This window comes from Heterodontus francisci, chromosome 12 (assembly GCF_036365525.1).
Source record: "Heterodontus francisci isolate sHetFra1 chromosome 12, sHetFra1.hap1, whole genome shotgun sequence".
Lineage (NCBI taxonomy): Eukaryota > Metazoa > Chordata > Chondrichthyes > Heterodontiformes > Heterodontidae > Heterodontus > Heterodontus francisci.
Window position 1 is genome coordinate 78,344,647 of NC_090382.1, and position 72,089 is coordinate 78,416,735.

At 42.1% G+C, this 72,089-nt stretch overlaps 1 protein-coding gene across 3 annotated transcripts; it reads right to left on the reverse strand.

Annotated features, from left to right (window-relative positions):
- Nucleotides 1-2,584: 2,584 nt before the first annotated feature.
- Nucleotides 2,585-54,157, reverse strand: LOC137375940 (pterin-4-alpha-carbinolamine dehydratase 2-like). Of its 3 annotated transcripts, none has more exons than XM_068043694.1 (5): nt 54,123-54,157; nt 53,746-53,941; nt 40,361-40,492; nt 7,329-7,409; nt 2,585-2,727 (listed from the first exon to the last, which is right to left on the reverse strand). In XM_068043694.1, exons 2-5 carry the CDS (start codon nt 53,845-53,847, stop codon nt 2,629-2,631), a joined length of 414 nt encoding a protein of 137 aa, XP_067899795.1. In that variant the 5' UTR covers nt 53,848-53,941; nt 54,123-54,157; the 3' UTR covers nt 2,585-2,628. The 3 variants fall into 3 exon arrangements, with proteins under 3 accessions (XP_067899795.1, XP_067899794.1, XP_067899796.1); XM_068043693.1 differs by having other exon boundaries at nt 54,047-54,133; XM_068043695.1 differs by lacking the exons at nt 53,746-53,941; nt 54,123-54,157 and adding an exon at nt 53,505-53,589.
- Nucleotides 54,158-72,089: the final 17,932 nt, after the last annotated feature.

The following is a 72,089-nucleotide window of genomic DNA, read 5'->3' on the forward strand; positions in this document are numbered from 1 at the left end:
CACAGAAACAGGCCCTTCGGCCCACCGTGTCCACGCCGGCCATCAAGCCAATTTATTCTAATCCCATTTTCCAGTATTTGGCCCATAGCCTTGTATGCTACGGCGTTTCAAGTTCTCATCTAAATACTTGTTAAATGTTGTGAGGGTTCTTGCCTCTACCACTCTTCAGGCAGTGTGCTCCAGATTCCAACCACCCTCTGGGTGAAAAAAGTTTTCCTCAAATTCCCTCTAAACCTCCTGCCCCTTACCTTAACTCTGTGCCCCCTGGTTTTTGACACTTCCGCTAAGGGAAAAAAAGTTTCTTATCTACCCTATCTATGCCCCTCATAATTTTGTATACTTCAATCAGGTCCCCCCTCAGCCTTCTCTGCTGTAAGGAAAACAACCCTAGCCTATCCAATACATGCTGGAGAACCACCTAATAGAACCCAGTCAAAGCAGCTGGAGTTCACCCGTAGTATTAGTGCCTAAACCTGACGGTTCAAGCAGACTCTGTATAGACCACAGAAAAGTTAATGCAGTAACAAAGGCAGACTCCTACCCAATTCCTCGCTTATAAGAATGTATTGACAGAGTGGGCAGTGCCATGTTTCTTACAAAAATAGATTTGTTAAAGAGATACTGGCAAGTTCCTTTAACGCCCCGAGCTAAAGAATTATCAGCCTTTGTCACACCCAGACAGTCTTTTCGAGTGCCGAGTGATACCATTCAGACTAGGGGATGCCCCGGCCACTTTTTGGAGATAGCGAACCAAGTGATAGCCAGTGCTCTTAACTGTGTGGTTTACCTTGATGATGTGCTGGTCTATAGTAACACGTGAAAGGAACACTTGGAACAACTGGGGGGCTTGGTTTGGAAGGTTGCTGATTTGCAGATAAACTCGGTGGGAAAATTTAAAAACCAGATGCCGGACTATTCCAATGGAGTCTACTATTACAACCTTATCACTTAAAGATCCACATTGCAGGCAAACATAATGTCATTACAAATGCTTTATCAAGAATCTAACTTTGTTTTGAGTTATCTGAATGAAAAGAGGGTACAGAGCAGAATTGTATCAACTACCAAAAAAGAGTGAATGAGTATGAGTGTGAAAATGTGTTTTAACATTTTTCATCTTCTATTTTTCCCACACGTTGTAATGAAACACATCTAAAAATGGCATTTCACTCCTCCAAGGGTGAAGGTGTTATGAAAGTGCATCTGTTTTGTTAACAATATTGTCTGAGGAATTCATAGTCAAAGTGAAGAAATGTTGGACCAGTTTTTTTTTTTTCAAGTGGGTCATCAAGACGACCCTGAAAGAACTAGCTTGGCAACAACGTTGGTTGTCGCATGACTCAAGTTAAAAATAGAACAGAAACCCTGGTAACAGGGGTAGATGTGTACAGAGAAGTGTCAGTTACCCACCCCTTGACAGGACAGAACCCCAGCTCAGCTTAGCCTGTTCCATCTTTTTAAAAAGCCTGCAGGAGGAGAGAATTCCCATGGAAGGAAAGAAGACCACAACCCAGTCAGTTTTCTAGTACTTCTCTAAAAGACCCTGAGAAGTCCACAATGGCAACTCATCTTGTCTTTGAAGAAAAGCCTGCTAAATTAATTCTCAACGCCACCTGAAAAGAACAGTTCTAAAAGATCCCAGTGACCCGTCTACGTGTACTCGGAGGCTAGACTGTATGCCAGTTTTGGAACACAACATATCTCATCTGCTGTTTTCTTCAAAAATGAGCAAGTATTCAGCCCAAGTGTATTTTGTAACAGAGCTCTGAACAAAAATCCCTTTCATTTTTCTGGTTAACCGGTGTATGTGTGTGAGTGGCTAAGATAAAAAGGCTACTTTAAAAATTTCAATCTGTGTGTTTATGCTTTAATTCATTACTGGTTAAGACTTGTTTTATAATAAACTGATAATTCTGTTGTTCATTAAAGAAACCTGGTTAGCGTGTTTTATTCTGGGAAAAATAGAGTATATGATTGACCCTATTGAGAAGTGGGAACATTTAAATATATGTCGTGACCTATGAAGAAGTGGAACTAGAATAAACAGTGCACTCCTCCCGCCTCGGTCATAACAGGTCTTACACCCAGGAAGCGTCTGTAAACACAAGGGGACTCTGTACAACTGGCTATATTTTGAGGTGAGTTCAATTCTTGCCCAGGATGTTTAATATATATTATATTCATTCAGGGCAGTGCACCCTATATTAGTGTATAGTTCATTTGTCTTTATTATTCCTAGCATTGTACAGACAAAACCAACCAGATGCAACACAAATTTTCACGAATACTGCCCAGCAACATCCCAGATACAAGGACAAGTCTGATGCCCCTGCACTCCTATATTCAAATTGCTTATTTCTGCACTGTATCGACAGATTTGTTACAAATGATGTTGCAATGCTCTGAGAACTGGTGAGAACCAAGCTCAAAAATAACTTTCTAATCACTGCAGTTCCAGTTTTAGCATCCATGATCTAATCTTTGAAGGAATATTTCTTTAAATTCAGGATTATATATTCCATTATTGCTTCTAATCTGAATGTTTCTCAATTGTTCAAAGTGCTCAGCATGGCCTTAGAATGCATCACATTTCATAGTGAACCTTTATTTTTTAAAGCATAACAATAATTAATGAACTGAAGCAGCTGCCTGTTCGATGAACTTTGCCAGTTTGACGTCGTTTTTGGACAGACCACCACAGTCATGTGTCAAAAGAGTTATCTGAACCTGGAGAGGAATGGAAATATTAAATGTTAATATATAGGGCAGAGTCACCATTCTACCTTAATCCTACAGTGGACAGAATGAATTTCAGAATCGCCTTTCTGTTCCAGCCTCGCTTGTCTACTGTTTTCATTGGAGCAATTGCTTTTTACAGTCTTGGGTGCGGCATGTGCAGTTCTTGAAAGATGGGAAAATATAACAAAAGAGTGATGAAAGGTTGCTGACAGTTGTTGTTACTACAAGCAGAGGCAAGAAGGCTCCCATGCAAAGATAAAGAAAAGGCCAGAGAAATTTCTAGAATAAAAAGAGGTCAGTATAAAAAGGTCTAATTTTCGCTTCAGTGACTCTTCCAATGTAAAGGGAAATTAAACCAATACCTCATTTAATGTGGGTCTGACAGCCACCCCTACACTTCATTATTTACCAATGGACAACTTAACTGATATGGGGTGGGGCTGTGAAAGAGAGAATATGACTGTTATTTGCAAAAGTGTGAGGAGCCCTGCACAAGCATGTGAAAGTTATTTTTTAAAGGAATATTTTGTTTTCCTGTCAATTTTGATGTATGCATAAGCAGCTAATTTCAGCCAAAAGTACTGCAAAGGTAGGATGCATCTATTTTTTTCCACAACTAAAGGTTCAAGAGTGCATTTCTATCAGCATTTATAGTAAAAAGGGAATTTAATTTATTCCAAATGCTCAAATTTGTGATTACAATCCAGTGCTTTTACTCCAATTTACATCTATAAATAACTGGCCTCCAAATCAAAAGGTTGTGGGTTGAAGCTCCACTCCAAAACTTGAATGAATAATTTAGGCTGACATTTCAGTGCAATACTAATAAAGTCCCAAATTGTCACATTGTCGGAGGCACCATCTTTTGACGGACATGTTTAACTAAGATCCTGGCTGTTTATTCAGGTGGCTATAAAAGATCCCATGGCAATATTAAGAGCAAGAAGTTCTTAGTGCCCTGGCCAACATTTATATTTCAATCAACAGACAAAAAAAAAAAATCAGCTGCCACTGCTGCTTCTTCTCCTTCCCCAGGCCAAGCTCTCCCTGCAGCTCCCCACTGTCCAGCTCCGACCCAGCGTCTTTCATCCGTTTCTCCCATCTCCCTATATACCCTCATTTGTGCATGAGACGCCCAACTCCTGCTTCATTGGCCTTATTCCTACCAAGCTGCTGATTACTCAACACCCCTTTTTTTATTCGTTCAGGGGGATGTGGGCATCGCTGGCTAGGCCAGCCTTTATGGCCCATCCCCAATTGCCCTTGAGAAGGTGGTGGTGAGCTGCCTTCTTGAACTGCTGCAGTCCATGTGGGGTAGGTACTCCCACAATGCTGTTAGGAAGGGAGTTCCAGGATTTTGACCCTTGGAGGGGAACTTGCAGGTGGTGGTGTTCCTATGCAACTGCTGCCTTTGTCCTTCTAGGTGGTAGAGGTCGCGGGTTTGGAAGGTGCTGTCTAAGGAGCCACGGTGTGTTGCTGCAGTGCATCTTGTAGCTGGTACACACTGCTGCCACTGTGGTGGAGGGAGTGAATGTTTGTGGATGGGGTGCCAATCAAGCAGGCTGCTTTGTCCTGGATGGTGTCGAGCTTCTTGAGTGTCGTTGGAGCTGCACCCATCCAGGCAAGTGGAGAGTATTCCATCACACTCCTGACTTGTGCCTTGTAGATGGTGGACAGGCTTTGGGGAGCCAGGAGGTGAGTTACTCACCACAAGATTCCTAGCCTCTGACCTGCTCTTGTAGCCACGGTGTTTATATGGCTACTCCAGTTCAGCTTCTGGTCAATGGTAACCCCCAGGATGTTGATAGTGGGGGATTCAGCAATCGTAATGCCATTGAATGTCAAGGGGCGATGGTTAGATTCTCACTTGTTGGAGATGGGCATTGCCTGGCATGAATGTTACTTGCCATTTCTCAGCCCAAGCCTTGATATTGCCCAGGTCTTGCTGCATTTCTACACAGGCTGCTTCAGTATCTGAGGAGTCACGAATGGTACTGATCACTGTGCAATCATCATCGAACATCCCCACTTCTTACCTTCTGATTGAAGGAAAGTCATTGATGAAGCAGCTAAAGATGGTTGGGCAAAGGACATTAACCTGAGGAACTTGTGCAGTGATGGCCTGGAGCTGAGGTGATTGACCTCCAACAATCACAATCATCTTCCTTTGTGCAAGGTATGACTGCAACCAGTGGAGTGTTTTCTCCCTGATTCCCATTGACTCCAGTTTTTCTAGGGCTCCTTGGTGCCATACTCAGTCAAATGCTGTCTTGATGCCAAGGGCAGTCATTCTCACCTCAGCTCCGGAGTTCAGCTCTTTAGTCCATGTTTGAACCAAGGCTGTAATGAGGTCAGGAGCTGAGGGGCCCTGGCAGAACCCAAACTGAGCGTCACTGAACAGGTAATTGCTAAGCAAGTGCCAATTGATAGCACTGTCGACGATATCTTCCATCACTTTACTGATGATTGAGAGTAGACTGATGGGGCGGTAATTGGCCAGGTTGGACTTGTCCTGCTTTTTGTGTACAGGACATACCTGGGCAATTTTCTACACAGCCAGGTAGATGCCAGTGTTATAGGTACACCAACAGTGCTGTTAGGAAGGGAGTTTCTGACTCACATGCAAGCTAGCACAGTACATGATTCAGAAAGATGCCTCCTAAAAGTAATATTTATGAGCAGACACAATAAATAAATTGTTATAGCTATTATATTACTTGCCCATTGAACAGCCAGCAAGAATATTGCTTTAAAGTCATTACTGTCAGTCTTGAGCTGCAGACATACAAGCATCACGTCTTCCTCTCTCCATGACAAAGTTTTCTCACTACCTGGTCCCCCAAAAGCTTGGTTAAGATCTGGAGCAGGTCATGTGTGAACAAAATAACTGATGCAAACTCACATCCTACCACAGCATATATGGCTAAAAGCACAGTAACAAATCAAAATGATCTTCACTTTCACTGCTCGTTAAATGGGATGTATTTGCTTTTGACTTATCTTGTAATTCCAAATGTCAGGAAGGGATATTCACACTACTACTAATGATTCCAGTTTTATACTTTACATTGCTTGCTAGAGGCCTAGAAGTATACATACATCTCTCCTCTCATGAGATATAATATTCCACTCCCGTGACCTGAAAACAGCATCACTTTCAATTTACAAGCAAAATGTCATAATATCACCACAGGACCAGTTCTACACAAATGTTTGCCCCAAAATGCAAAAAAGGACAAAATCCAGGCTGACATTTCAGTGCAGTACCAAAGGAGCACTGCACTGTTGGAGGTGCTGTATTTTGGATGCGTTGTTAAACTAAAGCCTCTTTTGCCCCTTCAGGTAGGCAACAAAGATCCCATGGCATTATTTTGTAGTGCAGGGGAGTTCTCCCCATTCTCCTGGTCAATATTTATCCCTCAACCAAGCATACTAACAAATTAAATTTTCGATTGGAATGTGGGTAAATTAGCTGCCGTGTTTTCTTACAAAAGAACAGACTACACTCCAAACGCACTTCATTGACTGTAAAGTGCTTTAGGACATCCTGAGGCCATGAAAGGAGCTACATATTTTTTATTTCCTTCAGGTTTTTAACTTCTCAATTTGTCTCTTCGTTTGTCTTATGTCATTATCACTCCTGTCATTTCTACACCTAATCATTTTACAGCTTATTCATACATGTGTTTCCCACCCTTCCTCGCTATGTTCCTTCTTACAAGCTGCTCATCTATAATATCTTCCAGCTATGATGAAGGGCCTATGCTTTCCAGCAATGCCTGAAAAGGAAAAATGTTAATCTTTATAGATGAGTTTGAGTTTTTCAAGGATTTTATATATTTCAGATTTCCAGTAACTGCAGTGATATATTTTTTGTTTTAGCATATAATTTCATTATAAATGAAGCTGTCCTTTACAAAATGCATCTAGCACTTCTCCTAATGATTCATATAAATTAGATCTACTCTGTAGGTTAATATGACGGATATCAAAATAAAATATAGGAAACAATAGTTAGAAGGCAATCTGTACAAGCTAGAAAGGGACTCCCCAGAAGTACAAAGGCACAACATACTGAGTTTGCTTGCTGAGGACAGTGATGGGGGTGGGTGGGTAGTACAGTGTAACACGTTCCAACTATAGCACTTACTCTGATCTCAGTTTAAATTGGCAATGGTCTGGATGGACTAAAAGCAGCACTAAACTCAAACATAATGCTTAGCTACAGAGCTACTAATGGTTAAGCCCCTTTGATCCTCCTGTGCAGATCTCTATAACAAACATCAAAGGAAAGCTTCATGGCCAACCAGCAGTAGCATATTAACCAAGATAGCAAAATGTCTGACAGCACACCAGTAAGGGCTTGTAATATCTTACAAGTTTTACACCCAGCTATGTGCCCTTTTGCAAAAAAACACATTGTCACACTGCTTTGGAGCATAGAAGACGTACGGTGTGCCTGTACATGCATTGCCAGTGATGTAAAACTGGGTTTGAAAGTAATGGGTTACTTGTTGCTGCAGACTGAATGATTTATACGCATAGAATGTGCTGCATTTTGCTGTCAAACGCACCAGCGTTCACATTACCTTGTGGTACACATTGAACCATTCAGGGTGATGATTCAGTTTCTCTGCTTGTAGTGCCACACGTGTCATAAAGCCAAAGGCCTGGAATGAGATTTTATTTAAACAAAACGTTAACAACTTCAAATAAAACCATCATTGAGAAAACTTGCAACAAAGGTCTGGTTGAATAAATAACTCAAGTTTTGATAAAGTTCTAGTGAGTAGCAGTAGATAATACTGGGCATTTTTTTAAACCCTCCAAAATAAAGTGCCCAGTTTTGATTTAATTATTTAAGAATAATATTGAGTCATGAACAGAGAGAACTGCATTAAGTATTTTTGCATCAAATCCCACATTAAAAACAATTCCTAGGCCTTGTTTATTCCTAGTATAGAAGGATTCAATGATTTTTGAGAGTTTCTCAAATGAATAGTTTGTAGAGTTGCTGAAATCAATTTTGGTGAACATGTACAATGTGTTTTTTGAGTAATTAAGAACATAAGAACTAGGAGCAGGAGTAGGCAATTCAGCCCCTCGAGCCTGCTCCGCCATTCAATACGATCATGGCTGATCTCATCTCAGCCTCAACTCCACTTTCCTGCCTGTTCTCCATAATCCTTCAACCCATTACTAATTAAAAATCTGTCTATCTCCTCCTTAAATTTACTCAATATCCCGGCATCCACCGCACTCTGGGGTAGTGAATTCCACAGACCCACGACCCTTTGAGAGAAGTAATTTCTCCTCATCTCTGTTTTAAATCTGCTACCTAAAACCATGACCTCTTGTTCTTGATTACCCCACCAGAGGAAATATCCTCTCTACGTCTACTTTGTCAATCCCCTTAATCATCTTATATACCTCAATTAGATCTCCTCTCATTCTTCTAAACTCTAGAGAGTAAAGGCCTAAACTGCTCAATCTGTCTTCATATGACAAACCCCTCATCTCTGGAATCAATCTAGTAAACCTCCTCTGAACTGCCTCCAATTCAACTACATCCCTCCTCAAGTAAGGGGACCAAAACTGTACGCAATACTCCAGGTGGGATCTCACTAATGCCTTGTACAGTTGCAGCAACACTTCCCTACTTTTATACTCTTATTCCTTCAGCAATAAATGCCAAAATTCCAATTGCCTTCCTTATTACCTGCTGCACTTGCATACTAGTTTTCTGAGATTCATACACGAGGACACCCAGATCCCTCTGCACCGAAGCACTCTGAAGTTTCTCTCCATTTAGATAATAATTTGCCTTTCTATTCTTCTGACCAAAATGGATAACCTCACACTTATCCACGTTAAACTCCATCTGCCAAATTTTGGCCCATTCACCGAACCTATCCATATCCATTTGTAAATTTCTTATTTCTTTATTGCAACTTACTATCCCACCTATTTTAGTGTCATCTGCAAATTTGACTATAGTACCTTCTATCCCTGCATCCAAGACATTAATATAGATTGTAAATAGTTGGGACCCGAGGACCGAACCCAGTGGCACCCCACTAGTTACATCTTGCCAACCAGAAAAGGACTTATTTATCCTGACTCTCTGTTTTCTGTTGGTTAGCCAACCCTCTATACAAGCTAATAAATTGCCCCTAACCCCATGTGGTCTTACCTTGCGTATTAACCTTTTGTGCGGCACCTTATCAAATGCCTTCTGGAAGTCCAGATATACTACATCTACAAGATCCCTATTATCCACTTTACTTGTTACATCTTCGAAGAACTCCAGCAAATTAGTCAAACACGATTTACCCTTCATAAAAGCATGCTGACGCTGATGGATTGCGTTTTGACTTTCTAAATGTACTGTTATTACTTCCTTAATAATGGATTCTAACAATTTCCCAATGACAGATGTTAAACTGGTCTGTAGTTTCCTACTTTCTGCCTCCCTCCCTTTTTGAATAAGGACGTTATATTAGCATTTTTCCAATCCACTGGAACCTTTCCCGCATCCAGGGAATTTTGGAATATCATAACCAATGGATCCACTATCTCCACTGCCAATTCCTTTAAGACCCTAGAATGTGGGTCATCAGGCCCTGGGGATTTGTCTGCCTTCAATCTCAATAGTTTGTTCAGTACTTTTTCCCTAGTGATGATGATTGTTCTAAGTCCGTCCCTTTCTATAACCTCTGCATTACCTGTCACTACTGGGATAGTATTCGTGTCCTCCACCATGAAAACTGAAGCAAAATACTGATTTAGTGTATCCGCCATTTCTGTGTTCCGCACTATTAACTCCCCAGTCACATCCTCCAAGGGACCAACATTCACTTTAGCTATTCTCTTCCCTTTTATATACGTATAGAAGCTTTTGCTATCCGTTTTTATATTTTGCGCTAGTTTTCTTTCATAATTTACCTTTGCTCTTTTTATTACTTTTTTAGTAACCCTTTGTTGATCCTTAAAAGTTTCCCCATCTTCAAGCCTGCCACTGGCCTTTGCAATATGGTATGCCTTAGTTTTTGTCTTTATGTTATCCTTAACTTCCTTGCTTAACCATAGATGTTTTTCCCCCTCTTACAATCTTCCTTCCTCTCTGGAATATATTGTAGTTGGGAGTAATTGAATATCGCCTTAAACATCTGCCACTGCTCATCAACTGTCCTACCTTTTAGTCTTCCTGCCCAGTCCACTAGGGCCAAATCTGTCCTCATGCCATGTAAATACCTTTGTTTAACACCAGAACGCTAGTGTGGGACTCCAGTTTCTCGCCCTCAAACTGAATTTGAAATTCTAGCATGCTATGATCACTCTTCCCTAGAGGATCCTTAACTATGAGATTATTAATTAATCCCACTTCATTACATAATACCAAATCTAGAATAGCCTGATCCCTTGTTGGTTCCACAACATATTGCTCCAAAAAACAATCTCTAATACATTCAATGAACTCTCCTTCAAAGCTACCCTTGCCAATTTGATTAATCCAGTCTATATATTAAAATCACCCATGATTATTGCCGTACCTTTCTTACAAGCCCCCAATATTTCCTGGTTTATACTGTGCCCCACTACGGAACTACTGTTTGGGGCCCTATAGATTACTCCCACCAGGGATTTCTTTCCCTTGCTATTTCTTATTTCTACCCAGACTGATTCTACGTCTTGATCTCCAGTGCCTATATCATTTCTTACTACAGCACTGATCTCTTCCTTTACGAACAAAGCTACACCACCTCCTTTTCCTTCCTGCCTATCCTTCCGAAATACTGAGTACTCTTGGATATTCAATTCCCAAACCTGGTTTCCCTGCAACCACGTCTCAGTCATCGTCACTAAATCATACCCATTTGTCTCTATTTGCGCTGTTAACTCATTGATTTTATTCCGAATGCTTTGTGCATTCAGATACAAAGCCTTTAAGTTTGTTCTATTATCAAATTTCCCTACTCTTGTACAATTCCTTGGTGCAATAGGACGTTCACACGTTCTGTCCCTACCTTCTATTTTCTGGTAACAATCCGCCTCATCACTAACCTGCACTTCGACCTTCTGCTTTAACTTTGACTTCCTAATGTTCCATGCAACTGAACCTTCCCCCCCACCTCACTACTTCATTTAAAGCCCTATCTACAGCCTTAAGTAGTCTATCATTCTTTTTTTTTAAAGGCTCTCGAGAATGGCTTTTATCAGGTCTTCATTGAAGACTGAATGTCATCAATGGCAGAATATACTGTCCTATTGATTGGGTCAGAAATAAATACTTGTCCTAACTTTAAGAAGAAAGGGGGCAAAAAGAACAAAAAACGAGACTAAAACCAAAATGCCTCCTTTTCATTCTGTGGCTCTAGTTTTGGCTGTGAGGCTGAAGCCTGAGAAGCAACTTTGTCTGCACAATACGGCTGGATTATCAGTTGGTTAGGGACACAACAGTCATTTCTGTTCTCACCCCAACAGCTAACTGAAATTCTAACACTCAACAGTTAAACAGACCAGACCAAACTTCAATCTTTCAAACCACATAACTAATGTGAAGAATAGCAAAATTATTAACTGGAACAAGTACACAATCTTTACAACTCAGAGATCTATATTATATATGGAGTTAGGTCACAGATCAGCCATGATTTCATTGAATGACCGAACAGGCTCAAGGGCCTAAATGGACTACTTCTGTTATTATCTGATGGGGAAAAAAAGGCATTTTTTTTCTGCTGTGAGCATCTTAAAATGAAGTTAATTTGGGTATGTTCAACAAAGCTCTCAGAAGGTGCAACTATACATCAAACACTGGCCAATATTTGGCATGATAGGATCGTTAAATATTTAAATAGGTGCTTTTTGGCATTACAAGAACATTAGCTCTGCGTGAAATCATAATGGCCCAGATTTCACAGTCAGCAGCGAAGTGATAGCACGCATCACTGAACTCAAAGAAAGCTGCCTATGAAAATTTAGCTAGTCAAGGGGATCTCCAGGCATCCAGAAGTGATGTCATCAGAGTAAGCAGCCAATCACATTGTAGTATTCTCACACAGCACATCACATGACACCAGAAAGTAAAATGCACTGATTATCCTTCAACTTTTAATTGTGTTTTACAGAGAGTGAAATAAATGACTGGAACATACACATAGGATTTAAGGTGGAAGCCAAAATATCAAAAACAAACTAAAAACGTGGATTTTTTTTTTTTTACAAAGTGTAGAAATTTGATGCTTTACAAATATAAAATTAGCTTTTTGGACCGGAGAGGGTTTTCAGCAGTAATTATCAACTTAGTTTACTATTAAAAACTCAGTTACACCTCATTCAACAAGATATAACTTTTTCAATTCAACTTTTGCAGTTCCGAAGAAGGGTCACTGACCCGAAACGTTAACTCTGCTTCTCTTTCCACAGATGCTGCCAGACCTGCTGAGTGATTCCAGCATTTCTTGTTTTTGTTTCAGATTTCCAGCATCCGCAGTATTTTGCTTTTATTATAACTTTTTCAAGGGTTTTTTTCAAATATAGTCTAAGAGCGTACAAAGGCAAGTTTTTGTCAGTTCAGTGATTTCTACATTGATTGCAGACTTCAACAGCGTACCCTATGGAGAAGCAAATGGAGATTTACTGAGAGAAACCAGTGATCCCTCTAACTTTGGTTTGCTGTGCGCTGTTGGCCTGTTGCAATATGCAGTCCCTTTAAGATTGGTGCACAGCTGCGCATATGTATGTCTTAAAGGAAAAATTGCTTGTGCGCAGTCTGTTTTTCCCTGCAAGGCACATTGCTGATTGCTGCATGACTGCGCACCTGCACAGTTTAGGGAGAACACTGACAGCAATTTCTGGATTTCCATGTTTAACTATGCACGTGCAGAGTCCAGAGGTTGCTGTTAGTTTCAGAGGTGTAATGACAGCAAACAAAGACAGGCAGTTTCACCATCATTACTACTGCAAAATCTGGGCAAAGCTTCCAGTCATTTACACAAGGTACCTGTTTCATAAGATTAAAACATTTAGGAACAAATCCCAGAATATTGAATGGTTCTGGAATGTTGACAGCGGTGCCAACCGAAATCCAGGAAAACCAATGGCTCTTCGCTACCAACAGGAGCGGCTGGTTGTTCACAGACCAGTTTCAATGATCTGCTAACAGCATGTAAACATAGTGGGGTAGATTTTCTGTTCAGTTGCTGTTTCTAATCAATGCAATTTGCCCAGAAATTGTTGTATCCTGTGCAAAGGATCACAGAATTTTAAGTGCAAAGTTTCCACAATCATTTGCACTAGTTTAAAAGACATTACACTGGAAGCTGACCCTGTCCACAAAACTGGTCACATCCCTAGATCAGATTAAACACTATGGCAGGTTTCTGCTAACTGCGTTCGTTTGAAAGCCTTCAAGGAAGCTTTAAAATTAATATGGTTATTTTCAGTGTAAGGACGCTAACAGGCACATTTAAACGTTTCTTAAATGAAAAAAGTTAATTCAGAAACTGACTACTGTACACCAATATAACTAGCAAATGGCTTTTTTTGTCATTTGCGGCAGCTTAAAATAAAAAGTTACTCACAGATGGTGGAATGACAGATTAAAAATATTTGATGTGAAAAAACTATTTTTAACTGTATTAACCAAACTACACCAAGATATCACTTTTAAATAGATCCAGGAATAGCTTTTAAAACAACATTTTAAAAAAAATTACATTTTAAAACGCTACCCAATTTAAAAGGTTCACGGTATATCACCGAATGCAAAATATGCCAATGGGTTTGAGCAGAGAAAAAAAAAAACACTGAAAATTAGCGCAACTTTGGCCACAATTTGCACGCAGAGTGGAAACTCTACACTAAGCTTCCTTTTCTATCCACATAGTAAGTGGGTTAATTAATTCTGTCTTGGCAATCAAATTGAACCATCACATTGACTTATTTGAATAACTTTGTTCAGAGCACGATAAAAAAAAAAGATAAATGTTTTGACAGCTTCATGGAATGATAAAACACAGGAGAAGGCCAATTTGCCCTGAAAATTTCGCCTCTTCCAAGCATTTATCCAATTTTCTTTGAAAAGATATTAGTGAATCTTCCACTCAGGCAGTGCATTCCAGATCATAATTCACTGTGTAAATTTCTTTTCCCTCATGTTGCCTCTGGTTCTTTTGCCTTAAATTTGTGTCCCCTGGTTACCAATGCTTCTGCTACTGGAAACTGTTTCTCTTTATTTACTCTATCAAAACCATTGATGATTTTGAACACCTCTATCAAGTCTCCCCTTAACCTTCTCTGCTCAAAAGCAGAACAACCCCTCCCTCTTTCTGTACTTTCTCCGTGTAAATGAAGTCTTTTAAGCCTGGTGGCATTCTAGGAAATCTCATCTGCAATCTTTTCTAGGCCTTGACATCTTTCCTAAAGAATTGGCCACAATATTCCAGCTGGGCCTAACCAGTGTTTTATAAAGGTTCAGCATAATTTTTGTTTTTGTACTCCATATCTATTATAAAGCCAAGGATCTATTTCTCTGCAGGCTTCAACTTTCAAAACAGGTTCAAGTCTTCACAGCCTTTTACTCTATCTTCTGAGAGCAAGTGTTCCCTCTCTCTCAAGCTGCCACCACTGGTTGTCTTCCTTTCAGCCTGCTGTGAGGCTGTAACCGCTGAGTTCCCTTCTTACAGCCTGCTTGCCTTCAGGAAATCTGTTAAATTTATCTAGACTCAAAAGTCAATAGCTTATTGTACTGTTCCAATATGCAGGGTCCGGAAGTATGGTTTCACTGAGCCACTTGAGCTTTCCAATGTTCGCAGGTGTTAACAGCTGCCTGGTACATTTGCAGCTTCCAAATTACTGACTTCTTGTTTTACGACCTGAAAGTCTGGGAGGGTGAAGCCCATTGTTCTTCAGGTGTTACCCCTGCAGTCTCTGTTTTTCAAAAGAAAGTCTTTGATCTATGTTCTCTATTGTCCTGGTAATGAAGACTTCTGTCTTGTCCTTTCACAGATTGGAGGTGAGGTCACCTGACCTTCCAGACTCCTCCTTTATCTTTTAAAAATCACTATTTTAAAAACATAATCATGTTACAAGATCCAGAGTTCATAATAACCACTGGCATGACCTCAAATGATTAGCATTTTTTACCCACCAACAGCATTTTATATTGAGAATGGGCCTGAAAGTCAGACATACATTACGTCAACAATTGTAAGAAAATGGACCAGTGATTTTTCTACTTATGCAGTACTTTGCATCAGAAATTGGGCAACAAACCCAAGCTACATTTTCAAAGACAAACAACACATTTTTAAAAACAAATTCACAGTAAGGAAAGCATTTTTTAAAGAAAGCATTTAAATAATAGTTTAGTTCATACGTGTCTAAGTCATCCTCAAAAGATGCAACTTTCAATTTAGGATTTCATTAAATTGGTTTCCTGTACTACTTAACCCAAGGTATGTTGACCATTTTAGGTTCATTAATATTTAGTTTATTACAATAACAGCTTGTATTTACATAACACCTTTAACGTAGTAAAACACCTTTAGGCACGTCAGAGGAGCATTATCAAACAAAAGTTAGCACTGAGCCACATAAGGAGACATTAGGACAGATGACCAAAAGCTTGGTCATAAAGGTAGGTTTTAAGGAGCATCTTAAAAGGACGAATGAGAGTTAAAGATGCAGATAGATTTAAGGAGGAAAATCTAGAGCTTAGGGCCTTGGCAGATGATGGCACAGCCACCAATGGTGGAGTGATTAGAATCGAGGATGCTCAAGAGGCCAGAGTTAGAGGAAGGCAGATATGAGGGTTATAGGGCTTGAAGAGATTACAGAGATAGGGATAGAGATTAGCCATAGATTTGAAAACAAGAATGAGAATTTTAAAATTGAGGCATTGCTTAACTGAGAGCCAATGTAGGTCAACAAGCAAAGGGGTGATAGTTATTACATTTAACCTTTAAACTGATTTTTAATATTCATTGTCATTTCTAAAATGTACTATATTGTAGATTACTACACCAGTGATTTTTATTTATAGTACCAGTGTTAAATGATTACACACCACTATTAAGGACATCTCCATGTGGTTTTATTTATCAATGAAATAAAGGTATCTAGAGCAAAATGAAAACGGACTTTCAATCAAATAGGCTCTCTTACAGTTCTTTTAATAACAGAAACACTACATAGTTGCTGTCTTTATTCCATCCCTTCAGTGTGGCTGCTGACTAGCTCGGCAGTGATTGCTCTGCAATTACTGACCATAGAACTTTCTGGCAATTACATATTGATATGTAAGCATACCTTCAGGAAGCTTTCAAATGTTCCATGGAACCATTTCCACGTTACAAGACAAACAATTCTTTGTTCGCCAAGTAAGAGATTTTTTTCTTTATAATATTTGGATTGAATTTCCATTCATTGTCAATGGATAGAAAAACCTAGCCCATTACTCGTCTCTGTGCTAAATAAGCCATTCTGAGGTGGCAGAAATGGTTAATCACAACCTTCTTTAATGGTACTCTGAATTACTAACCATTTGTTTTAGCATATTTCACTTTTTCACTGCATGGCTATTACAAATTTAAGGTCTCCCTTAGGTATTCTCTCAGGTACAGCACTGCTGGTCACTTCCCCGAAGAGTCTGAGCATCTTACTTCCCAATATCTAACTATACAATGGCTTAACTTAGGGGTGCAACATCAGGACCTTCTTGTGATCTGCAGTGGATATATCTCTCACATGCTACCTAACAAACACTTCAATCTTTGGTGATAGATGTTTGTTAAGCAAACATACATGTGAAGTGCATTTACCTGTATTTTCTACTAAAATTAGTGCATGTGGCTTAAACGCTACCCACAATTTCCATTGGTCAACACTGCTCTAAACAATTTCTAATCACAGCCTCCTGCATTTTAGCTTCCAGTTCAGGGCCAAGAGTTAAGCTCTGAACAAACAGCACCCCCGCCACCTCCCAGACATCCATGTTACCTTCTTTTCTGTTAATTTTAATAACCAGGAATCAGAGCAATAGGATCTCTGACAGGGATTTGCCAGCATGCCTATCATCAGACCGACTACCTGCTCTCACATGAACAGAATTGTCCTCACAACGATGGTTTAAATACTTTTGACCAGTCGCAACAAAATTATAAATTGTTTCACATCCTTAGTCCCCCTAGGTAATGAACTTGGGAGGAGACAAGATGCTTATGGTATCACTTTGAAATAGGCAGAATTGTGCTAGCCCCAATTGGCTTGTCTGGCTTTACTATACATTTTTCAACGCCTGTAGTGTTTTTTTAAAACCTGAACAAATTCCTGTTGTTTTAAAACATAACCCCCGGACATAAAACATTTCCTACATTACATTTCAAAAGTATTTCAATAGCTGTAAAGCGCTGTGGAACATTGGTGAGTTTGTGAAAGACACTACATGAATGCAAGTCTTTCTTTAACTCAACCCCAAAACACTTTCCATGAAAAAAGTGATCTAAAGTCTTGCAATGCATCTTTTTTAGCTTTAAAATGCTTTCATAAACAGAAACACCAACATAAATCAGCTAATAAGCATCATGACAACTGTAGGACAGATTTCAAATATAAGCTCTCTAAAACAAAGTGATTTTTTTCAGTAATTAAAAAATGAAATTCACAGAACAAATATTTACAATAAGTTTTCATGCCAGCAGGAAGTGAAATCCTTTCATGCTGTGCAATATATTTGATTTCCTCTGTAAATGTTGGGTTGAGCTGCACAGTGTGTGAATGTGAGATTTTGTTGGATTTCCAAGTTAGCCAATAACTATCCTGTCAGTTACACAGGATTTCAATGCTGAAATTTGGCACTATATTAATGTAGTAACTGTAGAATGCACCAAAATACATCATGTGGTGTCTTTTTGTAAAACTACATACTAAATAGAAGCTGATGCATTGATAAGGAAAGCACTATGAGCACAGTTGCAAAACCATAATTGCCACACTATGAGTACAGAGGATTTGATGTATTTTTTTAAATGTTCTGTTATAGATTCTCTAAGCCAGCCAAATCCTGTCAAAAGCAACACATCTTGGTGCTCAGTATCATGTACTGCCTGGGAAGAGAGCTCAAGGGTGGAGAGGAATGTATGACCATGGGATGATCAACCTGCCCACACTGAAAATAACAGCTCTGGTAAGAAAGCAGCATTACTGTCACACAGTTCTAAATATTTTAAACCAGCTACATACAATTGCATACTTCACCGAAAAGTACTCAATAGTCTCAGAATAATGTCACAATCAATGGGGCAGACTGTCATTTGGCATCCACGACCATGGATGCTGCTGACACAAAGATAAAGTAAACTCAATAAGACCTATTTTTTGGCATTGCACTAATCTTAGCAAATAGCTAAACATTAGCACAAAGAGGGAAATATGCTTTATGTTCACATTTCAAAATTAGGGAAAACATTTTTTAGCCATAAAAGGCTAAATGGTTATAAATTTCAATTTTTCATTACAGTATCTAGAGCCACCTAACTGTCCTTTATGGCATATTCTGTCAAATTCTCCAAATATCAATTTATTAAGTAGTACATAGATATGAGAGAATGTATCTGTCCACCCACCCCCACTCTCCATATAATGTTAAGGCTTCCTGCCTTGTAGAAGTCTGAACGGAATTAAATTCCAAGTCCAGAAGTGAAAGATCATGTTAACTGTGCATCACACAGCCTCGCTAAGTTTGGATTTACTTCATTTTTGTTCATGTTTCCATTCGCTAGAAGAAGTCTTTCACAAAAATAACTCCCACCAAGAAAATGAGCACCAGCAATTGAAAGACTAATTTCCCAAAGCAATTGTCATGGCAAACTTAATTAATTCATGTTTAATATGCCTCAAGAAGGTACCTTTTGGCCAATGGACTCTAGGTGAATTCGTACACTAATCAGGTAAATTAGAAGTCTATTATTTAAGTGGTGTCTTATTATCCTTTAAATATTTGCAGTGTACCAACATACTAACTTCATTGAGTATAGTTGGCAATCAAAAGGAAAGAACATTCAGATACAGTCCTGTACTTGGGTTTCATACTTAACGATGTTTGACATTTTTCACATCTTGTCATGTGATCTATCATTAAGTGTAATTACTTTGCAGGGTATCTGTCTTGAGACCCAATTAAAGTAATTGTAGGATTCCGGCAACAAGACCTTCTTTAATTTGGCTAGAGTCTGTACTTCTTCAACTTTGATTAAATAAAAATTTAAGCAGCTATAAATTATTATTAAATGCTCAGTCATGATGCATCAGTACTCATCTGAAGTACACCAAAGGATCACATTTCAAACCACAAAGAGCCAAAATTTGGCTACCGGTCACTTGAACATTTGTGATCAAAATACCAGCCAAGCAGCAAGACTGCTGATGCAGCCTTTTACATATAATTGAATCTTCAGGATATAATTGAAGTAATTTGGGCATCTTAATCAGACACAATAACTCAATGTTACAGAAACAGAGCTGTAATCAAAAAATTGCAAGGGGGTGGGGAGAAAATCACTACAAGCCAGATGTATGTTACTTCAGCTTTGTTATGACACTATCTGGGGCTTTCGATGATGGAGCCACATAAATTATGATGATATTCCATCATAGCACACCCCAAAAAGTGTGAGGTTATTAGTTTCAAATCCACAGTTATTCATGGGAAGTATCTGGTCACAGCTGAACTGACAGTGTGACACCGGGGACTGAATTCTACAGACCCTCCCCCCACCCCACATCGGGGGTTGTGGTGGAGGAGGGGCCGGAAAATCCCACTGGCAGAGGCCCGATACGGGCCTTAACGCTGGGAAGGCCCGGCCTGATATTGACGGCAGCGGCGAGGCCTCATGGTGGCCCCCCGCCGCTCGGCGACAGGACACCAATTAACATTTAAATCCATTCAAATGAATGAATTAATCAGACCTGCGCCTCCACCTTCTGTCCCGTTGCGATATTGGTGCCGGTGGCTGGTGGGATCCAAGGAGAATTACTGGTGGGGAGGGGGGGAGCAGTTAAGATTTTCAGTGCGGGAGTGGCGTCAAAGTAATTTCATTGGTGCAGGGGATGGTGGGAAGGGGCAAAGTGGGGTGGGGGGGGCAGGTCAGGTGCACAAGATAAGTGTTTTGGCAGGGAAGAGGGCAGGTAATTAATTCTATGGTTATAGGGGGCGTGGGAGGAGGGTAGGAAACATTTATTTAATTGTTTTAAATCAACTGTACATCAATATATCTTTAAATATTTAAATTGAAATGTAGAGCTCAATGCCCGTTAAAAACGGCATCAGCGCCTGCGCAAAGGCTGCTGATCACGTCATCGGGGTGGACGGTCCGCACCGACTATTAAAAATGAGCCGCCGCACCTAACATCGCGGCGGCTCCGCGATGTGCGGCCCACATGGGCGGATCGCCATTGTTTACGTCCACCACTGTGAAGTATAAATTTCAGCCCCAGGTAGAAGCGACTGGAGGAGAGTGAGAGCGAGAGATATATTGGAGAGTCACTCTGTGCCACTTTTTTATGCTTACCAACTGCCACTTGCAGAACAGCATAGAGCGAAGAACAGGCATAACTGCACGGAATTTAAAGGCCTGAGAAGAGAATAGGTGCAAAATAGCAAAGTAAAGATAGCAGACTAACTGATTAATTTGGTGCAAAGCAAAATTATATCACAAATAACAAACAGCGCCAATAAAAAAAAACATTCACCTGGCGGACTGACAAGCTATAATAAATGTTTTAACAAGGTATAATATGTGCTTTCAGGCTTCTAGAGTTTTATAAAACACAAATACAGAAGAGCAAAAGCACTGGATTTCCCTTCAAAATGTTCATGTCTGATGTACCTGAAATTTCCCTCCAAATTCCTAATCCCAACTAGGTATATGTGCTGAGCAAAGTCCAGGTGCTTCTCACACTTTCCAACAGGTCTTTTGTGAATGTAATATCTCCAAATTTGCAGATGACACAAAACTGGGTGGAAGGGTGAGTTGTGAGGAGGATGCAGAGAGGCTGCAGGGTGATTTGGACAAGTTGAGTGAGTGGGCTAATGCATGACAGATGCAGTATAATGTGGATAAATGTGAGGTTATCCACGTTGGTAGCAAAAACAGGAAGGCAGATTATTATCTGAATGGCTATAAACTGAGAGAGGGGAATATGCAGTGAGACCTGGGTGTTCTCGTACACCAGTCGCTGAAGGTAAGCATACAGGTGCAACAGGCGGTAAAAAAGGCAAATGGTATGTTGGCCTTCATAGCAAGAGGATTTGCGTACAGGAGCAGGGATGTCGCTGCAATTATACAGGGCCTTGGTGAGGCCACACCTGGAATACTGTGCGCAGTTTTGGTCTCCTTATCTGAGGAAGAATGTTTTTGCTATAGAGGGGGTGCAGTGAAGGTTTACCAGACTGATTCCTGGCATGGCAGGACTGACGTAGGAGGAGAGATTGAGTCAGTTAGGATTGCATTCGCTGGAGTTCAGAGGAGTGAGGGGGGGATCTCATAGAAACCTATAACATTCTAACAGGACTTGACAAGGTAGATGCAGGAAGGATGTTCCCAATGGTGGGGGAGTCCAGAACCAGGGGTCATTGTCTCAGGATATGGGGTAAACCTTTCAGGACTGAGATGAGGAGAAATTTCTTCACCCAGAGAGTGGTGAGCCTGTGGAATTCGCTACCACAGAAAGCAGTTGAGGCCAAAACATTATATGTTTTCAAGAAGGACTTAGATAGAGCTCTTGGGTCTAAAGGGATCAAAGGGTATGGGGAGAAAGCGGGAACAGGTTACTGAGTTGGATGATCAGCCATGATCATAATGAATGGCGGAGCAGACACGAAGGGCCGAATGGCCTACTCCTGCTTCTATTTTCTATGTTTTGATGTAAAACAGTGAAAACCTTTGCACAGGTTTCCCAGCTTTGGGGGGGGGGGGGGCGTTGAGCATGATAGAGAAAAACATCTTACAAAGAGAAGGATTAAATCTCAAAATGAAAAAGTTGGGGGGAAAATCAGATTACTACAGAAACACTACTTCTTAAAACTTAACCTACTTCCGCCCATTTATTTCGATCAGACTAACCATGTATTTTACTTGTGTTCTTGTTAACACATTAAGTAAACAGATTTACAAAAAAAAGGCCCCAAAATTTCCATCATGTCCAATCAGAACCCCAGCAGTGTTTATTGTGGAGCAGAAATTTGCATGGAGTCCCAGTAGAATAAAGTTCCATCCCACTTCTTTTGTGCTACCACTTTCTGGTAGGGGAATGTGCGTTAATCTTCTGTCTCCTCCAAACACCATGGGGTAAGTTTTCAAATTTCCATTCAGGGGTAAAATTTGTGTTGCAGATCAGGTGCCGGTAGTAAAAAAAATGTCCAATTTAATTTCCATTGTCTGTGGGGGTTCTCTGGGAATTTCATCCAGTAGCCCCTTATAAAGACCTCAATGGAACTCTCATCAACTGGAAGTCCACTTGCGACCTCCAAAAAAAAAAGCCCAAATCTTTGCCAGACTGAGGTAATCAATCTCAGAGGTTCAATTACTTTTAGTCTGAAGGCAGAATGGCTCCCCAAGGAGTTTAAGACTGTGCTGAGTATTTTATTTTCTTCAGGCCAGAGTGCCTAGGAGCACCGCAGGCAAAAGTGACTGGGTCATTTCACAGGTAAGGGAGCTACTGCTGAAGCACTCTTGTAGACACCAGCAACCCATTCAACAATGCTAATGCTCCCATTCATGTAAATTGGAATGGGGTACATTCCTTAGTTCATAGGTGGATGGGTTCCATTCCACCACACTTCTGCCAGCTGAGGTGGACCTGTGGAATTTCGGGCTCACTGCATTACTGATTAGCTATAACTAATGCAGAGAGAACTATTTAGGGACGTTCAAAGTGATCCAGACAAGCTTAGGTATTCTTCAGCCTTGTGTCAGCCAAACAACTAGAAGCTGTGCTATAACCTTGACCTTTCATCATGCAATTCTAGTCACATTTACACACTGAGTAGCACAGTGTGTAGCATGTTATGAAGCAAATCTGAACATTGCATTTTACCTATTAAACACTTAGAGAAATAATGTCACCATCTTGCATTGAATCCCAGACACATGGTGCCTGAAATTCCTGAAAGTCAGTTTTACCACCCAAAATGTGGCATGGCAGTTTGCAGCCAGCACTCTGCCCCAGCTTTGACTCCATCCCAAATCCCTAAAATGAGGTCATTCCCATAAAGTGGCGACACAATGACAACAACCGCTGGGTATGTGCCCCACAGAAGGATTGGAATTTCAGAGCAGAACTTTCAGTCCAGCATTGGATTGGCATTCTGGCCAAAGACCATTAGCCAGAAAAAAATGCAGGAAGCCAGCAGAACTGCACCCCAACTCAAAATCTACCCTACCTGTAATTTGCACATTGGAAGCACCCTTTCCAACCTCGGAATGTCAGGCCCACTAAAGATGTTTGTGCTTTTAAAAACAAAAAAGGCACTTCCCTGGATTTTCTACTTTCCTCACTTGAAGACACCAATTCATTTTAGAGTACAATTCCACAAGTGCCAGCAGCCCTGGATTACCTCACTCAAGTGACCATTTGTGATGTAAAAACTTCCGCAGCTACCAGTCTGATCCTGTGCTCAACTAACTTGCTCACACGAGCACTTCCCAACAGGCACAATAAGGAACCATTTCGAGAATATGACTGGAGAATTACAAGTGTTACATAGTTGTTTAAAAAAGGGCACAAATACAGCAACTACTGGCCACTCAGTTTAACCTAGATGGCGGGGAAGCTTTTGGAAACAATAATCCAGGACAAAATTGTCACTCGGACAAGTGTGGATTAATTAACGAAAGCCAGCACATATTTGATTAGGGTTTTTTTGATGCGATAGCTGAGGGGTTGATGAGGGCAATGCAGTTGATGTAGGGTACATGGACTTCCAAATGGCATTTGATAAAGTGCCACATAATAGGCTTGCCAGCAAAGTTGAAAACCATAGAATAAGAGGGGCAGTGGCAGCATGGATACAAAATTGGTTAAAGAACAGGAAATAGTAGGTAGTGGTGAATGGTTGTTTTTCAGACTGGAGGAAGATTCCTCAAGGGTCAGTACTAGGAATACTGCTTTTCGTGATATATATTAATGACTTGGATGTACAGGATACAACTTCAAAATCTGCAGTTGACATAAAACTTGGAAGTGTACTGAATATTGAGGAGGATAGTGATAGACTTCAAGAGGACGCAGAAAGGCTGGTGGAATGGGTGGATATATGACAGATGAATTTTATTGCAGAAAAGTGCAAAGTATACATTTTAAAGATAGAGGAGAGTTAATTTAAATTAACAGTACAATTCTAACGGGGGTGCAGGAACAGGGAGACCTGGGGTATAAAATTGGACAGAACACCCAGCATCGACCGAGGCACCGGAAACGACAACGGCAAACCCAGCCTCGTCAACCCGGCAAGTCCTTCTTACTAACATCTGGGAGCTTGCGCCAAAATTGGGAGAGTTGTCCCACAGACTAATCAAGCAACAACCTGACATAGTCATACTGATGGAATCATACCTTGCATCCAATGCCCCAGACACCACCATCACAATTTCTGGGTATGTCTTGTCCCACAGGCAGGGCAGATCCACCAAAGATGGCAGCACAGTGGTATACAATCGAGAGGGAGTTGCTCTGGGAGTCCTCAACATTGACTCCGAACCCCATGAAGTCTCATGGCATCAGGTCAAACATGGACAAGGAAATCTCCTGCTGATTACCACCTACCGCCCTCCCTCAGCTGATGAATCAGTACGCCTCCATGTTGAACATCATGTGGAGGAAACACTGAGGGCAGCAAGGGCACAAATGTACTTTGGACGGGGGTCTTCAATGTCCAAACCAAGAATGGCTTGGTAGCACCACTATTGACTGAGTGGCCACACTACAACACAGGACAACTTGCATGCCAAGCAGGGGAAGCAGCATGCAATAGACAGAGCAAAGCAGTCCCACAACCAACGTATCAGGTCAAAGCTCTGCAGTCCTGCCACATCCAGTCGTGAATGGTGGTGGATGATTAATGAACTAACAGGAGGAAGAGGTTCCACAAATATCCCCATCCTGAATGATGGGGGAGCCCAACACATCAGTGCAAAAGAAAATACTGAAGCATTCACAACCATCTTCAGCCAGAAGTGCCGAGTGGATGATCCATCTTGGCCTCCTCATGAGGTCCCCAGCATCACAGATGATAGTCTTCAGCCAATTCAATTCACTCCACGTGATATCCAGAAATGGCTGAAGGCTGGGACAACATCCCAGCTGTGGTGAAAACTTGTGCTACAGAACTAGCCGCATCCCTAGCCAAGCTGTTCCAGTACAGCTACAACACTGGCATCTACCCAACAATGTGGAAAATTGCCCAGCTATATACTAGTCACAAAAAGCAAGATAAATCCAATCCCGGCCAAATACTGCCCCATCAGACTACTCTCGATCAGCAGAAAAGTGATGGAAGGTGTTGTTGACAGTGCTATCAAGCACCAATTAATAACCTACTCACCGATGCTCGGTTTGGATTCCGCTAGGGCCACTCCACTCCTGACTTCGTTGCAGCCTTGCTCCAAACAAGGTCAAAACAGCTGAACTCAAGAGGTGAGGTGAGGGTGTGTGCCCTGGATATCAAGGCAGCATTTGACTGAGTGTGGCATCAAGGAGCCCTAGCCAAACTGGGAATCAAGGGGAAAACTCTCCACTGGTTGGAGTCATACCTAGCACAAAGGAAGACGGTTGTGGTTGTTGGGAGCCAATCATCTCTGCCCCAGGACATTACTGCATGAGTTCCTCTTGGTAGTGTCCCTAGGCCCAACCATCTTCAGCTGCTTCATCAATGATCTTCCCTCATTCATAAGTTCAGAAGTGGGGATATTCGTTGATGGTTGTACAATGTTCAGTACCTATTGCATCTCCTCAGATGCTGAAGCAGTCCGTGTCCATATGCAGCAAGACCTAGACAATATTCAGGCTTAGGCTGATAAGTGGCAAGTACCATTTGCGTCACACAAGTGCCAGGCAATGACGATCTCCAATAAGAGAAAATCTAACCATCTCCCCTTGACATTTAATGGCATTGCCATCACTGAATCCCCCACTATCAACATCCTGGGATTGCCATTGACCGTAAACTGAATTGGACCAGCCACATAAATATTGTGGCTACAAGAGCAGGTCACAGACTGGGAATTCTGCGGCGAGCAACTCATCTCCTGACTCTCCAAAGCCAGTTCAGCATCTACAACGCACAGGCCAGGAGTGTGATTGAATACTGTCCACTTGCCTGGACGAGTGTGATTCCAACAACACTCAGGAAGCTTGACAACATCTATGACAAAGCAGCCCACTTGATCGGCACCCCATCCACCACCTTCAACATTCACTCTTTTCACCATCAATACAGTGGCAGCAGTATGCACCATCTACAAGATCCACTGCAGCAACTCACCATGCTTCCTTCGACAGCACCTTCCAAACCCACGACCTCTTCCACCTAGAAGGACAAGGGCTGCAGATGCATGGGAACACCACCACCTGCAAGTTCCCCTCCAAGTCACATATCATCCTGACTTGGAAATATATTGCTGTTCCTGCACTGTTGCCACATCAAAATCCTGGAACTCCTTTCCTAATACCACTGTTGGTGTACTCACACCAATTGGACTGCAGCGGTTCAAGAAGGCAGCTCACCATTACCTTCTCTAGCTCAGTTAGGGATGGGCAACAAATGTTGGCCTTGCCAGCGACACCCACATTCCGTGAAATAATTTTTTTTAAATGTGTATACAAATCATTGAAGGTGGCAGGGCAGGTTGAGAAAGTGGTTAAAAAAGGTAAGCGGGATTCTGGGCTTAATAAATAGGGGCATAGAGGACAAAAGCAAGGAATGATGAACCTTCATAAAACATTGGCTCAGCCACAACTGGAGTATTGTGTCCAATTCCATCCCATGAAAGAATAAAAAAGATGGTAGACAGGCTTTGGGAAGTCAGATGAGTTACTTGCTACAGAATTCCCAGTATTTATAAGTTTCTGGTCAATTGCTGAAAAAGAGGCATGTTGTTGATGCTTTTCGTCTTGCACTCATCAGGACAATCTGCAAGAATAACCAATGGAAGGGAAAACAACAACTTATACTGCATGAGAAGAGAGTGTTGATTGGTTGGCAAGTGAACTCTGATTGGTAGAAGTGTTACCATGGAGAATGCACCAGTTTACTGTGACTGACAGTTAACTGCCAAGCTTTGTTCATAATTTAAACCAGGCAACTTGACTCTGATTGGCCAAGGCATTGCCCTGAGGAATGTACCAGCTAATGACTGTCATTTATTTTGTTCAGCTGAAACAGGCACAATGTTTGTACATATTCTGTCTGCAAAGAACAGGGCCCTGTGTATTAATATTTGTAGCTTTCAGCACACGCAATTGTGCCACACTGCGGGCCCTACTGACAATCTTAAATTGATTGTCAGCATAATTCTTAGCACACTGAGGATTATTTAGCAAATGTTGCCCAATTGCAGAATCACAGCTAATGTTGGACAATGTATTTTGAGTTTAGCAAGCACGGGTTGATTGGGTACGGCCCGTACCTTGCCCGTTACAAACAGCAGAAGGAACATATTGTTTGATACGATTCGCCAGTCTTTGGGACATATGACCTATATACCTAGCATCACACTGGCATTGAAATTCAGATATCACATTACTCATTTGTGTGATAGACAGGACGGCTTTTTGGCTTGATGGCAGCATCCTGTTAGTGGCGAACACCACACGTGCTGCTACTGCATAGTAGCAGTATGAAACAGCTAGCTTTACCTGTTGCTCAAATTATTGGGATACATTACCCTTCCAGGGTAATTTGAGGTAGACGGGGCACTTTTCAGGGCCGAGAAAGACAGCCTTAGGCCCATTCATAAGTTTGCGCGATATACAGCAAGAAATGATCAGGGTAGCCATTGTCATGCAAATGTCTTTGATTCGCCCTATTTCAGCATCAAGCTTGCATGGTGAGCAAATGGCTTGGGCCCTATTTACGAGGTTGCCGATATGGTCAATCTTGTAGTGCATAGAACTGTAAGAATCCCAACGCGTGTATTGACTAGTGAACGTGGGTTGGCGGTAGACCGTGGCAGAGAACCCCTTAACATTTCTCAACTAGTACATCAAGGAAAGGGAGCTCATTTGACTGCTCCATTTCAAAGGTGCCATATCGGCAATATTTTCAGCAATACTCAAGTTCTACACTACTAAACAACTATTTCTGGTCAATGGTAACCCCCAGGATCTTGTTGGTAGGGGATTCAGCGATGGTAATGCCATTGACCGTCAAGGGGAGAGTGTTAGATTCTCTCTTATTGGAGATTGTCATTGCCTGGCATTTGGGTGGTGCAAATGTGACTTGCCACTTATCAGCCCAAGTCTGAGTGTTGTCCAGGTCTTGCTGCTTGTGGACACAGACTGCTTCAATATCTGAAGGATGGAAATGGTACTGAGCATTGTGCAATCAGCAGTGAACATCCCCACTTCTGACCTTAGGTTGGAGGGAACGTCATTGATGAAACAGCTGAAGATGGTTGGGCCTAAGACACTACCCTGTGGAACTCCTGCAGCAATGTCCTTTAAGGCCTTGGAGAGTGCTGAAATGATTTACTAGAATGGTTCCAAGGATGAGGGACTTCAGTTACATAGATAGCTTGGAGAAGATGGGGCTGTTCTCCTTAAAGAAACATGGGAGGAGATTTGATAGAGGTCTTCAAAATTATGAAGGGTTGAGACACAGAAGATTGAGAGAAACTGTTCCCATTGGCGTAAGGGTCGAGATTCAGAGGACACAGATTTAAGATGATTGGCAAACTTTTTTTTAATGCAGTGAGTGGTTACGATCTGGAAGCACAGCCTGAAAGGATGGTATAGGCAGACTGAATCATGGGTTTCCATAATTAAGTAGAAAGGAAAAAAATTGCAAGGTTATGGGGAAAGGGCAGGAAGAGAGACTAGCTGGATGCTCTTGCAGACAGCTGGCATGGACTCAACGGGCCGAATGGTCTCCTTCTCTGCTGTAACCATTGTATGATTCTACGACTGGAAACCCCCTAACTAGAGTTACTGACATTCCCATTATGCAGAGAAAAAGAAAGTCAGAAATAACTTTAAACACAGAAATTGTTGAGCAAAGTTCACACAAACCTTAATGCAGATCTGTACCTCAGAAAAAGAGTTATGATAATTCAGTGGAGATTTATAATTTGTAAGGAAAAGTATTACCATACAGATTAGAGATAAAACGTGCTCCCCCCCCCACCCATGAAACAAGTCAATGATGAAAGAGCTTGATCGGTAACTAGCTTTACAAACTGCTTTAACAGATAAAACATTTGATATCATTCCATGTCGAGAACAGCTGTAACATAATTCAACACAGTATGATACCAAACACTCCATATGGAAAATGTATCATAAAGTACATATGGTGCATAGAGACAAGTGACATCATCTCAAGTTACCCCGAAATGCATTTAATAACCTAAAACCATAGTTGAAGATAGGTTTCAGCTAAAAGGCTCTTTAAAATCTTATTGTATTGGTAAAACAGAAATTTCTCTCTGGCTTGAGAATGCCTTTAAATTTAATGAATACGCCATGCTGCTATTCTAAAAGTAAAAAAAAAAACGACAATATAATCAAGACAACCTAATTTTAAAAAGAGCTAAAGTGCTCAGATTGAATCTATGTTTGTGATTATTGGGTATGGTATGATATGTCAGCATTGTGCTCTCATTTGCGCCACTTCCAGTTAATGCAGCACCTGGCAGCAATCGCTGGCTGAAATACAGCAAGACTGTCAGCAGCAGTACTCCATTTTAAATTGAATGAACCAGCAAGCTATGGTCTAATGGTGGACGCCACAGAAAACTCAATCAAGCTAAATTAACTTTTAGAAATTGAGACATTATTTAGAATCAGTTTTAAAAAAAAAGGCATGGTTCAATATTGACTGCTTTTTTTTGTTTCAGAAAGAAGTTTGTCAGTTTGATTAAAAGCAGCTGGACCAGCTCCAGTCTAAACAGCAGTCTGCAAGTTTGATCTACTCTCTTTGCTATATTCTTACACATGATCCAGTTTTATAAATGGCTTCTTCCAAGCGTGTCTCAATCACTGTTCTATCTTTCATTCCCAGCATACCCAAGTTTTACTACCCTGGCCTGATTTCAATATTGCCGTCTGTCCTATTCCATCTCTTGGCTTCCGTCCCAGTAATTCATAGACTGTGAACGAGGTTCACCAATACAGATGGCACTGTAACCTCAGAAGAGGCGCTTCAGCTGTAAGAGCAGACCATGGGGACACTACAATTGACCTCAGTATCCTAAGCTCAAGTGACTGAAGGGTAAAAGAACAGTACTGGTTCCTGCTCTTGATTGCTTAGTGATCTCTTGATAGAAAGTGTGCATGCATGAACAGCAAGGCACAGAATTAGGCTATACTTCCCCATCATATCCCTACCAAATGTTCAGTCCCTAATCATTAACTTCATGGAGGAATAACTCGGGAAAGGTACTGCATAGATGCAGCCACCTACAGTGCAGTATCCCAACATGTGTGACCACTTTACGAGAAAGGTAGAAGAAAGAATTTAAAGTTCATGTGAATTAATTTAGAAAAGTTTGAGATTGGGCAAAATCAATGCTAAAATTTAATTTCATGTACTGTGCACAAAGGAAAGCTTTCAAGACAGATCTTTAATGTTACAGTCACTATTATAGATCAAATAATGTAAATGTAGTTACCTTATACTGTAATCCATAAAGTCACATTGCTCCCTGTCCGGGATGGTGGAAAACAGTTTCTGCTACAGGCCCTTACTCTAAAACGAATATCGCAGGTTAAAATTATTCCACTTTAGGAAAAAACCCTCCCTATAGACTTTAACTGAGAAGAGACTGTGTTGGGACATTCAGCACACAATATAAAAAAGAGGTAGGACAGGTTTGACATTTCAGATATGTACCCTTTATTACAACTGTAGACTGAAAGTTAGAGAGGCGTTATACTACGGTTGTAAAAACTGGAGAGAATAAAAGGTGAAAGGGGGAGGGATGAGAGAGAGCGCCAGCTAATAACGCATTCCCTCTCTGTGATTGGTATAAGTAACCTGCAAACTGCTTAATAGAAAATAGCTAACAGAAAAGATGTGCCATGAGGTGATGAAGTAAGGAAATGACAAAAAAATGTGGAGGGTGAAGTAATATCTTAGAGATCCACAAAAAAGTTAGAGAAAAGATAGAAAAAGAGCGAAAAAGAGGAAAAAACCCATGTAGCAAATGCAGCAGATATGAAATGCAACAGATATGAAATGCAAGTGAAACACAGTGGATCCATCAGTCATGAGAAGAATAGGTCTACAACACGGACTGAGACTCCATCAGTGCTATGCTTTAATAAAGAATCTCCAACCCAAATGACAACCTGCTTCCCCTTCCTGTACAATGCGTTGGAGCATGGAGTGACAGGACACAGATTTGTACCCAAATTCTCTATACCTGAGCTCAGAGACAATTGCCTACCATATATTATGATCTAATATGGTTACTTTGCTTTGTTAGTTCAAGCTAAAGCACCAATAATGTAATTGTCAATTTCTGAGCAATTCCAAAAGTTAAAAAAAGACCTTTAAATTGCACTATGATACAACAGTGTGCAAACCAATAATACATGTCTTAATTTTATTTCTCCGCTATTTAGCACAGGTGTTAACCTTTTTTAACAAGAGGTTAATATTTCCAGTAGAGAAAAATTTCAGATAAACATCACACATTTTCACATTATTTTTCCCAACATTGTAATTGCAAGCTTCAAATCAACATAAAGCTGCTTTGGCTTTAGGAGATGGTACTGACCATAAACAATTCTACTAACCTCAAGAGAATATGACTTTGCTTTACCTAATTAAAATAGATGAGAAAAGTTACAGCCCAGCAGGAAAAAAAAGCAAAGAACACCTGCCGACATGTCACATTTGGTCAGCAAGCTTCTACAAGAAATCAGCCAAGAACTGTCTTAACAGACACAAACATCACCCTTGTCTACGCAATGCACTGAAAATATCTGTGCAGGGCGAGTGGCAAAGTGAAAGGTTAAAATGGGATTATGACTTCAAAAAGAAATTTGACTGTACACAAGGGTATGCTGAATCTCAGAACAGATTTCGTAATATTCCATCTGCAAGGAGATTTACAGACAACTTCGTTTTTTAAAAAAAAAGTCAAATCTTACGTAGAACCTAAAATAGATAAAATACTGTGTCCCGCATATAAAGTTTATTATATTTTTATTCGTCTGTATAATTTAACCAAACCTTGATTAAAATTAGTGAATTTATTTAGCTTACCGTGAAGGGTCAAGTACCATTCATGTGGGTTACACCTGCAACTAATCACCGCCCAGCCTTTGATAATTAGCAAAAGATTCATTTGCCAAAACAAAATTTGTCTAAAATGAGAGCCTCATGGTTTGGTTTCCTATCATAATGTAGTCATGCTGATCCTTCAAGCCATGATCGAGACACAAAATGAAAATCTCTCATCAGGTTTACATAGCAATATTCCTTTTTCTTACTATTCTGAAGTCAGTAATTCAACAGGCACTAATACCCTCTGGTATATCACTTAGGCAGTTGTTCAACTGAATAATCGACAGCAGACAATTCACTGATGTCCACAGAAATTAAGCAGAAGTTAAGAAATAGCAATCAGAGTATAAAACTCACTGGTGTTGTTGGGTTAGGAAAAATCAAAGTCAATTGCAGCACCCTTCTGCTATCCCAGCTAACTCAACACAGACCAAGGACCAAACCCAGACCTTCCAGCTCTGTATGGTTCAACATCGCACCATACCACACTTGCACGTTTCTATTGCTCATTGGAAGAGGTCAGCCTAGTGATGGCTCTACCAGTGATGAAAGTAGTAATGACTGATCATCGCAGTGGTGTTCTGTTAGAAGAATAGATTACAGGATAGAGTGGATAGAAAGGACCCATTTCCTTTAGTAGAGAGATCAATAACCAGGGGGCATAGATTTAAAGAATTTGGTAGAAAGATTAGAGGAGAGTTGAGGAGAAATTTTATCACCCAAGTGTGGTGGGGGTCTGGTACTCACTGCCTGAAAGGGTGGTAGAGGCAGAAACTTTCAACACATTTAAAAAATACATGGATATGCACTTGAAGTTTTATAACGCACAGGGCTACAGACAAAGAGTTGGAATGTAGGATTATGCTGGATAGCTCTTTTTCGGCTGGCAGAGACACAATTGGTTGAATGGCCTCCTTCTATGCTGTAAATTTTCTATGTTTCGAACCAAGAGGCAAATTTTAGCCCACCACTTGATTTGTTCTATGTATAGGATGTTTGAACCCAAGTGTGTAAGAGCCTTTTTGACTCTGAAAAGTAATACATGTTGTAATTTTCCCAACACTACACACACCATCCTTGTCTGGGGAGGAAGGTGGGTCGTCTCAACCTTCTCCATTAATTTCATCAAAAAAGTATGTGTATACATTAATTAAGCAGAATGCATTGCCTGTGATTCTAGAACTAATGCTCTTTGAGTCCTTGCAAATTATATACCATGCTTACTTATGGAAACAGTTCAAAAGTAATTCATTGGTTGCGAAGCATTTTAGGATAATTAGGCAATATATAAATGCATTTTCTTTCTTGCCATATGCACAGGTGGAGATTAAACAAATATGACAAGTTTTCATATTCCTTACACAGCACTAGAAAACCAATGCATTCCACAGATGTACAGCTTTGACTTTTATTCCCTGGCAACAACATATAGTAAGGTTTCGACTTCAGTGGTTAGAAAGTATATTTATGACAGTCACAGCAGTTCCCTGCAAGCCTCAGATATTTATTTCCTATCACAAAAACCTGTAACAATTTTCCATGGGGAATAAAAACCCAAGAACGCTAATCCTTCTGAAATTCCCATGCTTCCAAAACGTCCGACTCTCCCACCGACTGATGGCTTTACCAGTGATGGTGATGTGATTTTCTTATGCAAGGGCCAATAGGCAGAACTTAATCCTATCAACTCATGTACAAGAGTCATTGTGACACTGACGAGAACCCCTTAAGGGATAATTGATATTTTAGAAGCTTGCTACCATTAGGGGTCAACTGAGAAAGCTTTTCTTTTTTTAAAAAAAAAAGAGATCCAGCATATCCTGAACCTATTCACCAATTATCTGCTTTATCTCAAAGAAATTCAATAGTTTTCAATAAAATATCTGGTGGTAGAATATAAAATATATAAACAGGCATACCTACACACAGTCAACAACAGTAAACTATTAACTAGTAAGCATGCTATTCACTAGTGAAAGTGTTAATCCACAGCATTGAAATTTGAGTAGCAGAATAGGCATAGCTGGATGCAGCATGTGGTGCATGCCCAAAGATTAAAATTTAAATCAGACTGCAATGTTACTAAAATTAGGAGTCCCAAACAAATTTCACAGGATCCGAGAAATGGAAGCGAGAGGTAGCAAACAGTATAAAATTTACAATCCCAGCAATGCCCTGGGCTGGATTTTGCATAGAAGGTGGGGCTCTCGGCGCCAGGCCTCTTCCTTTTCGCACCCCACTGGAGAGATCCTCCAGCCTTTTTCCATCAAGGTTTCACAAGCCGGGATCCCTGTAGATCCTGTCTCCATAAGCTGCTGGCCAATCAGAGGGCCGGCAGCTCAGCAGTATTGGCAGCGCCACCGGGAGCAGTGGCCACTTCCGGTACTGCAGAGGCTACGGACCAAGACCCAGTGCTGGAACCCTGGACCTGAGGTAGGTGAGGTGGAATTGCCGAGGCCAGTCCGAAGGCCCTGGCGAGGGGGGTAGGGGGAGGTGGCAGGTGATGGGGTGGTAGCGTAGTCCAGGGGGAGGGGGGGAATTGCCTGTGGAGGAGGCATTCCCCCATCCCCCACCCAAGCCCACAGGGATTGCGCCTCGTGTTACAAGGCGACCTTCCCACATGGCGGAGATCCCCCACCGCTGGTAAGATCCTAGTAGCAGGGGGAAGAGGCCCTTAATTGGCTGTGAATAGAACTCTTAAGGGCCTCAATTGGCCTCCAGGAAGGCCATTGTCATTCTATCCTGCCCTCGGGAAGAACGCTTGGCGACGGACCCTCCATCCCCCACAATACGCTGTGCAGCCCGCACCAGCCCCCCCACCGCCTCCAACCCCACCTCAGGGGAGGCACATAAAATCTCATCCCTGTGTGAGGAACAAAGAGGCAGCCAGAGAGAACACAGAGGTGATTGAGAAGTTGATGGAAGTAACTTACTGGAAGATGTGCATTCATGCACTCCAATTCATCTGATCCAGCAATTCAGTTCCAGCACAAATTAAAACCTCACTCACCTACAAACAGAGAAATTTTATGGCACAGTAGGAGGCAATCCATCAGTCTGTGCCGGCCAAGAAAGCTATCCAGTCGAATCTCACTTTCCAGCTATTGATCTGTAGCCATGTAGGATACACACTTAAAAGTGCATATCAAAGTATTTTTTAAATGTGATGCGGGTTTCCCCATCTACCATCCTTTCAGGCGGTGAGTTCCAGAGGAACCCCCACCCCACCACCCCCCCAGCCCTCTGGGTGAATAAAATCTCAACTCCCCTCTAATCCTTCTGACAATTAGTTTAAATCAATGCCCCTTGGGGCACAGGCCTCTTTATTAAGGGAAATGGGTCCTTCCTATGCACTCTATCTAGGCCCCTCACAATTTTGTACACCTCAATTAGATCTCCCCTCTTGTGTTCGAAAGAAAACAACCCCAGTCTATCCAATCTTTCCTCACAGCTAAAACGCTCCATTCCTGGTAACATTTTGGTAGGAAGAACATGGAGACAATATAAAATGAAGGGTACAATTCTAAAAGGGGTGCAGGAGCAGAGGGACCTGGGTGTATATGTGCATAAATCATTGAAGATGGCAGGACAGGTTAAGAAAGTGGTTAATAAAGCATACAGTATCCTGGGCTTTATTAATATGGGCAGAGAGTACAAGAGCAAGGAAGTTATGTTGAACTTATATAAGACATTAGTTCAGCCTCAGCTGGAGTATTGCATCCAGTCCTGGGCGCTGCACTTTAGGAAAGATGTGAGGGCATTGGAGAGAGTACAGAAAAGATTCACGAGACTGGTTCCAGGGATGTGGAACATCAGTTATGAAGATAGATTGGAGAAGTCGGGACTGTTTTCCTTGAAGAGAAGGCTGAGAGGTGAATTGATAGAGGTATTCAAAATCATGAGGGATCTGGACAGAGTGGATAGGGAGAAACTGTTCCCACTCGTGAAAGGATCGAGAATGAGGGGGCACAGATTTAAAGTATTTGGCTACAGAAGCAAAAGTGAGATGAGGAAAAACTCTTTCACGCAGTGAATGGTTAAGGTCTGGAATACGCTGCCCGAGAAGGTGGTGGAGGCAGATTCAATTGAAGCATTCAACAGGGAATTAGACAGTTATATGAAAAGGAAGAATGTGCAGAATTACAGGGAGAAGGCAAGGGAATGGCACTAAGTGAATTGCTCTTTTGGAGAGCTGGTGCAGACACAATGGGCCAAATGGCCTCCTTTTGTACTTTAACAATTCTTTGATCCTCATAAATCTCCTCTGTACCCTCTCTAATGCAATCACATCCTTCCTGTAAAGCGATCACCTGTACACAGTACGCTACCTGCGGCTGCCTCCTTTTTCCTTACGTTATGTATGCTTCTGACTTTTTTTCCCTGTATCAGGATTCATGTAATTTGGGTCCTGTTTATTATACTGCTTGCAACTGCCCATCTGTTCTTCTCTCGTGCTCGCCAATGCTAACACCTGCCCTAGGCTCTGAGCTTACAGACCACATCAGTATTAATATTCAGCTGCATGAAATTTACTGACTTCAATTTTTTGTTTGCGAAGTAATTTGAAGCAGAAACTGTAAATTAAATTAATACTAGTGAGCCAAGGGACTTGTAAAATGAGGAACTGAAAGAAATTATTAATAAAGAGGTAGTACTCAAAAAATTGACTAGATTGAAGGTTCACAAATCCTCTGGACTAGATGAACTACATCCCACGGTATTGAAGATGGTGTCTGTAAAGATAGGGGATGCATTGGTGGTTCAAAATTCTATAGATTCTGGAAAGGTACCTGCAGACTGGAAAGTAGCAAATGGAATCCCACTATTTAAGAATGGAGGGAGAGAGAAAACGGGGAACTACAGACCTGTTAGCCTGACGTCAGTAGTAGGGAAAATGTTATACTCTATGAGAAAGGATACGATATCTAGATACTTAGAAGAAAATGGTGGAATTGGACAGAGTCAACATGGATTTATGAAAGGGAAATCATGTTTGACAACCTGTTGGAGCTTTTTAAAATTTTTATTTATTTATTTAGAGATACAGCACTGAAACAGGCCCTTCGGCCCACCGAGTCTGTGCCGACCAACAGCCACCCATTTATACTAATCCTACATTAATCCCGTATTCCCCACCACATCCCCACCATTCTCCTACCACCTACTTACACTAGGGGCAATTTACAATGGCCAATTTACCTAACAACCTGCAAGTCTTTGGCTGTGGGAGGAAACTGGAGCACCCGGCAGAAACCCACGTGGTCACAGGGAGAACTTGCAAACTCCGCACAGGCAGTACCCAGAACTGAACCCGGGTCACTGGAGCTGTGAGGCTGCGGTGCTAACCACTGCGCCACCCTAAAAGATGTAATTTGTAGTATGGATAAAGGAAAACCAGTGGATGTGGTGTATTTGGATTTTCAGAAGGCTTTTGGTAAGGTCCCACACAGGAGGTTAGTAAACAAAATTACAGCACATGGGATTGGGGGTAATACACTGGTATGCATTGAGAACAGACTGAAAGCAGAGAGTAGGAATAAATGGGTCATTCTCAGGATGGCAAGCTGTTACTAGTGATGTATCACAAGGATCTGTGCTGAGGCCTCAGCTGTTCACAATCAATATAAATGATTTGGATATGGGGACCAAATGTAATATTTCCAAATTTGATGGCACAAAACTAGGTGGGAATGTAAGTTGAGAGGAGGATGCAAGGAGGCTTCAAGGGGACATGGACAGACTACGTGAATGGGCAAGAACATGGCAAATGGAATATAATGTGAATAAGTGTGAAGTTATCTACCTTGGCAGAAAAAAAAACAGAAAGATGGAATATTTCCTAAATGGAGAAAGGTTGGGAGTTGTTGATGTCCAAAGGGACCTGGGTGTCCTTGTTCATGAGTCACTAAAAGCTAGTATGCAGGTGCAGCAAGCAATTAAGAAGGCAAATGTTATGTTTGCCTTCATCACAAGAGAATTTGAGTACAGGAGTAAAGATGTCTTGCTGCAATTGTACAGAGCCTTGGTGAAGCCACACCTGGACTATTGTTTTGGTCTCCTCATCTAAAGAAGGATAAACTTGCCTTTAAGGAAGTGCAATGGAGGTTCACCAGACTAGTGACTGGAATGGCAGGATTGTCTTACAAGGAGAGATTGAGGAAACTAGACCTGTATTTTCTAGAGTTCCGAAGAATAAGAGGTGATCTCATTGAAACTTACAAAAATTCTTATCGGGCGTGAGAGGGTGGATGTATATAGAATGTTTCCCCTAGCTGGTGAGTCTAAAACCAGCGAACGGAGTCTCAGAATAAGGGGTAGGCCATTTAAGACTCAGCTAAGGAGGAATTTCTTCACTCAGGAAGGTGGCGAGTCCTTGAAATTCGCTATCCCAGAGGGCTGTAGAAGCTCAATCACTGAGCAAATTCAAGACAGAAATCGATACATTTCTGGATACTAATGACATCAAGGGATATGGGGATAGCGTGGGAAAGTGGGGTTGAGGTAGATGATCAGCCTTGATCTAACTGAATGGCGAAGCAGGCTCAAAAGGCTAAATGGCCTACTCCTGTTCCTAATTTGTTAATCTCGTCATGCCATACTTGATTAAAAGACTTAATTATTGTGATGTTCCATTTTATTTAATCTGTTGTAGCAATGATAAAAACAAAATTTTACTTAGCAAAAACACATGGAATGCAAGTACATATTTAATCAGCTTTTTTTTTAAACTTCGCATTAATAGAGCATTCATGGTTCCTAAAATATGAATGTCTATTAATATGAATGCCGAACACTTTGTATGTTTTTTTTATTTTGTGTCCATGGGGAGATGTGAAATATGATGCATGCCAAGTAATCCCAAGCTCTCCAATGCTCACCCTCACCCCTAGCTCCCTCCACACTCCATGTGGAGACTTTAATGTTTTGCGACTAGACTTTATATGAGATACAGAATGTTGGGATAAAGCTAAAGTAGCACCTTCATTCTTGGTGTAAAGATGGAGATCTGTCTTAAGTGCAAAAGATTCCTGTGGTGCAGCTCCAGTTGTATAGGTCTAACATCCTGGATACGTCTCTCTACAATGTTGCAGAGGGTGTACCCTGTTGTTGAATAGTCCATCTTCATTCAGTCCACTGACTGTAGAGTCCAGGAACAAGAAATAGCTTTCTTGAATAACTGATATCATTCTATGTGACGTTGATAAATTAGTGCCAAATTGGAGGTTTTTTTCATATATGCCACATGACAGCTGAGTTAAGATTGTCCCAAACCCAATTCACTAATGATGTACACAACTAGGAGAGGAAACTTTTTTTAAAATCCAATATTGTTTGAAGATACGAACAATCCATGCAAGGTTACTGTCCCACAGACAAATACAACCCTCCTATACCTTGCCCGCTCTTCATGCAACAGCCTAAAGAATTAGCTCATTTCAATCACTTTGGTGATTTTATAGCAGAGCTCAATCCTCCTTTTGCAGATATTTGCATACTCTCATGTTCAACAGGAATCAGGAGCAGCAATTCTGGGCGCATTTATCCCCTCCCATCACAGGAACACTGATGCTGGCTGTAGCACCAGTTGAGATTAGCTAGCTCAGAACATGCCAAGGATCAAACTTTGGTGCATTACTCGTCCGTCTGGCTCATGAGCCACCCAGAAACCCAAGGACAGGAGATTTTCATCCCATTGGTCTGGGCTCATTTTAGATCCAGATACTAGAGGTGGAAGAACAGGGCTCTGACCAACAATGACACCAAGTCCCTCAGCTACAAAGAACTTGTGGAGTGAAAATCCTATCAATTTTAACACAAGTAAAAAATCAGGTACTCCTGTTTACAGACTTACTTTTTCACGAGAATTATCAGGAGGAATTTCTGCCCCACATCCTTTCAATACAAACCTTTATTTGTTTCATTCCAATTATTATTGAACAATTCGCTGATAAAGCTGTTCAATGGGACTTATAGATACTCCTCAAACCCAGATAATCTCAAAACCCTAGTATTTGTCATGGATTTTATACAGAGGAAAGAAAACAATTATCTGTTAAGAGGATTACTGCCAAGCCATGGTAACTATCTTTGGATTACAAAATACTGTACCTGGTTAAAGTTCTTGAATGAAAATTCTTTAAAAAGTGCATCTCTGTCTTCAACATCTTCCCACCCGGCTGCTTTTAATTCTGGTAGTAGCTGTTCCCTTTCCTCTGGGGTTAACCACTGGGTCTGTGAAGCCTAAAAGATCAAGCACAAGATCCATGAATAAACCCTACCTAATTTCATCAAGTTCAGCAATGTGTTAAAAATTTCTATAATGGATTATATTATAAATAGGCATATGTTTAGTAATATAAATCATCAAGGATTGTGTATAATTTAGAGGAGCAGACATGAAATGACATTTCACTTGAATCTTAATGCCAGTTTTCTTCTGCTGTATGACAAGGCAAGCATAACATGGAAACCCAGTGAGAAGGAAATAAAAGTCTCACACTAACAACACAACAGTTAACTAAACATTCACAGTTAGCAAGCATCTGGGGAAAAAACTGAAAAACAATTCACACTAAAATTATAGAACTCAGAATGATGATCAATATTCTGTTTCTTTTTTCCCCCAAAATAGATGGAATAGATTTCTTCAGTCTCTACAATAGTCATCTGACTGGGAGTCACAACAGCTCACTGCCAGTTAAAAGGGACTTTTTTGACCCTGAAATGTTGCTTTTGATAATGGGGCCTAGGCATGGCCATGCTTTGAAAACACATGCACAGTCCCCTGCACACCCCATCTTTTCTTGAAGTCCCAAGAAATGCTTTGTCAACCTTTGGAAACTGGATGCCAGGGCTTGAAAAAGTAGACCCTGGGAAAATGTGAGAAACACAGAAAACAGAGTATTTTCTTCATGCACATCAAATTAACATATACCAGCCAGCAAAATCTGGCATTACGGGACCCACCCCTGAAAAACAGCAGGAAGACAGAGCTCGTCCTCAAGTAGCTCGTCAACCCTAATTTGCTAAAAGAATGATGGAAGCAAAGTGAAAGCCTAGGCGAAACAGATTTTCAAACTATTCAACTATGTAGCCATCACAAATATGCCTAATCCTGCTTCAGAATATACTTTTATCGAAACTATGATCCTGCCAAACAATAATTTTGCCCAAGTATGAAGACCTGTGTAGCTGTACAGAACTTTCAGTGTTTGTATCTCCATGTTCCATGTAACCTATAAAGCAAGCACTCTTAACGTAGAAGCATCCCAAGACACTTCACAGAGGCATAATCAGAAACAAGTGGATGCCAAGCCAAAGGAGGATATATGAGGAGAGGTGATCAAAAGTTCAAAGAGGTGCCTATTCAGGGAGGGTCTTAAAAAGGAGAGAGGGTGATTTAGAGGAAACTCCAGAGTTTACACCCACACAACTGAAGATACAGGTGTCAAAGTGAGGAAGGTAACATTCCCTCTAAGCTGCAAGGATGTGCGGCTGCGTAGCAGCTAGAACGTTCTGCGCAGGGGACAAACAGGCTGTGCATAAGCAGTCCCTTTAAGATCTAAGCATGTGCAGCCACCCAGCAATCTTAAAGGGTCCCCACAGTGCAACAAATGTGCTGTGTACAGCAAAGGGAAATTAGAGGAATCATATGGCTGGAAATGGCTAGTGAGAGAAGGGGATGGCATGGAGATAATTTTAAATTGGAGGAATGCAAGATGAGAAGTAAATACAGATCAGCAAGGAGAGGTATGATGGCTGAACAGGATTTGGTGTGGGTTATGATACGGGCAGCAGAGTTTTGGATGAACGGGTGTTCACAGGGATGGAGGATAGGAGGCTGGCCAGAAGACAACAGAATAATCAAGCTTGGAGGTGGCAAAGGCATGGATGAGGGTTTCAGCTGCAGGTGGGTTGAAGCAGGGTGGAGGCAGGTAATCATACGAAGGTGGAAGCAGGCAAAGGCTCAGCTCAATACCGATTGGGTTGCCACAGTTGCAAAGAATGTGGCCCAACCTGAAACAGTAACTAAATAGGGAAGTAGGGGGTGTGTAGCGTTTCTAGCAGAGGCCAAGGGTCAATCTTCCCCATGTTTAGCAGGGGGAACTTGTGGCTCATCCAGAAATGGAAGTCAGACAGGCAATGTGACAGCTTCGAGGTAGTGCAGGATAGAGAGTAGTGGTGGAGAGGTAGAGTTCATTGTTATAGTACACATGTGAAAACTGGCCCCATGTCTTTGGGTGATTTTTTAAAAATTCGTCAAGGGTTTTGTGGGCATCGCTGGCAAGACCAGCATCTGTTGCCCATCCCTAATTGCTCTTGAGAAGGTGGTGGTGAGCCACCTTTCTGAACTACTGCAGCTGAGGAGCTGGTGAAGGATTGGGAGGTCAACTATTTCAAAAGCTGAAGGAGGAATAATGCACAATGATAACAGTTACAGAGGATGTCAATTGTAACTTTGATAAGGGTCACATCAGTGGTGTGACGGGAGCAGAATCCTGACTAGGGATATTTAAACAAGGAGTTGCAGGAAAGAGGAATGACTTTGGGAGGCAGCAACATGTTCAAGAATTTTTGAGAGTAAAAGGCTGGAGATGGAGTGGTAATTTGCAAGGATAGAGGGATCAATGTGTTTTTTTTTAAAAAGGGAGAGGGGTGATGAGAGGTAAAGGCCGGCTCAGGTCTGCAAATGAAACCCGACCCGAGCCCGACAGAACCACATCCGGCCCAAGCCCGACCCGGCCGGAGTCCTTTCACTTTTTCCTGCGCCCGACCATCAGTTAACCTACCTTCCATTTTTCACTTTACTTATCTGCACAAGCTTAAAAAAATTGTAACTAAACAACCTTTGTAGTCCAAACAGTACATTAACATTGGCGCCACTTACTAGAGGTGGTGATAGAGCATGTCCGACCCGGCCCTGCCCGACCAGAGGCTGAAAGCCGGACCCGGAAGAGCGACCCGACCTGAACCCGACATATCTCATCGGGCCCGGTCGGGTTCGAGTCAGGTAGCCATGCTCTAATGAGAGGGCACAGTGCTTCAGGAGAAGGAACTGTTCACAATAAATAGCATGCATTCAGTAATTCTGCATTCTACTAAATATATGTAAATTCATGTACAACTCTAACAGTGAAATAAAGTTATGATTTTTTTTGCATATGTCGACAGCTTTAACTGAGCATGTAATTGTTCAGCAGCAAAAGCCTTCATTCTGCTGCATTACCTTAAAATCACCACAAGATGGCAAATCATTGCAAACAAAATCCAACCTGCTTGAACTTGCTAATGCAATAAATTTCTAAACCTACAACGAGCTTTAGATAACAACTTTGCACTTTTGAAATCATCAAATGCTCTAAAAATTTGACAGCTTTTTTTAAAAAAATGAAAAACACAGTGCATCACCAGGAAATCTAATGCACACTGCTAATGTTTCACAAATATGTCCATTAAGAAGTCACGTTTTTAAGGTTCAATATGTTGCAGTCTTAGTTATTTAAGTGGGCAGATGAAACTTAATACGGACAAGTGTAAGGTGTTCCAACTCTCAGCGACCAGTTGTAGTGCCTGACTACAACTCCAGGTGCATCTAGTTTATGTGAAGATAATCTTACACTGTGGATTTGTGGCAATTAGGACCTGGCTGAAACTGCACCCCCAAAAAAAAATCACCCCACTCTATCTTAAGAATTAGAGAAAAAGGCCAATACTGTCAGTCAGGAGTGAGAAAAAAAAAAGGATAGTATTTTAATTGTGTAGAAGCTGAGGCATTCTTCTAGTTTTCCAGAGTAAACAAATCTAGATTGTGCACCTGATAATGTTTGCTCTCTTTGAAATCAGCAGAAAAACTACACACATTCAGAGTACAATGTTCCTGTGAAAATAGCATTTCTTGTGCTACAGATTTTCAGTTAGTAGATTTTGCTGGTATTTTGCTTCTTCAGCTACACCTTTCTTTAACCAGTATCATACTTAATTTACTTGCTTTAGTTTCCATTTAAATGATAGAATAAAGAAAGTGCTCTTTGTCAATTATCAATCTTCCACACTTAATAATTTCAGAATAACTAATCTTAGGCTCTAGTCGTTAATACTGTTCGGACAATAAAAGCTGTCAAATTAAAACAAAGCAATGTTATTGTTTATCCAAGTATTCTCATTTGGAAATTAATTTAAAAGCACGAGTTTCACTTCATAGTTTTAAATTCATACGTTTCTTTAATCCGTTCAGCTCCCAATACGGTATTACATACAGCAGCTACACCATTTCTCTGCTCCACAGTCCATTTCTGTCATCTGACTTGATACCTTGAAGGCATCCACCTACAGTTGCCATTATGTGATATCACATCATGTAGCTACATTCCTCAGAAGTTTGTCACGGCCAACATCTGCTACCATCAGCATCCCTCTTAATTTGCACTGTGTTACAAAGGTGAAATTTGAGTGCGAGATTGGTGTGGGCATGTGGCTTCTGTGGATCTAGCAAATTAGCAGATTTTGCCAGATTGGGTGGCCGGAATTTCACACCCACCACCTTCCCCACCCCACAACAGGAGCAGGGTGGTGACAGGAGGGGGTCGTAAGATTGAGTGGGAGGTGGGGGGGGGGGTGGCATTCCGGGCGCCTTCCCACCCCTGCTGCAATTTTACTAGGGGTGGCGGCGGCAAGAAACGGCCTGCCCGCCCAAGGCCAATCAAGGCCTTTAAGTGGCCAATCGACTGTCACCCTGTGCCCCACGGAGAGCCGCCCCAACTGCCCCACTGAAATAAGATCCCCATCCCCCACAACCGAGCTCCCCCCACACCACCTTCCCTCGCCAGGGACCGGCCAATTGACCCCGGCGAGGCCCCAAAAATTCTCTCTTTTCTGCGGCTGGCTTCCCTCTTGCTCTTCTGGCTGGGTGCAGTCCCAGCACTGGCCACCGCGCCCAGTGGTGCAGCTGGGACTAAGAGCTGCCGGCCTGCTGATTGGCTGGCAGCTCTTGAAGGCGGGACTTCCTGCCTCAGAGGTGGAGATCCCGCCCAAGTCCAATTAAGGGCCTGGGGAGCATAAATCTTGGCGTGGCTCACCAGGCCCAGTGGCGGCGGGTTTGCCCCGACTTTTTGGCCGGTAGGCAGGGCCTCCCGCCCAACGTAAAATTCTGATTGGTGTTTTTGCACTGCTGCTGTTCTTCTCAGCAGTGCTGTTTCAGCTCAGAACGCCACAATTAAAAAATGATCACCAGTGAATTAAACCATCATGGATGTTAAAGTATTATGGCTACTGATAAATGCAAAAATAGCCTAACGATGAAAAGGAACATCATCTTCATGAGACAGCGTTGTCATGCTAGGCCCCCACCTGCCAAGAATGAGGCACATTAATTTTGTCATGAGCATTGATTTTAAACTGTTACTGGAGTGAAGAAAGGACTTGTTAAACAGATCAGCTGTGGCTGGAAAAGACATTTGCAGATTAACAGACGGTGCTTGGAAGGACAAAGGACCATTCCCTGACACATTTAACCAATAATGCACCATGATCACCAGGTATTGTGTGTAAGAGGAGCATTCCAGAGACTTCTAAGGTGATATAATCCAAGACGTGGTCAAACCAGTTAGTCACATGACTAACCTGCTTGGCAACCTGGGTTTTTCTGAATTGTACTAACAGTTTGAACTCAGAGTGTCAGTTTGCTCCTGAACTGAGAACACCTCTCTCCTGTATGCTCCCATCGCTTTCTCACAAGCCTCTGAATCCCCACTGAAGACACATGAAACCCAAGAGAGAAAAGTCCCCGACAGCGAACAAGGTTTAAAAAGAATACTGGGCCCCAATGAAAAGCAAAAACTACCTACAATCAAGGACTCTACAGTGAGCTCAAAGAACCATAACAAAAACTCTTCAAATATTGCCTCAAACTTTTCCACTTTATTTTTCTTCTGCTCTTTTCTGTCTCTATTTGCATGTGTGTATCGCAAATGCATGCTAGCATGGGCACGTCATATATCTGTAGGTATCAAGCGAATTAGAGTTTAAGTTTAATAAATTTCAATCTTTCTTTTTTAAACCTAAGAAAACTTGTTTGTGCTGGTTTCTTTGCCTTATAGTTGGAAAGTGGTGAACAAGGATTCACCAAGGGGGAGCTAAAAACAGTGTGTTTAAAATTAAACCCTCTTACAGTAAGACCAGGTGAAGGCTGAGAGGGTCCCCTAGATACCTTTCTCACCTGGTGGTAACAGTGTTTACAAGTGAAATGCGTCAGAAATGCTCCATCCATCAATACTGGCGACCAAACTCTGGAAGTGGTTCAAGAGTTCACCTACCTAGGCTCAACTATCACCAGTAACCTGTCTCTAGATGCAGAAATCAACAAGCGCATGGGAAAGGCTTCCACTGCTATGTCCAGACTGGCCAAGAGTGTGGGAAAATGGCGCACTGACACGGAACACAAAAGTCCGAGTGTATCAAGCCTGTGTCCTCAGTACCTTGCTCTATGGCAGCGAGGCCTGGACAACGTATGTCAGCCAAGAGCGACGTCTCAATTCATTCCATCTTCGCTGCCTCCAGAGAATACTTGGCATCAGGTGGCAGGACCGTATCTCCAACACAGAAGTCCTCGAGGCAACCAACATCCCCAGCTTATACACACTACTGAGTCAGCAGCGCTTGAGATGGCTTGGCCATGTGAGCCACATGGAAGATGGCAGGATCCCCAAGGACACATTGTACAGCGAGCTTGCCACTGGTATCAGACCCACCGGCCGTCCATGTCTCCGCTTTAAAGACGTCTGCAAACGCGACATGAAGTCCTGTAACACTGATCACAAGTCGTGGGAGTCAGTTGCCAGCGTTCGCCAGAGCTGGCGGGCAGCCATAAAGGCGGGGCTAAAGTGTGGCGAGTCGAAGAGACTTAGCAGTTGGCAGGAAAAAAGACAGAAGCGCAAGGGGAGAGCCAACTGTGTAACAGCCCCGACAAACAAATTTTTCTGCAGTACCTGTGGAAGAACCTGTCACTCTAGAATTGGCCTTTATAGCCACTCCAGGCGCTGCTCCACACACCACTGACCACCTCCAGGCGCTTACCCATTGTCTCTCGAGATAAGGAGGCCAAAGAAGAGTTGGAAAGTGGTGAACAAGGATTCACCAAGGGGGAGCTAAAAACAGTGTGTTTAAAATTAAACCCTCTTACAGTAAGACCAGGTGAAGGCTGAGAGGGTCCCCTAGATACCTTTCTCACCTGGTGGTAACAGTGTTTACAAGTGAACAAAAAGTTTTCTAAAGACAAAAACAAAAAAATACACACTGAAAAGAATCACGATCCCATAAAGTTTACTATCCATGATTCTTCTCGTTCGAAAACTAAGCTTGACAAACGCTTAGTTCCGATGAAAGGTCACAGACCTGAAATGTTAACTTTGCTTCTCTCTCCACAGATGCTGCCAGACCTGCTGAGTAATTCCAGCACTTTTTAGATTAGATTAGAGATACAGCACTGAAACAGGCCCTTCGGCCCACCGAGTCTGTGCCGAACATCAACCACCCATTTATACTAATCCTACACTAATCCCCTATTCTTACCAAACATCCCCACCTGTCCCTATATTTCCCTACCACCTACCTATACTAGTGACAATTTATAATGGCCAATTTACCTATCAACCTGCAAGTCTTTTGGCTTGTGGGAGGAAACCGGAGCACCCGAAGAAAACCCACGCAGACACAGGGAGAACTTGCAAACTCCACACAGGCAGTACCCGGAATCGAACCCGGGTCCCTGGAGCTGTGAGGCTGCAGTGCTAACCACTGCGCCACTGTGCCGCCCACTTTTGGTTTTTATTTCCAACAAACGCTTCACCTGAATTCAGTACTCCTGAAACACAACAGGTTCGGCCTCTACTAATGGCTCAGGTGGATAAATGCAGCGTGGAACAATGCAGGCCAGGAAAGACTCAGGTTTTAGTTCTGGTATGTCCCACACAGGTGCTGCCCATCAATCTTTCATGGAGAATTCCTTTAATTTACATACTATATGTACATGGCAATGTTCATTATTCAGATATAGATGTTCATCTGACTATGTTTCATAGAAACAAAGAAAAATACTACAAAACTGGCAGTGTTCAACCTTACAAGTTCTTAGCTGCCTCACAGTAGTCGTGGGCCCAAACCATTTCCTTAAAAAAAAATGTCTCCAACTCCAAGTAAATTTCGGGGGAGAAAAGTGGCAACTCTATTTTGGATTTGTTTAAAAACAAAGTGTGTTGTGAATCAGTAGAGAAACGGGGAGCAAAAGGAGAACAGGCTGCAAACCTTCAAACAGTGATCACAGCAGTAAGCCAGTTAACATTAGCCTCTCTGAAAAATTTGTTTCTGCTTCACTGATGAACTGGCGAAAGCCTATTGTATCAAAAGGTATGTTATACTTAGTGGGTTAGCTAAACTTCAATTTTGGCTAGTGTATTTTCTAATTATGACTAAACATCAAAAGTTATAAATTCACCCCATCTCAAAGTCTATTCTAAAATGTACTCAAAATTTGTGCTGTAGCATTTTTAATTTAAAAATGTACAAAATTGTACATGATGTGCTAAGTACCATCATAATGCAATTATCAGCTGAAGTAAATGCTTAAAAGATCATGAAGGTATTGTTCTCTTAGTCCCAATAAACGATGCACAAAATATTCAGCTATTTAGAGTAAAAGTCTGCTAATGTGAGATATGCAACAGCAACCCTCCCTACAAATTCTTGGCTGCGATCAGATCACTGTTCTAAAGTACCACAAATGAGATAATTTAATGAGTTGAGTGACAAAAATAAGCCTGCTTAAACCACAGTCAGCCCTCTGTGACATTTTAGTTATCCTCTTTTTCTGCCAATTTTTCCTTCCCCACTGAAAGCTGTTAACTACTTCCTGAGTACAGTTCAACAGATGCTAGCCACCATCTTGCAACATACCCCAAAGCCCATTCTTCCTTTGAGCATAAACAAGGACTGGCGGCCTATACGGTTGCATAGGACAGCACCTGCAAGCCTAACCTAATTTCACCCATCCTTAATACTCATACACTTCCAGCAGAGGATGCTGGATAGCAATCAGTACAAAGAAGTCTAGCTAGTTTTCCATTACCTAGCCCAGAGGTGCAGATATCATTACAGACTGGGAATCAAACCTGGTTTCGTTCTGGCCTTGCAAAAGCAAAATACTGTAAATGTTGGAAATCTGAAATAAAAACAAATGTGGAAATACTCAGGTCTGGCAGTAACTGTGGAGAGAGAAACAGAGTTAAAGTTTCAGGTCTGTGACCTTTCATCAGAACTAGGAAAGGTTAGAAATGTCATAGGTTTTGAGCAAGTGAAAGGAGGGAGAGTGGGAAGAACAACAAAAGGGAAGGTTTGTGATAGGGTGGAGGGCAGGAGAGATTAAATGACAGAAATGTCATGGTGCAAGGTCAAAGGGAGTGGTAACGGAGTAAAGAAACAATAGGTGTGTCTAGAGGAGGCACAAATAGCAGGATAGCTGCCATCAAACACAAAGTAAAGGAAATAAAAGAGAAACGAGAGGGGTAAAAAGCAAAAGAAACAGAAATGAAAATAGGGCACAGGTTATGACCTAAAATTGTTGAACTCAAATGTTGAGTTCAGAAGGCTGTAAAATGCCTAATACAAAGGTGTGTTGCTGTTCTGAGCTTGCGCTGAACTTCATTGGAACACTGTAGCAGGCCAAGGACAGAAAGGTCAGAGTAGGTCATTCTGGTCTTTGTGGCTTTGCTGTTCATCACCTTGATCAGCTGAGGCACTGAAAGAGCCCTCACTTTTCAGTCACTTTAAAATATTTAAAATGCTTTTGTTTTGTTCTAATGATACAGGATGGAGTGGTCTGTTAGCTCAGTTGGATAGATGGCTACTGTATGGTGCAGACAATGCCATCAGCATGGGTTCAATTCCCATACTGACTGAAGTAGTTCTTGCGGCCTGCCTCCTCGCCTTGTCCATAGTGATATCATGGCTTGAGCCATGATTAGCAACCCTCAGAAAACACGGATGGTACATACACAGAGAGAGATACACAAATGCAACAAAAGTAAAGCATTTGTGTCTATGAAGTGTTTATTGGATTTTTTCTTCCTGGTCATGGCACAAATAAGGTTAAAATTGGTTACTGCTACCTATTTCTGCAGGCTTTTGCGAATATACCTCAAATATGTCAACTTAGATAACCAGACGGTGAAGCATACAATTGGATCTTGGTCTTTATACACTTACAAGCTATAACTTAGAGACACATATTCCATATTGTGCACCTGCAAACAACAGCAGTTTCAGCCTGCTCCTATACACATGAGCACGGGTAAGTCCCCAATTATGCCCATGATGTGAATACAATAAAATACCCAATTATTCTATAATTAACACAATAGAGGCCGATATGCCATGATATTCCTATCACTGACCTTGGACAGGGACTCATCTTGGATAATTCAAAGTGCTTGGAAATGATCAATATGCAAAGCTATTCCATTCAACTGTGGGTTTGTTTATCACCCGTATCTGCATGTCCAAATGCTAATTTGAATCTTACAAACGTCTGACCATCTAAATTATGAGACACACTGTTTCAATGTTCTTTGGTCTGGGATATCCGCAAAGGAATTTCAAGCTACATTTTTGGGTGTACAACCCAAAAAAAAACTGTCTCGTGCCATCAGGGGTACATAGTAAAATCGGTAGATTCTGTAGCACTGGATGCCAATTAAGAAGGAATAACTGTATTTCAAGAGTCCATTTCATATTGCAGGTCAGTCAAAGAAACAGGTCTTAATCATTTCAACAAATAGACAGTTTTGTACAGACTACTGTTCATTTACCCGTTTAGTAAATTTGTCTAGTGGTTTATAGCAAGAAACACTTAAAGTGCATATTCAGGTATCTCTATTTGCCTAATAACTAGGTAAATGAAGTAAAGCCACAGTTTGACTTGTAGGGAATGCAAGGTCCACTTACAGGATTGACTAGTGATACTGAACCCAAGGAAACATTTAGCATTAAAAACCCCAAAACATTACCCAAGGTATATTTAAACGATACAAAATTCTGCATTATCACTGAAAATTCAAAGCTAACTTCAAACCTAAATGTAGGACAATATTTCACATTAACATTTCTATATATGACAAATCTAATCATATGCTAACTACAATCTTGCACTCTCTTGTGAAACAAAGCAATCTGCTGCATTCAGACATTACAGTGGCAAAGTACTGGACTCCCACACTGAAGTCTCAACCAATTTCAAGTAATAGCAACATTCAGGCTTACTCCAGTGAATGAATTAAGAGTTCCGGATAAGAAGGGGAAACCTGACTAGGGATGCAAGAGGAAGGAAGGCAGTGGAGTCAAACAGCCCTTTTGTATTATCCAATTTCATCTTCTGGAAAGATAAACAACACGCAAATCAGCCACGACTATGTTCTTGGGATCCCTGTTGCTGCACTGCTAATCAAGGAGAGTGGTGCACAAGGCAAGGCATAGGATTGAATTACAAAAATATAATTATATTACAAAGGTCTAAAAATTACTTGTTGAATTTTATATTTATAAAGTATTTTCATTTTTGAATCAATTGAAATAAATATGGCTGCAATGCTACCATAGCAGTAGACAAATCTTGATTATTGTATAATTCATATCCTGTGAAAAATAGAATATTTAATGAGGAATTCTATAAATTGAAAAGTATTAAACAAGCTTTGCAATATCTCATACATTTCAAAAACACTAAATACATTGTGAAATATTATTAAACTTTACTGACTCTTAGTGAGGTTTGCTGGGAAGTAGCTGTTCCACCCACCCTGCCCAAACTGCAAATGAGGCAATTCCTGCTGGAGGGCAGTTATTCAGATAGCAGCAGCCCTCTACTTCATCATGCTCAAATACAATTTGCATTTATATAGCACCTTTCTGTTGAACACTGTCCTAAAGTACTAAAGAGAGATGCCAACAAAGGAAATATTAGGAATGATTAAAGGTTTGATCAATGATGTGGGTTTTAAGGATCATCTTAAAAGGACGCAGATTTAGTATGGGAATTCCAGGGCATGGGGTCCCATCAGCTATAAGCACACCTACCAGTAGTGGAGCAAAGAGAGCGGAAGATGCACAAGAGGTCAGAATCAGAAAAGTTTGTTTAGGGAGGGGTAGGGCTGGAGGAGATTAGAGACAGGGAGGGGATGAGAACTTTAAATGCAAGGTGTCAGGGGGCCAGGAACCGAGTCAGCAAGAATGCAGTGATGGTTGAGCGGACGTGGTGCAGGATAGAAGCGGAACAGCAGTTTTGGATGAGTTGAAGGTTACAGAGGGAGAAGAATGGGACAAAAGCATGGATGAGGGTTTCAGCAGTGGATCAGCCAAGGCAGAGGTGCAAGCAGGTGAAATTACAGGAATGGAAGTAGATGTCTTAATGTAATAATATGGGGTCAGAAGCTCAGCTTGGGTCAAATAGGAAACCAAAGCTGCAAAAAAATCTTGAATCACCGTGCAGCAGGATGGAATCATTGGCAAGGGCACAATGTTTGTGCCGGGGCCAAAGATGATTTTCGTCTTCCCAATGTTTAGCTGTAGGAAATTGCAGCTCACCCACATGTGGATGCGAGACAAGCAGTCCAATAAGACAGTAGCTGTGGATGAGTTAGGACAGGAAGCAAAGAGGTAGCACTAGGCATCATCTAGATCAGCCAGGGTGATCCTATGTCTGCAGATGATGTTACATGAGGAAGAAAGGGCCAAGGACAGATTCTTGGGGGACTCCAGAACTAAGGATGCAGCAACAGGAAGAGGAACAACTAATTAAAATGATTTGCCTACAATCAGATAGGCAAGAGTGGAACAACTGGATGGCAGAAGAGGTGCCTTGAAGAAGGATGATGTGGAGCATAGTCACTGTTTAATATATCCACAGGCTAGTTAATTACAGAGAGCATCGCAGCCAAGGTCGATCAGCACTCTGACACCTTAACATGTGTTGCACTTTCCATCCGGCGTCCCTGCAAAGTAATAAAGAATGGGAACCCTGGACGAGTTGTCCCTTCTTTTGACTCAAGTTGCTGAAACCATTTGTAGCAGTCCCTGCCATTGCTTGGCCCGATAAGCTAACATGGCACAGACTGGATTGCAAAACGTTTTAACATTTGGCCATGGAACCATTACCCTTTATGCCTGTTGATTGAAACCGACAGCCGCCAAATGAATGCAAACTGGCTACCTGCAGCCCGAAAAAAAGTTAGAGAAATGCCAAAGTTGCAAAGAAAAATATAATTCACAGAAAATGCTGTTATATTGCATTTTCACTTGAACCAAGGTCCGCAGGGGCGTTTCCTTCCAAAGACTATCCCCTACAGACTGTGTGTATGAGGCACTTCCTCTAATGCACTATCTACCAGGAAGTGCTGCCCTCCATTCCCGTGTATACAACACTGAACACTCTGCGTCAGTTCGGTACCTACCATTTTTGAAGACAGTCTAAGAGAAGCAACATTGGAGTGCACGGAGAGGAGAGTACGTAGTGCTCCGGGCCCCGCCGTACGGCTGAACATTAACCAGCTCATCGCTCTCCTAATAACCCACGGCCTATAAATCACTCCTATCACTTTCTACCTCCACAGAGCAAAGTCCTCAGACACGGGTGGAAGCTTCAATTCCCTTTTCAAAAACACAAAATAAAACCAATCGTTAGTTACCAATTGCATATAATAAAAGTAGATGCGTTTTTAAAAAAAAATTGGCTTATTTTGAAGGACGATATACCGTATCTTCGTCCCTCTAGAGGGAGTAAGTTGTACAATATGTTCATTGGATTACACCAGTGTGCTTGAATAATTACCATAGGATCCCACCTCTAAATAACAGACAGGATAGAGAACCTCTGGCGCCTTTCGACACACCAAGAGTAGCATGGGTAATCGGGTCAGGTTATAAATGAACACAAAATATGTGCATATATAATATACAAATTTTAAATAGCTTGTATTATGGGTTATACAAATTCAGATTTAGCAGTTAAATAGGATAGCAATTAAGGCATATTATTCCATTGAGGGCACATAATAACAGCAACTTAACATGCCTTCACCTCATATTCACATATTAATTTTCCAAGCAGGCAGACATTGAACAGTGGGCAAGAACAGAGACCACCTGGTTGACATCAGCAAATTTGGCACAGATCAGTATCCAAATCTGCAGCCTTTAACCACTAAGATGATCACTTACTGTAAACTGTTCAAACTTTTATTTTCTAAATATTGTATTATTCCGCCACAATAGAAGAATGAGGATGTGGAGAGGATGTTTCCTATTGTGGGTGAATCCAGAACTAGGGGGCACTGTTGTAAAATTAGGGGTCGCCCTTTTAGGACAGAGATGAGGAGAATTTTTTTCTCAGAGGGTTGTGTAACTTTGGAGGTGCTGGAGGCGAGGTCACTGAATATTTTTAAGGCAGAGGTAGATAGATTCTTGTTAGGCAAGGGAATTGAGGGTTATCTGGTGTGGATGGGCATATGGAATTCGAAGCACAAACAGATCAGCCATTGAATGGCAGAGCAGGCTCAAGGGACCGAATGGCCTACTTCTGCTCCTAATTCGTATGTTTGTAAGAAAAGTAATATATAGTCACTTTAACTATCTTCCCCCTTTAATAAGTCATTGCATTACATAGAGGAATGACTTCTGGGTGGGAGTACTGTGTGTTGCTCCTGGAATCAACGTTAGGACCTTGCTGTTTCTCATTTGCATCACGGTTTTGGACTCAAACCCAATGCAAAATGGTCAATTTTGGAGTCAATACCAATTCAAGAGAATCAATGGAAGCAAAAGAGGCAGCTCAGAAATTGCAGAAAGAGTTGGACACAAAAATAACAGATTAAATTTAATGTGTACAAGAGTAAAGTAATCTGCATACTGTGATGTTGAAATAACTACAAATGAAATTGAACAAGGCATTTGATCAATTAAATATCTAACCAACAGAGAGCAGCAATCAACAAATTTGGAACTAGATAGTCAAAATGATGGAATGTATGTATGTCATGCAAACTCTATGGTATTCTGTTCAAAAATAAAAACTCGTCCAGAAAAACCCATTCGTGGTTCACTCAGGAAGTTAAGGAGAGTATTCGACTAAAAAAAGAGGCTTACAATGTTGCAAAAATAATAGCAAGTCTGAGGATTCGGAGTGTTTTAGAAACCAGCAAAGGGCCACCAAAAAGTTGATAAAAAGGGAAAAAATAGAATGAGAGTAAACTAGCCAGCAATGTAAAAACAGATTGTAAGAGCTTTTATGAGTACATAAAAAGGAAGAGAGTAACGAAAGTAGATGTTGGTCCCTTAGAGGCAGAGACAGGAGAAATCATCATGGGGAATGAGGAAATGGCAGAGGCATTGAACAAATATTTTGTGTCTGTCTTTACAGTGGAAGACACAAGTTCCATACCAGAAATAGTAACCTAGGGGCTAAAAATTGAGGAAATTAAGGATATTGATATCAGCCGAGACAAAGTATTGGAGAAACTTGAGGGACTAAAATCTGACAAGTCCCCAGACCAGATGGCCTACATCCTAGGGTTCTAAAAGAGAGAGCTGAAGAGATAGTGGATGTGCTGAATATGATTTTCCAGAATTCCTTAGATTCAGGAACGGTCCAGTTACATTGGAAGTTGGCAAATGTTACACTGCTTTTCAAGAATGGAGCTAGAGAGAAAATAGGGAACTACAGGCCAGTTAGCCTAACATCAGTCATTGGGAAGATGCTGAAAACTATTAAAGAAGTCTTAACATTGCACTTGGAAAAGCATAGTATGATTAGAACAAGTCAACATGGTTTTACTAAAGGGAGATCCTGTTTGACAAATGTATTAGAGTTTTTTTGAGGATGTAACTAGTAGGATAGATAAAGGGGTACCAGTAGATGTAGTAGAACATAGAACAGTACAGCACAGTACAGGCCCTTCGGCCCACGATGTTGTGCCGAACCTTTAAACTACTCTAAGATCAAACTAACTACCGACCCTTCATTCTACTATCATCCATGTACCTATCCAAGAGTCGCTTAAATGTCCCTAATGTATCTGCTTCTACTACCACCGCTGGCAGCGCATTCCACGCACCCACCACTCTCTGTGTAAAGAACCGACCTCTGACATCTCCCCGAAACCTTCCTCCAATCACCTTAAAATTACGCCCCCTGGTGATAGCCCTTTCCACCCTGGGAAAAAGTCTCTGGCTATCCACTCTATCTATGCCTCTCATCATCTTGTACCCCTCTATCAAATCACCTCTCATCCTTCTTCGCTCCAATGAGAAAAGCCCTAGCTCCCTCAATCTTTCTTCGTAAGACATGCCCTCCAGTCCAGGCAGCATCCTGGTAAATCTCCTCTGCACCCTCTCTAAAGCTTCCACATCCTTCCTATAATGAGGCGACCAGAACTGAACACAATATTCCAAGTGTGGTCGAACCAGGGCCTTATAGAGCTGCAGCATAACCTCGCGGCTCTTAAACTCAATCCCTCTGTTAATGAAAGCCAACACACCATACGCCTTCTTAACAACCCTATCAACTTAGGTGGCAACTTTGAGCGATCTATGGACATGGACCCCAAGATCCCTCTGTTCCTCCACACTACCAAGAATCCCGTCTTTAAGTCTGTATTCTGCATTCAAATTCGACCTTCCAAAATGAATCACTTCACACTTTTTCAGGTTGAACTCCATCTGCCACTTCTCAGCCCAGCTCTGCATCCTGTCAATGTCCCATTGCAACCTACAACAGCCTTCCACACTATCCACAACTCCAGCAGCCTTTGTGTCGTCGGCAAACTTGCTAACCCAGCCTTCCACTTCCTCATCCAAGTCATTTATAAAAATCACAAAGAGCTGAGGTCCCAGAACAGATCCCTGCGGAACACCACTGGTCACCGAGCTCCATGCTGAATACTTTCCATCTACTACCACCCCCTGTCTTCTATGGGCCAGCCAATTTTGTATCCAGACAGCCAACTTCCCCTGTATCCCATGCCTCCTCACTTTCTGAATGAGCCTACCATGGGGAACCTTATCAAACGCCTTGCTAAAATCCATATACACCACATCCACTGCGCTTCCTTCATCAATGTGTTTTGTCACATCTTCAAAGAATTCAATAAGGCTTGTGAGGCATGACCTGCCCCTCACAAAGCTATGCTGACTGTCTCTAATCAAACCATGCTTTTCCAAATAATCATAAATCCTGTCTCTCAGAATCCTCTCCAATAATTTGCCCACCCCCGACATAAGACTGACTGGTCTATAATTCCCAGGGTTATCCCTATTCTCTTTCTTGAACAAGGGAACAACATTTGCCACCCTCCAATCATCCGGTACTACTCCAGTGGACAGTGAGGACGCAAAGATCATCGCCAAAGGAGCAGCAATCTCTTCCCTCGCTTCCCGTAACATCCTTGGGTATATCCCGTCTGGCCCTGGGGACTTATCTGTCCTCATATCATTCAAAATTTCCAGCACATCCTCCCTCTTAACCTCAACCTGTTCGAGCATATCAGCCTGTTCCACGCTGTCCTCACAAACGACCTGGTCCCTCTCACTAGTGAATAGTGAAGCAAAGTATTCATTTAGGACCTCCCCTACCTCCTCCGACTCCAGGCACAAGTTCCCTCCACTATCCCTGATCGACCCTACCCTCACTCTGGCCATCCTCTTGTTCCTCACATAAGTGTAGGACGCCTTGGGATTTTCCTTAACCCTACCCGCCAAGACTTTTTCATGTCCCCTTCTAGCTCTCCTAAGTCCATTCTTCAGTTCCTTCCTGGCTACCTTGTAACCCTCTAGAGCCCTGTCTGATCCTTGCTTCCTCAACCTTAAGTTAGCTTCCTTCTTCCTCTTGACTAGCTGTTCCACATCTCTTGTCATCCAAGGTTCCTTCACCCTACCATCCCTTCCTTGCCTCATCGGGACAAACCGATCCAGCAGTCGCAGCAAGTGCTCCCTAAACAACCTCCACATTTCTGTCGTGCATTTCCCTGAGAACATCTGTTCCCAGTTTATGCTCCCCAGTTCCTGCCTAATAGCATTGTAATTCCCCCTCCCCCATTTAAATATTTTCCCATCCCGTCTGCTCCTGTCCCTCTCCATGACTATAGTAAAGGTCAGGGAGTTGTGATCACTATCACCGAAATGCTCTCCCACCGAGAGATCTGCCACCTGGCCTGGTTCGTTGCCAAGCACCAAGTCCAACATAGCCTCCCCTCTAGTCGGCCTATCTACATATTGAGTCAGGAAACCTTCCTGGACACACCTGACAAAAACTGCTCCATCCAAACTATTTGCACTAAGGAGGTTCCAATCAATATTAGGGAAGTTGAATTCACCCATGACAACAACCCTGTTACTTCTGCACCTTTCCAAAATCTGCCTCCCAATCTGTTCCTCCATGTCTCTGTTGCTATTGGGGGGTCCATAGAAAACTCCCAATAAAGTGACTGCTCCTTTCCTGTTTCTGACTTCCACCCATAATGACTCAGTAGACAAACCCTCCTCGACGACCTCCCTTTCTGCAGCTGTGATACTATCCCTGATTAGCAATGCCACTCCCCCACCTCTTTTACCTCCCTCCCTATTCCTTTTGAAACATCTAAACCCTGGAATATCCAACATCCATTCCTGCCCCTGTGATATCCACGTCTCCGTAATGGCCACAACATCGTAGCTCCAAGTACTGATCCATGCTCTAAGTTCATCACCCTTATTTCTGACACTTCTTGCGTTAAAATAGACACACTTCAACCCATCATACTGGCTGCAACTTTGTCGTGTCAATTGTCTAACCTTCCTCACAGACTCTCTGCACTCGGTATCTGCCTGTTCAACAGCTACCCCATCCACTGATCCGTAGCTCCGGTTCCCATCCCCCTGCCAAACTAGTTTAAACCCTCCCGAAGAGCTCTAGCAAACCTCCCGCCCAGGATATTGGTGCCCCTCCAGTTCAGATGCAACCCGTCCTTCTTGTACAGGTCCCACCTTCCCCAGAAGGTATCCCAATGATCCACATATCTGAATCCCTCCCTCCTACACCAGTTCTGTAGCCACGTGTTCAGCTGCACTCGCTCCCTGTTTCTAGCCTCACTAGCACGTGGCACCGGTAACAATCCTGAGATTACTACTCTGCTCGTCCTGCCTTTCAGCTTCCAACTTCACTCCCTATATTCGCTTTTCAGGTCCTCATCCCTTTTCCTAGCTATGTCATTGGTACCGATATGTGCCACGACCTCTGGCTGCTCCCCCTCCCCCTTAAGAATCCTGTGGACTCGATCTGAGACATCCCTGATCCTGGCACCTGGATTTTCAAAAGGCATTCGATAAGGTGCCACATAAAAGATTAATAAGTAAAATAAGAGCTCGTGGTGTTGGGTGTAATATATTAGCATGGTTAGAGGATTGATTAACAGACAGGAAGCAGAGAGTGGCCATAAATGGGGCATTTTCAAGTGGGGTGCCGCAATGATCAGTACTGGGGCCTCAGCTATTTACACTCTACATTAATGACTTGGATGAAGAGACAGAGAGTAATGTATCTAAGTTTGCTGATGACAAAGCTCGATGGAAAGGTAAGCTGCAGGGAGGACGTAGAGAGGTTGCAAAGAGATATAGACAGGTTAAGTGAGTGGGTAACAAGATGGCAAATGGAATATAATGTAGGAAAGTCTGAAGTTGTTCACTTTGGTTATAAAAATAGAAAAGCAGAATATTTTTTAAAAGGTGTGAAACTGGTAAGTGTTGATGTTCAGAGAGACTTGGGGATACTCATACAAGGAATGCACAAAGTTAACATGCGGGTGCAGCAGGCTATTAGGAAGGCAAATGGCAAGGGATTGGAGTACAGGAATAAAGAAGTCTTGCTAAAATTGTATAGGACTTTGGTGAGATCTCATCGGGAATTTTGTGTACAGTTTGGGTCTCCACATTTAAGAAAGTATATCCTTTGTTACGACCAAATGAGAAAGGTGTCAAGGAGTCTTTTACTATCTTCACCTGGTCTTATTGTAACAGGGTTTATTTTTAAACACACTGTGTTTTGAGCTCCCCCTTGGTGAATCCTTGTTCACCACTTTCCAGTTATAAGACAAAGAAACAAGCATAAACAGGCTTTCTTAGGTTTAAAGAAAAAAAGTGAAATTTATTAACTTAAACTGTAATTCGGTTAACGCCTACGGATATACGCCACGTCCACTCTAGCATGCATATGCGATACGCACATGCAAACGGAGGCAGAAAAGAGAAGAAAAATAAAATAAAAAAGTTTGAGGCAATCTCTGAAGAGGGGTTTTTACTATGCTTCGAGCTCGCTGTAGTCCTTGATTGTAGGTAGTCTTGCTTTTCGTTGGGGCTCAGTATTCTTCTTAAACTTTGTTCACTGTAGGAGACATTACTCTCTTGAGGTTCATGTGTCTTCAATGGGTCTTCAGTTCTGCGAGAAAGGGATGGGAGCAGGCAGGAGAGCGGTGTTCTCAGTCCAGGAAAAAAGAACTTTCTGAGTTCAAATTCAAACAGCCAGTTAGTCATGTGAATAAACTGGTCTGACCAGGTCTTCTGTGCATTGGAGAAGCAAGCCTTTGTTCCAACACTGCTTGCATGCAAAAAAGATCTTTCTGGCAAGGGGCCTGGCAATTCTTTGTGATAGGCCCTCTTTTCTTCCCAGCAACAAATTTAAGTTTTAATGTTCATGTGGCGAAATAATGTGTGCCTCATTCTTGGCAGGTGGGAGCCTGCATGACACCTTGCACTGGAGACAGTGCAGTGAAGATTTACTGAATTGTTCCCTGGGATGAGGGGGTTGTCCTATGATGAGAGGCTATATTGGGCCTATATTCTCTGGAGTTTAGAAGAATGAGGGGCAATCTAATTGAGACATACAAGACTGTACAGTTTTGGTCTCCACATTTAAGAAAGTATATCCTTTGTTACGACCAGATGAGAAAGGTGTCTAGGGTTAGATAGGAAGAAACTTTTTCCCTTAGTGGAGAGGTCAATAACTAGGGGGCGTAGATTTAAGGTAAGGGCAGAAGATTTAGAGGGGAGTTGAGGAAAAACTTTTTCACCCAGAGGGTGGTTGGAGTCTGGAACACACTGCCTGAAGTGGCAGGAACACTCACGACATTCAAGAAGTATTTAGATGAACACTTGAAACGCCATAACATACAAGGCTATGGGCCAATTGCGGGGAAATGGGATTAGTTAGAACGGGTGCTTGATGGTCGGCGCAGGCGCGTTGGGCCGAAGGGCCTATTTCTGTGCTGTAAAACTCTGACTCTGAAAGAGCTTGATAGGGTAGAAGCTGAGAGATTGTTCCCACTGGTTAGGGAATCTAGAACACAGGGACACAGTCTCAGGATAAGGGGCCAATCATTCAGGACTGAGATAAGGAGAAATTACTACACACAAAGGGTTGTAAATCTTTGGAATTCTCTACCCCAGAGGGTTGTGGATCCTTCATCATTGAATGCATTTAAGGCTGGGATAGATAGATTTTTGGTCTCACAGGGAATCAAGGGATATAGGGCAGGAAAGTGGAGCTGAAGCCCAAGATCAGCCATGATCATATTGAATGGGCAGAGCAGGCTCGATGGGCCATATGATCTACTTCCGCTCCTATTTCTTGTGTTCTTGTATTCGTGTCAGACCACACTTTGACTACTGCACCCAATTCTGGTCATCAAGACATAAAGGCTACATAGAGGCATTGTATAAAAATCCACTAGGCTGATCTTTAGTGGCAAAGATCTGAGTTATTCAAGAATGAATTGAGGGACTTCAACTTTTCACCGTTGAAAGGAGTCCTGATAAGTAATCTTTCAGAGAATGTAAGATAGTAAAAACAGTAAGGAAAATATAAGTCTAGAAAATTACTTCAAATTGTGAGAGTAGGTAAGACTAATTTAGAATTGATAAAGTTTTTCACACAAAAAGTGATTAATACATGGACTGGATTTTCAGATTGAGTAGTGCAGGTGCAAATGCTGAAATTATTTAAGAAACAACTGAATGTTGCAATAGAACATTAGGGTCGTTCTGCATGGATGAACTAAAGTGGATCATATGGCCTTCATCAGTATTTCACAGAATGATACAGTATAGAAGGCCATTTGGAAAGAGATAGCCAATTAGTTCCACACCCCTGCTCTTTCCCAATAGCCCATTTTTTTTTTACTTTTCAAATATTTATCCAATTCTCTTTTGAAAGTTATTATTGAATCTGCTTCCACCACCCTTTAAGGCCAGATTATAACAACTCGTTACTTTAAAAATAAGTCTTCAAGTTGCCTCTCATTCTTTTGCCAAATACCTCAAACCTGTGTCCCTTGGTTGCCAACCCTTGTCTCTGGAAAAAGTTTCTTCTTATTTACTCTATCAAAACTCAAGATTTTGAACAGCTCTATCAAATCTCCTCTGTTCTAAGGAAAACAACCTCATTTTCTCTCGTCTCTCCATGCAACTGATGTCTTTCATCCCTGGTAGCATTCTAATCAATCTCATTTGCACCCCTCTAAGACCTAAAGTGTGGTGCCCAGAATTGGCCACAATACTCTAGCTGAAGCCTAACCAGTGTTTTATAAAGGTTTTGTATAACTTCCTTGCTTTTGTACTCAATGCCTCTATTTATAAAGCCATGACTCTTCCTGTATGTCTTTTTAAATTGCCTTCTCAACTTGTCCTGCCACTTTAAAGACTTCTGTATGTACACCCTTCAGTCTCTCTAGTCCTGCCCCTTTAAAATTAAAATTGTTAATTTTATTGCCTCTCATCATTCTTCCTACCAAAATTAATCACATTAAATTTCATCTGCCACGTGTCTTCCCATTTCACCAGTCTATGTCCTCTTGAAGTCTGTTACTGTCCTCACTGTTTACAACATTTCTGAGTTTTGCATAATCTTCAAACATTAAAATTATGGCCTGGGTAGCTAAATCCAGGGCTTAAACAAAAACAGAAAATGCTGATACTCAACAGGTCAGGCAGCATCTGTGGAGAGAAAAACGGTTAATGTTTCAGGTCAGTGACCTTTGATCAGAACTGGCAATGGTTAGAAATGTAATAGGTTTTGAGCAAGTCAAAGTGGGAGAGGCGGAGGAAGAACAAAAGGGAAGGTCTGTGATAGGATGGAAGGCAAGAGAAATTAAAAGGTTTCATGATGCAAAGCCAAGTAAAGAAACAAAAGATGTATCTGGATGAGGTAGAGTTGTAGGTAGGCAGTAGTCTCAACACCAAGCCCTGGGGGACACCACTGCAGAATTCCCTCCAGTCTGAAAAAACGTTCACTATTACTCTGCTTTCTGTACCTGAGCTAATTTTATATCCAAGCTGCCACTGCCCCTTTAATTCCATAGGCTTCAAATTTGCAAACAATTCTATTATGTGGAACTTTATCAAATGCCTTTTAAAGGCCTATGAGAACACATCAACCACACTACCCTCAACTACACTCTTTGTTACTTCATTAAAGAAGTAACTTGTGATCTAGTGTTTATGTTGTTACAATCAGGTGAGGAGGGGTCAAAGGGCTCCCGTCTTTTCCCTCTCCCTGTTTGACTGCAATAGGGTTTATTTCTTTTTAAAAGGGAATGTATGCTTGCCAATTCAGTAAGTGTTTCACTATTCACATGCCATGATTATAAAAGAACCAATCGGACAGGGTTTCTTGAGTTTAACAAAGAAAGAGGTTAGCTTTATTGTACCTAAACTAATCTAAGTAAAATAATAAATTACGCTCCAACTTTCACACAACACACGTGAGATTCTCACACACACACATACACACAAATAGGTTACAGAGTGGGGAAGGATAGATTGGATAGATTAGAGTCCGAAATAATGAAAAGGGGTATACAGTCTATGGAGTTTTAATGATTCGGTTGTCTTCCAGATGAACTCGGTGGTCCTGAGACTTCCGGCTTGTAGATGTGGCCAACAGATTCAGGGTTTTCCTGGAGAACAGTGATGCAGATGGTTTCCTTCACGGGGCCTCTGCAGCAATGACAGACTTAGGTGGTCACAGCCAGCAGGCAGAGTTTGAAACTTGCCAGGTGGACTGGTGGAGCTGGGGGTGGGGGGTGATAGTAGAAAGAGAGGAGAGAGGGACCCCACTTGGGTCTTTTCTGGTCAGTGCCCAGTTGCTTGTCTGCTGCAGAGAGAGAAAAGCCAGCCTAAAACACACAGATGGTGGGCCTGTCACGTGATGGCTCAATGTATATTTCCTCTTGCAACTTAATTAGTATCTAGAACTTCCCTTCTCTCCATCAGGGTCCTATTGTTCAAGTGATTATCTTTGAGTGGTCTGTCTCCACCAGTTTAATGCCCCAAGATTGCCTTTAATGCCTTGTTAATGGAGACTGGCCAGGTGAGACACTCCAAACTTATAAATCATAGAATCATACAAAGTTAATGGCACAGAAAGAAGTCACTTGGCCCATCGTGTCTGTGCCAGCTGAAAAACGAGCCACCCAGCCTAATTCCACTTTCCAGCATATGGTCCGTAGCCCTGCAGGTTACGGCATTTGAGGTGCATATCCAAATGGCTTTTAAATGAATTGAGGGTTTCTGCCTCTACTACCCTTTCAGGCTGAGAGTTCCAGACCCCTACCACCCTTTGGGTGAAAAAACCTTTCCATATCTCCCCTCTAATCTTTCTACCAATCACTTTAAATCTATGCCCCCTAGTCACTAACTTCTCTGCTAAGGTAAATAGGCCCTTCGCATCCACTCTAATGAGGCCCCTCACTATTTTGTACATCTCAGTCAAATCTCCCCTCAGCCTCCCCTATTCCAAAGAGACCAACCCCAGCCTATCCATCTTTCCTACAGCTGCATTTTTCCAGTCCTGGCAACATCTTCATAAATCTCCTCTGTACTCTCTCTAGTGTAATTACATCCTTTCTGTAATGAGGTGACCAGAAATGCACACAGTACTCAAGCTGTGGCCTAACTAATGAATTATGTAGTTCCAGCATAACCTTCCTGCTCTTATATTCTATACCTTGGCTAAGAAAGGAAAGGATTCCATATGCCTTCTTAACCACCTTATCGACCTGTCCTGCTACCTTCAGGGATCTGTGGACATTCACTCCAAGGTCCCTCATCTCCTCTACACCTCTCAGTATTCTCCCATTAATTGTGTTTTGCTTTGCTTTGCTTGATCTCCCCAAATGAATCACCTCACACTTCTCCGAGTTGAATTCCATTTGCCACTTTTCTACCCACCTGATCAGTCCATTGATATCCTCCTGTGGTCCATAGCTATCCTCCTTGCTATCAACCACACAACCAATTTTTGTGTCATCCGCAAACTTCTTGAACATGCCCCCTACATTTACATCCAAATCGTTAATATGTACCACAAAAAGCAGGACCCAGTACTGAGCCCTGCGGAACATCACTGGAAGCAGCATTCCAGTGGCAAAAACACCCTTTGTTTCGTGCCACCGAGCCAATTTTGTATCCAGCTTGCTACATCTCCCTGGATCCCATGAGCTTTTTTTGAAACCAGTCTGCCATATCGGACCTTGTCAAAAGCCTTGCTAAAATTTATGTAGATCACATCAACTGCACTACCCCCATCAATCCTCCTTGTTACTTCTTCAAAACATCAATCAAGTTAGTCAGGCACGATATTCCCTTAACAAATCTATGCTGACTATCCTTGATTAATTCGTGCTCTTCTAAGTGACAGCTGATCATGTCTCTCAGAATTGATTCCAATAATTTTCCCACTTCTGAGGTTAGACCAACTGGCCTGTAATTATTCAGTCTATCCCTCGCTCCCTTTTTAAACAAAGGTACAACGTGAACAGTCCTCCATTCCTCCGGCACCACTGGAAAATGATGGTCAGACCTTCTGCTATTTCCTCCCTGGCTTCTTTTAACAGCCTGGGATATATTTCATCCGACCCTGGTGATTTATCACTTTCAAGGATGCTAATCCCATTATTACTTCCTCTCTCCTTATCTTTATCATATCCAATACTTCACACTCCTCCTCAACTACAATATCTGCATCATCCCCCTCTTTTGTGAAGACAGACGCAAAGTATTCATTAAGAACCATACCAACATCTTCCGCCCCTATGATTACTCAAGTCATTGGGCTGGATTTTAACAGGCCCTCGACGTCGTTATCTGGGGCAGAGGGGGCCTGAAGATGGCTCTGGATGAGGCCTGCCAGGGACCACGACGTCGGCAGGGCCCGGCCCAATCCTCCCAGCAGCGGCAATGCTCCTAAGCAGAACCGCCCCCCCCCCACCAAAACCGGGCGACGGGACCACAATTTAAATATGCAAATCAAATTAATAAATTTAAATACACTTACCCTCAATCTTGAGGGCCCGCCACGATCTTCGGCGCAGCGGTCGGCACTCCCGTGCCTTCAGATCCCCATCCAGGGAAATGTGGGGCCACAGTGGTGGGGAGGGGGGAGGTAAGTTTGTCAGTGCAGGGGGTTGTGGGCAGGGGTGGGGGGGAGCGGGAATGGGGTCAAGTAGGCGTAATGGGTGTAGGGGATGGTGGGAAGGGTTGAACCTTACACTTTGTGCAGATTTGGGGGGTCGGGGAGATCAGATGTAAAAGGTGTTTTTTGGGGGGGTAATGGCAAATAGTTATTGTAATTGTTATGGGGGGGGTGGGGTTGGGAAAGGGGTATAAGAAATTTATTTATTTAATTTTGTGGGATCTTTCTTGAAAATTTAAATATGCCGGCAGAACTGGCTGCCCTTTAAAAACGGCGCCTGCGCCCAGGCAGCTGACGCCATTGCCGGGGATGGACAGCCCACCCCCTCCACCTGATTGAGGGGTGGCGGGCCACCTCAGCTATTTAAATGAGCCGCCGCGCTTAAGATCACGGCGGTTCTTCAGTGTGCAGCCTGCCCGCGCTCACCGCCAAGAATAGTGGTGGGTTCATAAAATCCAGCCCATTGTTTTGGGGGGGACTAGCCAGACATCCCGACTCCTTCTCATTGCAGTGGAGTACAAGGGATTTTGATGCAAATTGTGGTGGCCATTTTAGCTGCAGGCAGTCACCTTTTTTCGTTTTTTTTCCTTTTTTAAAATTTAATTTAGGTTTCCAGCTGATGGATTAAAAAATCATCATTCGGCATAGTATATGTTCATGACAATGTTGTAATATGAAATCATTACTCGCGGCTATTTCATTTGGATTAGCTACCATTACTTAAGCTTGTAAAGACCAACAGTCTAGAGTTATAAAATTAGGAAAAACTTCCTGCACTATCAATAGTTACACAATAATTTTTTAAAATATACACAGCCTACCTTTACCTGAATGTTCCTTTAATTTAAATTTGCAATATTTTCAAATGTCTACTTGGATATTCAGGTGTAGAATACAATGTCACAAACCATCATCCAGTCTTCTTCTATTCAATGAATATCAGCTTCTTTGTCACACAGAAATTTCAAGTAACTTTATCAAAGCCACAGAGGTATCTTCCAAAATGTAAATTGATTCATATAATTTTGTTTTCTGTCCTATTACAGTTGTGGGGGAGAACACCTATCAGATACAGATTAATACATGGTGCCACCTTTTTTAGCAGGAGGCACTGTTAAAAATGCAATAGTGGTGGGAACACATTTGTCTACTAGATAATAAGAGTGTGTTTTCTAAACACAAGAGTATGGTTACATTGGTATCAGCCATCCTCTGCTACCATCCACAAGTGATCATTCCTCACATGCCTGTTCAATCATGGGCATCATCACACTAAGCCAATGTAAACAAGTTGGCATTAATGCCTTTGGGAGCAAAGAATAATCACAGGACATGGTTTTCCCTACTCTGCCAATCACAAAGATAAATGCCTATTTTTATTGATATCTTGTTGCTGTAGTACATAATTTTTAACCTATGGACACACTAATATTTAGAAACATTAAATGGTTACAGCACAGGAGGCCATTCGTCCACCATGTCCATACCTGCTCTCTGCAAGAGCAACACTAGTCCCACTCCCCCAGCCTTACCCCATATCCCTGCAAATTTTCTCCCTTCAGATGCTCATCCAACTCTCTTTTGAAAGTCCCAATGTTATCTGTCTCCACCACACTCTCAGGTAGTGCATTCCTAATCCTAACCAGGTTGGCATCCTTCCATCTATTAAAGGTGATGGACACGCAGCAACCTTTGCTGATGGCTGTGAAGACCAATCCTTGAGAGGCAGGTTCTGCTACAAGTGCCACACGTGAAGCTGCCAAGTGGTGCTGTGAGTTGTTATTTTTGATGTTGGTGCCTGTTGCCAAGCTGTTGTAGCCACTGGTCATTGTGATAGTGCACACCAATCCACAGGATGTGTCGCCATTCCCCTCTTTTGCCAACTAGTGGCTCCCAGGTGCAAGGGTCGACACTTAGGGCCTTTATGTTATGCTTGCAAGCATCCTTGAAGCGGAGATTTGGGTGCTCCACTGGTCATTTGGCCCCGGCCACCTCACCATACAGAAGGTCCTTGGGTATGCGACAGTCTTCCATCCTGCGGACGTGCCCGATCTAGCGAAGCCGCCTCTGTTTGATTAATGCCAACATACTTGGGAGTTCTGCATTTGAGAGGACTGCTGCATTTGTGATATGCTAGGATATACCCATAATGCGCTGCAGACAGCCAAGATGGAAATTTTTGAGCTTCTTTTCCTGGTAGCTGTAAGTTGCCCATGTTTCAGCCATACAACAAGGTACTGAGAACACAGGCCTTATAAACCATCAGCTTGGTCCTAAGGCTCAGCTTGGTGTTATCCCATGCATGTTTTGCAAGTCAGCCAAAGGTGGTTTGCATGCATCGAGCTCTGCATCAAGGGACAGATTATCATTGTGGACCCAAGGTAGCAGAATTTGCTAACCATTTCCGGTGGGGTGTTATTTAGTATGGTCGGGGCGAAGATGCAACACCTTGTCCAATGACCACGGTTTGCTTGATGCTTATAGTCAAGGAGAACAAGTTAAGGCATGGTTGGCACAGGCCAGGAGTCTTTGTAGCCGAGTTTCCCTGCGAGCGACTGGCACAGCATCATCAGCGTAGAGGATCCTAACTACTGGCTGCGTAAAAAGACTTCTCCTCATGTTGCCATTGGTTCTTTTGCCAAACACCTTAGATGTGTCCTTTGGTCTCTGCTTCCGCCAATGGAAACAACTTCTCTCTATCCACTGTGTCTAGACCCCTCACGTTTTGAATATCTCTATCAAATCTCCTCAACCTTGTCTTCTCGGAGAAGAACCCCAGCTTCTCCAATCTACCCAAGCAATTGAACTTCCTCATCCCTGAACCATTCTCGTAAATCTTTTCTACACCCTCCCTGTAGCCTTCACATCCTTCCTAAAGTCCGATGCCCAAAATTGGACACAATACTCCAGTTGAGGCCAAGCCAGAGTTTTATAAAGGCTCATCATAACTTCCTAGCTTTTGTAACCTGTGCCTCTGTTTATAAAGCCGAGGATCCCATATGCCTTTTTAATCACTTTCTCAACCTGCCCTGCCACCTTCAAAGATTTGTGCACATATACCTTAGGTTCCTTCACCCCCTTTAGAAATGTGCCCTTTATTTTATATTGCCTCTCCTTGTTCTTCCTATCAAAAGGTACAATTTCACATTCTGATGGTCACTGACCTGAAACGTTAACTCTGCTTCTCTCTCCAAAGATGCTGCCAGACCTGCTGAGTATTTCCAGCATTTCTTGTTTTTATTTCACATTTCTCTGCATTGAATTTAATTTGCCACGTTTATACCCACTCCACCAGCCTGTATATGTCCTCTTGAAGCTGATCACTATCCTCCTCACAGTTCACAATATTTCCAAGTATTGTGTCATCTGCAAATTTTGAAATTGTGCCCTGCACACCCAAGTCTAGGTCATAAATATATATCAAGAAAAACAGTGGTCCTAATACCGATCCCTAGGGAACCCCACCATATACCTTCCTCCAGTCCGAAAAACAACCATACACCACTACTGTTTCCTGTCACTCAGCCAACTTTGTATCTTGCTGCGACTGTCCCTTTTAATACATGGGCTTCAACTTTTCTGGCGAGCCTATTACGGGGAACTTTATCAAACATCTTTTGAAAATCCATATACACATCAAACTCATTACCCTCAGCCATCAGGACTTTCCCCTGACAGAGAAGTTCCATAGCCACACAAATTTGTCATGATTGCACAATTTCAACTGTACATGCATAAGTTTGTAGCACTCTCAGCATGTTCTACAGTAAAAACACTATGAATTTGCAGAATTAAATTTAAAATGATAATTTTCTTTTCTGTGATGTTCACACTTTAATCTGATAGAATAATCACTGCAGCAGAATATACAACAACAGTTGAAGAGTAGTTCACGAAAAGCAATTTCACATTTCTTTAGCAGGAGGAGCTCAAGTGGCTAATAGAACAAGAACAAAGAACAGTACAGCACAGGAACAGGCCATTCGGCCCTCCAAGCCTGCGCCGATCTTGATGCCTGTCTAAACTAAAACCTTCTGCACTTCCGGGTTCCGTATCCCTCTATTCCCATCCTATTCATGTATTTGTCAAGATGCCTCTTAAACGTCTCTATGGGACCTGCTTCCACCACCTCCCCCAGCAACAAGTTCCAGGCATTCACCACCCTCTGTGTAAAGAACTTGCCTCGCACATCCCCTCTCAACTTTGCCCCTCTCACCTTAAAGCTATGTCCCCTAATAACTGACTCTTCCACCTTGGGAAAAAGCTTCTGACTATCAACTCTGTCCATGCCGCTTATAACTTTGTAAACCTCTATCATGTCGCCCCCTCCACTTCCGTCGTTCCAGTGAAAACAATCCGAGTTTATCCAACCTCTCCTCATAGCTAATGCCCTCCAGACCAGGCAACATCCTGGTAAACCTCTTCTGTACCCTCTCCAAAGCCTCCACGTCCTTCTGGTAGTGCGGTGACCAGAATTGCACGCAATATTCTATTGTGGCCGAACTAAAGTTCTGTACAGCTGCAGCATGACTTGCCTATTTTTATACTCTATGCCCCGACCGATGAAGACAAGCATGCCGTATGCCTTCTTGACTACCTTATCCACCTGCGTTGTCACTTTCAGTGACCTGTGGACCTGTACGCCCAGATCTCTCTGCCTGTCAATACTCCGAAGGGTTCTGCCATTTACTGTATACTTCCCACCTGCATTAGACCTTCCAAAATGCATTACCTCACATTTGTCTGGATTAAACTCCATCTGCCATTTCTCCACCCAAGTCTCCAACCGATCTATATCCTGCTGTATCCTCTGACAATCCTCATCACTGTCCGCAACTCCACCAACCTTTGTGTCGTCCGCAAACTTACTAATCACACCAGCTACATTTTCCTCCAAATCATTTATATATACTACAAACAGCAAAGGTCCCAGCACTGATCCCTGCGGAACACCACTAGTCACATCCCTCCATTCGGAAAAGCACCCTTCCACTGCTACCCTCTGTCTTCCATGACCGAGCCAGTTCTGTATCCATCTTGCCAGCTCTCCTCTGATCCCTTGTGACTTCACCTTTTGTATCAGTCTGCCATGAGGGACCTTGTCAAAGGCTTTACTGAAGTCCATATAGATAACATCCACTGCCCTTCCTTCATCAATCATCCTCGTCACTTCCTCAAAAAACACAATCAAATTAGTGAGACACGGCCTCCCCTTCACAAAACCATTCTGCCTCTCGCTAATAAGTCCATTTGTTTCCAAATGGGTGTAAATCCTGTCCCTAAGAATCCCCTCTAATAATTTCC

What these genes read in the sequence shown, in the direction of transcription:
- LOC137375940 (XM_068043694.1), bottom strand. Translation starts at nt 53,847, where the DNA reads ATGAGCTGGTTAATGTTCAGCCGTACGGCGGGGCCCGGAGCACTACGT. An exon ending in TTAGACTGTCTTCAAAAATG is followed by an intron (nt 40,493 to 53,745) that starts GTAGGTACCGAA and finishes TTGATCTTTTAG; the next exon opens with GCTTCACAGACCCAGTGGTT. An exon ending in GGTTCAATGTGTACCACAAG is followed by an intron (nt 2,728 to 7,328) that starts GTAATGTGAACG and finishes ATTCCTCTCCAG; the next exon opens with GTTCAGATAACTCTTTTGAC.